Source organism: Mesoplodon mirus (genome assembly GCF_964341445.2).
Source record: "Mesoplodon mirus genome assembly, chromosome: 9".
Classification (NCBI taxonomy): domain Eukaryota; kingdom Metazoa; phylum Chordata; class Mammalia; order Artiodactyla; family Ziphiidae; genus Mesoplodon; species Mesoplodon mirus.
In genome coordinates this window covers 69,640,179-69,701,126 of record NC_138985.1, presented here as the reverse complement: position 1 = coordinate 69,701,126, position 60,948 = coordinate 69,640,179, and the positions used below count along the sequence as shown (strand labels likewise).

The 60,948-nt window shown below is 54.0% G+C and overlaps 1 protein-coding gene across 5 annotated transcripts; it reads left to right on the top strand.

Annotated features, from left to right (window-relative positions):
- Nucleotides 1-6,064: 6,064 nt before the first annotated feature.
- CRHR2 (corticotropin releasing hormone receptor 2) lies at nucleotides 6,065-50,743 on the top strand (the record flags this gene model as incomplete). Of its 5 annotated transcripts, none has more annotated exons than XM_082633159.1 (13): nucleotides 6,065-6,151; nucleotides 15,570-15,660; nucleotides 23,227-23,352; nucleotides 37,430-37,515; nucleotides 38,943-39,052; nucleotides 39,451-39,568; nucleotides 41,396-41,549; nucleotides 42,081-42,141; nucleotides 43,600-43,672; nucleotides 48,523-48,608; nucleotides 48,805-48,940; nucleotides 49,369-49,410; nucleotides 50,603-50,743. In XM_082633159.1, 13 exons carry the CDS (start codon nucleotides 6,065-6,067, stop codon nucleotides 50,741-50,743), a joined length of 1,311 nt encoding a protein of 436 aa, XP_082489285.1. The 5 variants fall into 5 exon arrangements, with proteins under 5 accessions (XP_082489285.1, XP_082489284.1, XP_082489288.1 ...); XM_082633158.1 differs by having other exon boundaries at nucleotides 15,567-15,660; XM_082633162.1 differs by lacking the exons at nucleotides 6,065-6,151; nucleotides 15,570-15,660 and adding an exon at nucleotides 22,963-23,065 and having other exon boundaries at nucleotides 38,949-39,052.
- Nucleotides 50,744-60,948: the final 10,205 nt, after the last annotated feature.

Sequence of the window (60,948 nt, the reverse complement as noted above, 5' to 3'; positions counted from 1 at the left end):
TTGACTTTGAATGGGAAGAAACAGAGTGACAATGATTAATATTCCCTCGCATTTCCAGGAAGTGTTGTTCTCCTCCAGTCCTCACAAAGACCCTCCATGGTAGGTGTTATTATTTCACTTGACAGGTACAGCAACTGAGGAGAAAAGGTAGAGAGAGATGTGTCATCCAGGAGGCACTGGAGCAGGACGGACACCATAGACCAGACCCTTTCCCAGGGGACAGCGGCGGCCCGGCCGGCCCCACCCTCGGGATCCTCTCCGTGGGTTTCTGCCCAGCTCAGCCCGTGGCACCTGCCCCTGGGAGGAGCCTACACAGGAGACAGGGGGCAGCTGTGAAACCACAGACACGACATCCAGGAGTCAGGCCCCAAGTGCCACTCAGCACTGGAGCCCGAGCTGTTCGGGAAAACACAAGCCCCACAGCTGTTCTCCAGGCACAAAGTTCAGGGCTCCTTGACGAGCAGGTAAAAACTGTGCCAGAGCTGACTTAATCCCTATTAATCAAACATGCTGACTTGTTTTTCTTTGGAGCCAAGTGACAACAGAGCTGATCATAACTCATACTTGGATCTGACCACCCTGAACCAGAATTTGGGAGGAAAAAAAAGAGAGAGAGAGAGAAAGAGAGATCAGAGTAATATCCCACAGAACCAACAGAAAAAAAAAATTAAAAATGAGCGAAATCTGGGCTTCCCTGGTGGCGCAGTGGTTGAGAGTCCACCTGCTGATGCAGGGGGACGTGGGTTCGTGCCCCGGTCCGGGAAGATCCCACATGCTGCAGAGCAGCTGGGCCCGTGAGCCATGGCCACTGAGCCTGAGCATCCGGAGCCTGTGCTCCGCAGCAGGAGAGTCGACAACGGTGAGAGGCCCGTGTACCGCCAAAAAAAAAAAAAAGAGCAAAATCAATGCCTACTCTTTCAGCAATGTTATAAAATTGTGTTCTGAAATTGCATCGCAAAAGCATACTTTGCAGTCTGGGGCTAAATGAGTGTGACCACAGCTAAAATAATATAGCATGATAGTATCATAAACCTGGGGGACAAGATGTCATCTGGCCATAAAGGGGGCATTCCCCCTCATCTGCTGTGGCAATGGGTCTGAGCAGTCTCAGTCCCAAATGAGAGATGGGGTCTATGTGATGGCCCTGCCAGGCGGGACAGGGAGTATGGCCAATGCGCCCTGTGTGGTGCAGCCCCTGCCTTTCCCTCAGACTCTGGACTGAGACGCCATCTTATCTCTTGCCCGGGCTGCTGCACCAGCCACTCTGCCTTCTCCTTAACTTCAGACTTGTGGCTCTAACGCAAGAACACCCTGCCGCCCAAGCAAGCATTCTAGATTGCAGATCCAACCCTGTCCCCCTTCCACTCAGAGACACATGCAACCTGTGTCCCTAAGAACCCCAGTCCTCCAAAGTCACCCTTTCCTTTCATAACCACACACAATGACCTGATTGTTCCAGCCCATTAGACTTACAGAAAGTCGGGCTCTCCCCAACAGTTTCGGTTCCCAGACATGGGGTGTCTTCCACTTTCCTGGTCACCTTTTACTCTAAATTCTACTCCTGTTCAATTCTTGATCCTTCTGTGTTGATCAGAATTCCTTGGGTGGTAAGCAACAGAAATACACTTCAAACTAGCTCAGGCATCAATGAAGATTTATTGAGAGTCCCTTTCTGGGGGCAGAGGCAAAGTGGGTTTCTGGCTGGACTGGAATCAGAGCCTCAAAGGCTACCAGGACCCTCTCCCCTCCTCTTTTCTCTGCTCCCCTTTCCTTCAGCTTGGCTTTCCCCAGACAACAGTCAACAGCCAAGTCAACGGCTGTGCTTTGCATCTGTCAGTTTCTCCAAAAGAGGAATAGTCTTTCTCTTTGATGCAAAGTTTAAAAATCCTAGGGAAGGACTCTGATTGAGTCAGTTCAGATCAGCCATCCACTCCTGTACCAACCAACTGTGCTCAGTAGGGTGAGGTCCTCTCCTTTGTCCAGCCTGGTTGATTGCATAGGCCAATCCAATCAGGTGGCTGAATTAGAACGTGCACTGGGGAGGGTGGGGGCAGGAAGGGAGGAGAATCTTGCCCCCAAGGAGGCAAAAAGTGGTACTTGGAAGGCAAAACAATCTTAGATATTATAAGGGTTTATGGCCCTCCAAAGAACCACAGTACATAAATAGATATACAATACGTCTGTGGTATTAAAATTTCATAGCGGGGAGGGCAATTAGGAAAACATATAAAAAGGGCTCCTTTTGGGTGGAGGGATGATAACGTAAAAAGAAAAAATGGGGGGCTTCCCTGGTGGCGCAGTGGTTGAGAGTCCGCCTGCCAATGCAGGGGACACGGGTTTGTGCCCCGGTCCGGGAGGATCCCACATGCCGCGGAGCACCTGGGCCCGTGAGCCACAGCCGCTGAGCCTGCGCGTCCGGAGCCTGTGTTCCGCAACGGGAGAGGCCACAACAGTGAGAGGCCCGCGTACCGCCAAAAAAAAAAAAACCAGAAAGAAAAATTGTTGAGAAACACTGGAGCAGAGGACGGAGCATTGCTCAGAGGGACAGGACCATTCTGGACAAAACAATGTGGAGCACCCTTCCCTGCTGCAGCTGCTGACCCCTCTCCAGCTCTATCCACGCACAGGCACCCGTCCTCATTCCTCAAGTGCCACTGACACAGGCTGCCATGTAGGATGGACTATTTCTGAAGATGGGGGTAGCAGAGAATAATTCCAGCCCCATCGCTCATGTTCACTGACTATTCACACCTCTGGGAAGCCCCTCCAGCCCACCCCTCCTCAGACCCAGCAGTCTTTGTCCCCCCCCTTTCTCTCCAAGTCCCGGGGACAACCCTCGGCCCAGATCCCAGCCCTTCTACACCGTCACTGACTTAGATGCCAAACTAGGCTAAATGCAGAATTTCCACTGCTTTATTTTACAAAGCAAGCCACCCACCTCCCTTCTAGACCATCCTCAGTTTGCCTTTCATAACCAAAAAGGGCCATAAAGGCATTTTCATAAATAAAAAGGCCCCTCTGCGCCAGTCTGCCCTTAGGAAGAGAAAGCTTATGAATGACAATTTGTATTAGCCTCGTCCAGATCATAGCTGCTGGCAGGGTTTCTTCTGCCACCAGCAGTCTCTGAAAGCAGAGAAAAGTTGTCCAGAGGACAGTTTAGGGGCTCAAAAGTTTTTGTATGTGTCTTATTGTTGTTGCTGTTTGTTTTTAACCCATGACATTTAGGAGGGCCAAGTCCAGACTCTCCTAACCTTCTAGGCTCCCTTAGATTCCCAGAGGTGAGATGAGAATTCCCACACGGCACTCATAAGGGAGGTGCTCCCAGGAGAGACTGGTAAGAGAGGGGGCAATGCAAGACAGAAAAGGGAAAGAAGACCCCCAGAAGTGAGATGCCTGGGAGCCCCAAGTTAATCACATTTGGAGTTGGTTCACCTCCAGGAAAAGGAGCACTAGCCAGTCAATGGCAAAGCATAACTTTGGGGGTTGGGAGATGTAAACCCCTGGGTTCCTGGGGATCAATCCCTACCTTGGTGCAAAATGCAGCTCTAGTTGTCCAAGGGATGCCCTCCTATGAACTTTCCAGGTTGGAGGAGGGCACCATTTGGAAACACAAGGAAGGCCAGGGAAGCGCACACAGAATGTCCTACCAGGGAGGAATCAGGACTGAGCACCCATGTGCCTTCTCTGTAGACCCTCCTAGAACTAGAGCAGATCTAGCTTCCTTACAGCCTGTCCTTCACTGCCTGACCCTACACTGTCCTCACCCCAGCTAGACACCCAGCCCAGCCAGCTGTGCTTGCCCAGCTCCTTGCTCCTGTTCTCCCCAACTCCTCCATCTGGAGGAAAGACCTCTCCCTTCTCCATCTGTTTAAATCATTCAAGGAGCTCCTGTAGTGCCTTTCCCCCAGAGTCCCCACCCCACCCCACTCCCTGAGCTGTCCCACACCTCGTATCACAGTTATTCAGGCCCAGATCTCACAGGGTCCACACCCCTTCCCTCTGCTGGCACTCTCTTCACAGGCAATGAGGCTGGCCTCAAGGTCAGAGCCTCCTACAGCACCCATTGTGATGGAGATGTTCCAGTAACACGTGCTGAAAACAACTGTTGAACCTCCTGATGACTCATCAGCTCTGAGGCTACCCACCCTTCAATCAAAGTCCGACTGAGTGGTTATCTCCTACTAGGAGCCCTCTCTGATCGAGCCCATCTGACTGGGTCCAGTAAAGCCATATCCTGTCTCAGGGGTTTCTACCCTGTCACCTTCAGATGAATGGGGAGATCTGGTCAACTCTTCCTTTGATCTCCCCATAAAAATGCCCCTGCACCATTGGAGCTAGGCTCTGTGCAACAGAGGAGAAAAGGAGGAACAAATAAAAAGAAGTGCCTCCCCTGCCTCCCAACCAAGCTGCGTGGAGGCCAGCCTCATCCAAGGGGCCATAAGAGAACAGTCCACATAGAGGAGAATCCAGGGGCTCAGATTTAGGCCCTGAGATTTCAGGGCAGGCCAATGTGGGAGCTGGTACAGTCAGGAAGGGCTGCCTGGAGGAAGCAGGTGGAGGAGAAGAACTGAGGGACAGAAAAGTATCCCAAGCAGAGACCAGAGTAAACAGAGTGTCTAAGGCTCTTGAACTTGGGCTGTACCCACCTCGTCTGCACCCTCCAGGAAAAGCTCAGTGCCTCACTAATCACATTCCTCAAATGCTTTCCCCTCAGATCCTAATAACATTGGAATTGCTGCTTAAGCTTTTAAACGCTGTGCACCAGGCCCACCTGTTAGAAGAGTTCCACAGCCTTCTTCAGTGGTTCCCAGAATCCTCACCTCCTGAGCCCTGACCCAGCCCTAGGCTGGACCTGTCCCCATCTGAGACCAGCACTGCGCAGCCCTGCCCGATAGCAGGATCCCTGTGAAATTTACTAAAACATATCAATGCCTGGGCCCTGCCCCAGCCTGGACCTGTCCCCATCTGAGACCAGCACTGCGCAGCCCTGCCCGATAGCAGGATCCCTGTGAAGTTTACTAAAACATATCAATGCCTGGGCCCTGCCCCAGCCTGGACCTGTCCCCATCTGAGACCAGCACTGCGCAGCCCTGCCCGATAGCAGGATCCCTGTGAAATTTACTAAAACATATCAATGCCTGGGCCCTGCCCCAGCCTGTATCATCAGAAGCTCTGGGTGGGGTCTGGCATTGCTGCATTGGTGGTTGTTGTTCCTTTGTTGTTGTTGGATATATGTTTTTAGCATTTTATTTCAAATTCACAGAAAAGTTGGAAGAATGATCCAAAGTATACCCACATACTCTTTGCCCACATTTACCAATTATTTACATTTTACCTCACTTGTTTTATTGTTCTCTTTCTCTCTATATGTGTATTTGTATGTGTATGTGTGTGGGTATTTCTGAACCCTTTGAAAATAAGTTAGAGATATGGTATCCCTTTAGCCCTAAATATTACTCCCTAAGACCAAGGATTTTCTCTTACCTATGGATAGGGCAGTTATCAAAATCGAGAAGTTGAACACTGACACAGAATTATTATTTAATCTGGCCTCCACGTTCAAATTTCGATTGTCCCAGTGGGCAGTGGTGTGTGGTAAAAGCTCCCCAGACAATTAGAAGATGCCGGCAGGGCTGGGAAGCCTGGTGGGGATGAGAACCGCCCAGCTCACTCTGTGCTCTGGCCAAAACCACAAAGACCCCCGCCTCCCTTTCTCAATTCCTCTCTCCCCGGCGTGGGCAGCTACAGCCCTGGCAAAGGTGGCAGGCTGGTGAAAGGCATTAACCCCTTCCCTGCAGACTGGAAGCAGAGTCTGTTCTCTCCGGCTGCCTGGGCAGAAGCTGCCACCCAGCACCGCTATAAATAACCTGGAGGGGGCGGGCCGTGGGGCGGTGTCACTGAGGAGCGTGGAGCGGGGAGAATACCCCCCCTTCCCGTGCCCAGGGCCATACCTTGGCCGCCTGGCGCGTTGGGGAGGGAGGGGCCCGCACAGCTCTAGCCTGGGGCGGGGGAGGGCGGGACCGCTGTGCTCTGAGGTGTGATCGGGTCCGCAGCCGCTGAGGGCATGGGGGGTCCCGCGGGGCCCCCGCGCCTTCTCCACGCCCCGCACACGCTGCTCTGCCTGCTCTGCCTCCTGCCGCCTCTGCTCAGAGTAAGTGCGGGGAGTGGTGGCGGGCGGGGAGGCGTGGGACGGGGAGGCGCGGGGCGGGGGGATCCGTTCGCAGGGTCGGGGCGCCGGGAGCTGGAGCTACGTGCTCTCCTGACTGCGAGGCGGTAGGGGGTCTCACTGCTCAGTTACTGGGCTCGGTTTCACTTAGCCCTGTTAGGAGTTGGATGGAGGAGGTCTTAGGGCATGGTAGCCGGGATGGGGTTGGGGATCCCTGTGTCCGGTGATGGGATGGAGATGTCCTGCCTGGATGAGGGGGCAAGTGGAGGGGAGATGAAACTCTTCACACCAGCTAGGATGGGACCTGGAAGCCTTTGTGGAGGAGCAGAACATTCTGGGGGACGCCCTAGTGTCTAGGACATGCCCTTCCTCGGGTCCAGAAATTTCCTGTCCCCTGTCCACTCTGTCACCTCCCCCATAGATCCCGCTGCGTCTCCCCTGCAGGAGCCTCAAGTCCCTTCCTCACCCCATCCCAGTTCTGGCCCTTCCCCACAAGGGACCCCCAGAAAGCTGTCCCCCGTCTCCTACAGCCCGGTCCCCACACTTGTCTCAGTGCCTGAAACCAGGCAGCCCTCAGTATCAAATGAGCAATGGGGCAGAGGGGGCACTTGGGGGAACCAGCCTTGCCAGGGGTTTCTCAAAGCTGTGGGTGTGCCCACTGGCCAGAGTCAGGGTCTGCAAGTAGGAGCCGAGGGTGATGGGATGGAGAGGAGCTGTACAGGAAGAGCTGAAGAAGTGGGGGTGAGGCTAGGAGGGGGTGATTTCCAGAAACAGATGTCAGAGGAATCTACCTCTTACCCTCTCCCCATTTTACAGGTGGGGAAACTGAGGCTCGGAGAGGAAGGGTGACCTGTCCTAGGCCACACTTTTCATGAAGAGCCATGACACTAAAAGGTTTCAGAGGCCATGCAGTGCAAGGGACAGAGCCAGGCTGGAGGTCAGGAGGCCTGGCCCCATCCCCGTATGTATACAGAGGACTCCTTCATTCAACACTCATTCAACAGATGGGTAGTGAGCATCCACTGTCTGTGGCAAAGTGGCTTTGCAGACAGACCTGATCAAATCCCTGCTTTGCTGCTTAGTGTGTGACCTTGGACAGGCTACTCAAATTTCCCCAGCCTCAGTTTCCTCCTGGGTAAAATGAGGATGATTTTGGTGCTTACTGAATAGGGTTGTCATGAGGAATAGTTGAGATAGTACGGGTAAAGCTCTGAGCACCATGCCTGGCACAGAGTAAGCAGAGATGAAGGCACTAGGGGTCCTGCCCTCCCAGGGGATCTGGTCAGGTGGACGAGAGGGCACCATGCTGAGGTGTGGTCAGTGCCCCGATGGGCAGATGGCCCCTAGACCTGCCAGGTCCTTTTAACGACATTGCAGGGATGGGTGGAGGCTGTGGAGTGGGTTCACTACCACCCGCTCCTGCCCACCTCCTACTCCCGATGTCCTGGGCTCTGAGCTCTTTCTGCCCCCTGGCACTTGTTCCGGGGATAGTTGCCTTCAAGACAGTTGGTGTTAGGGCCAGGGTGGCCCCTCAGCCGTCCCCCTCTGGGGGCCATGATGCCAACCGCCCAAGCTGGTGGGATGGAGAGGGTTTCTGGTTGCTGCCCCAGAGCCCGGCCAGGTTGAGGGGTCTTTGGGAGGGTACCCTGGGTTCCGGGGACATCAGAACTGGCGACCTCAGAGGCAACAGTCTGCTCTCCCCTTAGAGTCAGCCCAGGCCCTGCCCCTAGCTCCCCATATGGCCCAAGACTAGAGGCTCACCCAAAGTTACTCAGCACGTAACCAGCTAGAGAGGACCGTGGTCTCTCTAGCCCCAAAGCGCAGGCTCCCTTGCTTTGGGTCTTCGTGGTAATGGGTAATGGGATTTATTTCTGGGTCCTCGTCCAACTATTCTGAGATTTCTGCTCTCTATGAAAAGAGAGTAAGTGACGTGGAGCGGGTGGTGGGGAAGGAAGGTGATCCAGGAGGGTCTGGCCTCCCGCCCTCTCATTTATTCAATAATACTTGATTCAGCCAGTATTTAAGGAAGATCATGCATGGTAAAGACATAAGGGTGAAAACACCAGCCCGTGGCCCCTGCCCTATGAAGTTGATAGCCTAAAGAAGCCGCTGGCCGAAGAAAACAACGGCTAAGAATTAAGTGTGTATTTACAAACTCTGGTCATGGGAACTGAGAACAAGTGTGTGCAGGTATAAGAGCCTCTGCCAGGATTGGGAGGAAGTCTGGCGGGAGGTGGGCAGGATGGCAGGGACGGAGATGGGCTGGTCCTAGAGGGAGGCTGAGGGAAGAGCAAGCTGGGAGGAAGGCTCTAGAGTCCTAACCCTGAGAAGAGATGGTGTGAGGCTCCAGGGGGCATGGTGGGTCCTGGTGGGATCTGATTTCTATCCCAAGGGCACAGGGAGTTCAGGGCTAGCTAAGCTGGGGAGGGGCCTGATCTAAAATGCAGTTGTGAAAATTCCAGCTGGTGGCTGAGTCGGGAGGACACACTGGGTCAGCCCGCACTGCAAGAGCCTGCAGGAGCCAAGCCTTGACCCTGGTGCTACCAGTTGCCCTCCGAGGCCTTTGAGAAGCTACGTTGGGAAGCAGTGCTGAAATCATGCAGGCTTCTTGGGCACCGGGTGCCATGCTAAGCCCTTTACTAAAACACTGGGAAGGTTGGGATAGTTATTTACAGACGGAAATGCAGGTTGAGTAAGGCTAAGAAATATGGCTGCTGGATTCCAAACCCCTTGATTCTAACCTTGCCTCCCCCTCTGTGAAGACCCCAAGAAGTCTTGTCTGGGTCCAACCCCTCGGACCTTTGAGCAACAAGATGCTCCCCCCAGGGCCTTAGAACAGCACTTCTGTGGTCTCTTGCCCCAGGTTCTTGCTTCTGGTGGGGCTGTCTGTCCTGAGAAGGCTCAACAAAGACGGAAGGCCCAAATTCCAGAAGCCTGGACACCCCCCTAACCTACACAGCTCTCCCCAAAACCAAGGCCAGGGCCCTGCACACACACCCGGGGTCTGTAGAGGGTTGAGGGCAGGGGACTCAAGGGCCATTTACCAGAAGCTAATTCATCTAATAACTCTTCCCCCAAATTCAACTACTCTCTGAGAGTTTTCTAACCTAATCAGCTAATTTAGTCTCTCTGTTTTTGCCATTTTGTTGCTGTTTTAGTATTTTTTTAAAAAAACAGTTTGTCTGTCTGCCTATTTAATTTCGTATTCCTAGTAAGTCTCAGATTTGCAGCACTTTATGAATTATGGGACTATTCTGTATTCCTTTAGCTATCATTTTCTACTTTATCTAATTTTAATCATTTTTAGGATTCCTCAGTCAGTCATAAGTCACTTTACTCAAAATTCTAATTTTTTTTTTTTCTTTGCGGTACGCGGGCCTCTCACTGATGTGGCCTCTACCATTGTAGAGCACAGGCTCCGGACGCACAGGCCCCGTGGCCATGGCTCACGGGCCCAGCCGCTCCGTGGCATGTGGGATCTTCCCAGACCGGGGCACGAACCCATGTCCCCTGCATCGGCAGGCGGACTCTCAACCACTGCGCCACCAGGGAAGCCCCAAAATTCTAATTTTTTAAGATATCATTTCAAATCTGCCAGAGGGAGGGATATATTATCCAATAAGCTTTTTTTTTTTAAATTCTGTTTAGTATCTACACAGGACTTACCACATGCTTGGTACTGTTCTGAGCTCTGACACACATTACCTGTTTTCAGCTTCACAACCACCCTAAGGCATAAGACCATCAATATCCCCATTTGACAGATGAAGAAGCTAAGGCAAGGTCATGTGCCCAAGGTCACTCATCTGGTAGTAGCAGGGCCAGGATTCAAACCAGGCAGCCTGACTCCATATTCCCTTCCCTTCACGAAAGTGTAAGACACTCAGATGCCAAAACAAATCAGAAAGAGGTGACTTTTAGGCAAACTGGATATTAGATGAGTTGATCATTAAGGAGATTTTAGGCCTAGTGACCTGTTGTAGGACCTCTCGCAGGCCAGCTCCTGCCTTCCCTCCCGCCTTGCTCCCTCAGACATCTGTATGCAGGACCCAGGGCTTGGCCGAGGTCAGAGAAGAGGGACAGAGGCTAGAGGGAGCCACCGGCTTTCCGAGATGAGAGAGAACGCATGCCGAGGAAAGACCTGGAAGTTTCTCCAGGCAAGTTGGTGGCTGGATTCAGACTAGATGGGATAGTGGGACATCTTAGAAAGAGGGAACTGCTGGAACAGTCAGGATAGGGAGAGCCCTATGGAAAGCTGCTGCGGGCTCTTGGGGCCCTCACTCAAGGTCCCGGCAGCTAATAAGTTAGAACTGAGCAGCTAAAAGATCTCCCCTTCCAGGAAGCCTGCTCGGATACTCCAGAAAACAATTACCTACTTCCTTCATCTGACTGCCAGTCCCTCACCCTCTGCCTCAGCCCACCGCAGCTCCAGTACTGTCTGGGCTGTGTCTGCTCAGGGCGCAGACTCTGCCTCCTCACGCCCCATCCTTCCCCCTTTCCTCCCTCTCTTCTGCCCCTCCTTCCCTCCTCCCCATACCCCGTCTTCAGTGTCCCCATCTCTTCCTCCTTCCCCCGGGTAGGGCCTGAGTTTCTCCTTCCTCTGTTCCTCGCTCAGGCTCAGTGAGACCAGTGAATGAAAGAAAACACTGGGGAGGAACCCACACACACACACACACTCCAGAGGAGTCCTCTCTGACCTTGGGCAGAGAGGGAGAAGGCAGGGAGGGAGCTCACCCCGTTCCTGTCCAGTACTGGCAGCCTGGCTGCAGGACCTGTGGTCCCAACTCTCCCAGGCTTAGACCAGCAGCTAAATTTAGAGGAAGCTTTGTCGCCAAGCCAGGAGGGAGCACAAGGCTGGGCCAGACCCCCGGCTCCAGGGAGGTGGCACCTTTGAGGCCCGCCTGGTGCCTGGGCCCCAGGTTCTGCCTGGACAGGGCCCAAGGTGGAGGAAGAACAGCTGGCTCTCTTGTCTTGGCTCCCCCTGCCAGGGCCTCTCCCTTGCCCTGTATAAGGGAGGGCTTCCAACTCCAGGCACACAGAGGCTGGACCCGGGGTGTCCTCAAAGGGAGAATTCAGAAAGAAGGCTACCTGACAAGCAGGAAAAGCCCAGAACTGAGTTCCCAGAATTGGGGGTAGGGGTGCAGCTCTCCCTGGCCGAGGGGGCCATGGTCTCATCCAAACAAACATTTATTGAGAACCTGCTACATGCCAGGCTCTGGACTGGGAACTGGGGACCCAGATGTGAAGCAGACAGATATGGGCCCTGAGCTCCAGCAGCCTGTAGCCTCAAGGGGCGGGGCTGAGGCGGGGTTGGGGGGGCAGCTCTCTGCCCCTGTGACAGCCAAGAGCTGATCAGTACAGAAGTCCAAGGTGTCCCCCACAAAAGAGAGACAATGGGGTCTTCAGGTGGCTCAGAGTCAGTTCTAGAAGCCAGACTTCTTGTCTCCCTTGAGCAAGGCCCTGCCAGACTGGCTGGGTCTCCCTCCCCTCCTCCCATGACCTAGCTCTCTGCCCCCAGGCCCCCACTCCACTGGTGAGATCTGCTTCTGACTCACCCTTTTTTGGAGCTGGGGTCCTCCCAGCATCTGCGGACCACAGACTTTCACCCCCTCACACGGGACCAGCTCTTCAGTGTGTATCTGACCAACTTGGGACCTACCAGACTGTCTGAACAGTCCTGCCTTAGCCCCTTCCCGCTATGTGGCCTTGGGAGGTGACTTCGCTTCTCTGGGCCTCAGTTTCCTGACCTGTAAAATGGGGTCATTCACAGCCACCTCAGAGGCTGTTGTGAGGATTAAATGGGCTGCCCTGAAGCATTTAGAGCCGTGTCTAGCACATAGTAAATGCTGACTTCACATCCAAGAAGCCTCTTTCCCACCCTCTGTCCTCTTAATAGCATCCCCAAACCAGAGGCTTGCTGCTTCCTGAGCAGGCCCTGTGCTTCCCTGCCTCTGAGCCTTTGCTCGCTCAGCTCCTGCCCCGGAATTTCTTTCTGCTCTTCTTACCCTTCATCCTACCTTGGACCAAGTCCTTCCATCCTCCTGGACTCAGCTTCCATGCGCAGTTTTCTCACCCAGCATCCACTGAGCACTGCTGAGCAGTGAGCCCGGTGAGGGAGGTGCAGGTGTGTCTTCAGGGGCCACTGTACACGGGAGGGCTGGTGAGGGCTGAGAGGGGGAGCCATGCTGGCTGCATGGGGTTTCTAAGAGGCTTTTCTAGAGGAGAAGGGCTTGAACTGGGCTGTGGGACTCCCCCAAATGAGGTCTGAACCCCCCATTACTGAGCTCCCTAACTGTACTCCTCCTAAAGTCCTTGACAAGAGCCACCATGTAACACGTGTCTTCTATGTAGCAGCTCTTGACAGTCAGTAATTTGTTTAATGCACACCAGAGCCCCATGGGGTTTGTATTATCCCCATTTTAAAGGAGGAGGCCAAGGCTCAAAAAAGTTAAGTAACTTGGCCAAGGCCACAGAGCTGAGAAGCAACATCCCCAGAGCCCTGAACACGGGCATGTCTGCAGTCTGCTGCCTCTGAGAGCTCATCACCCGGGCCTGTGTCTCTGCTTTCCCTGGCCCACTGTGGGCTTTCTGAGGGCACCGGTCTCTCCTTCCTCCTCCCTGCCCGCCCCTCCCCCACCCACCCACCACCGTTAGCAGCAGCGGCTCTGTCCAAAATGGGCACCTCCAGGGTATGTTGCAGGTTTGAACTGAGTCAAATCCACCCAACCAGCCCCCTTGAAGAGAATGAACATCTTTGGCTTTGCCAGCTTATTCAACCAGTGGAGAAGGAGTTGGAGATGGAGCCCAGACTTGGGAATTATTTCACAACCACTTCTGATGGGCTCGCCCATTTTGCCCAGGCTTGAACAGCACACATCAATACTGAGCACGGCAGCCAGTGCCCCCTGCTTTGCTCAGCAAGAAGACTCAGCCACAGCCTCAGATGACAGCGACTGATACAAGGACAGCCCCACTCAGTGCCTGAGTCCTGGCACAGGATGCCTGGCCGCCCCTGTCCATGAGCTCAGAGCCAAGTGTTCAGACCCTCCCAAAGTTGAACATGAGATGCCTGAGTGATGGGGCCACAGTGTGGCCACTGGGGGCTTTGAGAAAAGGAGCTTGCATCTAAGATGCAGAATCTGGTTGGTCAGAGTCCACCATCAACACCACATGCCTCTGCATTGAGCATTGCCTCTACCGTGACTTCCAGAGGCTGGTGGTTCACTAGGAACTCAGCCCTCCCCCTGCCCCCAGAGAGAGCATACTAGCTGCTTCTCAAACGAAGAGAAGGGGGATGGGAACGGGGGATGGGTTGGGCTTAGGGCCCACACTCTCCCCTGACCCAGCTGAGGGTGGGGCATCAGAACACTCCCAGGACCCAGAGTGTCCCCTCCCCAGCCCACCTCACCCGTGGCAGGTGGCTCTCTGCCAAGGGTGAGGTGGGCAGGTAGCAGCCCTGGGATATGTGAAGAGCAAGGCCATGGCCCCCAGTGTCTGTCCTGCAGCCCAAGCGGCCAGAGCTCCCGGCTGATGGCTCAGGAAGCCCCTCACAGCAGCCAGACGCGCACACACTACACGCACTGTACACATACTACTCTCACACACAACCACACACCCCACACAGACATATACACACCCCGCACACATATGCCTTGCACACACACAGCTCTGCTTCCCAGCGCTTCCTCCTGCCTCCAGCCCTGTGGAGACAGTTGGCAGAACCCAGGTGCAGTGAGTGCCTGTAAGTGGTGGCTGTGCCGTCCTCGGCTCTCCCACCTGACCGAACGGGGTCATTAATTAGGAGCTCCAGGCTGGCGTGGTGAGGCTGAGCGTGCAGCCTCCAGCCCCAGCACAGGAAATGGACTGAGCCCGACGTGGGGAACGTGATGTTTGAGGGCTGTTGGGCTCTGGTCCTGGGGACATCCTGGGGCAAACATTGACCCAGCTGCCAGGGTGGAAATATCTGACAGGCAGGAGAAAGGGGAGGGGCTGCCCACTAGTGGGGCAGTGCCTTCCAGAATCCCAGGATCAGGAATATCGGTGTTGGGGGGACGTGCAAAAGTCGTCTTGCGGGACTTCCCTGTTGGCGCAGTGGTTAAGACTCTGTGCTCCCAATGCAGGAGGCGGGGGTTCGATCCCTGGTCAGGGAACTAGATCCCACATGCGTGCTGCCACTAAATAAGCCTGCCTGTCGCAACTAAGATCTGGTGCAACCAAATAAATTAAAAAAGAAAAAAAAGTCATCTTGCATACACATGTGCAAGTGCACGTGTGCGCACGCACTGGCCACAAGGTAAGAGAAGTGGTGGTCTTGGAAAGAGTGGGAGACAAGGGTTAGAATTTTAGAGGGCATTGCTTTTGTTCAGTTTCGCACCATGCACTTCCCAGCCTCTCTGCCTTTGAACGTGTTTTGCTTTCTATCTAGGATGCCTTTCCTGGCCCCACCCTTGTCAGCTGGGCAAACTCCTACTCAACCTTCAAAGCCCACATCAGCATGACCCCCTCTGTGATGCTACCTTATTCCTTCTCAGCAAATTGTAGACACTGTAACAAGTTGATTACCCATCCATCTTTCCCTCCAGAAGATGGTCCCCTGAAGGGCAGAGATAACCACATCTACTTTGTCCCTCTACATCCAGCACTCCCTCATGATTTTTTCAGGAGATGGGATCCTAGATGGTTTCTGTCTTTTGGATGGAATTGCCGTTGTTGCAACAATCACATTGTTTTCCTGGCAAGTGCTCACATTGGCACAGTGGTTCCTTCCTTTTCCCCTACTCACCCATCTGGTTGCCTCCAAAGTGCCACCTCTTCCAGGAAGCCTCCCCTGTCTTCCCAAGTCCAAGTTAGGAGTCCCATGTGTTAACATTTGTAACTGCCTGTTTACCTGTATGACAGGGAAACAAAGTCAAATCATCTACTGTTCTCCCCTCTTTTCTGCACCTTCCAAGTCTAGGGGATCCCTACCTGGCCTGGGACTACCCTGAGGACACCGTGTCCCCCAGCCAGGGCCTGACACACAGTAGACACAGTACAAATGTTTGCTGGGGAAACGAAGGGCTGGCGGACACCCCCACCCCAGCTTTGCTGACAGAAGGACACAGGGCACATCCCATCTGGAAGAAGAGACCTTTGGGGGCCAAGGGATGGAGAGAGCATTAGTCTTCCCTTGGGAGCCAAGATGCACTAGACCACTTCTAAGGCCTTTTCAGGGTTCCAGGTCTGGCCAGGCTGCTGTTCTGCTGTGTGGCCTTGGGCATTTCCCTCCTCTGTTTTCTCCTCTGTACAGTAGAGGGGTAAGGGATGAGTGACAGGACGAGGCGGGGTGGGGTGGGGGACAGGCAGACATGTGCTGTCACTGTCTAGCCAGGGCCTGACCCTCATTTCTCCTGTCCTCTAGGCGGCCGGGCCCAGCCAGGCACCCAGAGACCAGCCCGTGTGGATGCTACTGGAACAGTACTGCCACGCAATCATGACCCTCACCAACTTCTCAGGTATGCCAGCCCCCTGCCACCACCGGCGGCAGACCCCGGAAGCTGGGGGTGGGCCCAGGGCCTGCGGGAGAAGTGGGCTCTCCCGGGCCAGCCCCAGCTCAGCAGGTGGTGAAAGGTGACTGGCTTCCAGGCCCGGGCCGTGTGTCTGTCCTTGGGCAGCCCCTTCCCCACTGGGGCTCAGGTCCTTCACCGATGATGAAGAACTTGGTTCTTTTAACGTGTCATTCTCCAGCTCCCGGCTCCCTGCGTCTACACCCAAGGAAGCTGGCTGGCCTGGCATTCAGGTGCCCGAGGAGGGGGCACCTCGCTGCTCTCAAACTCCGGCAAGACCGGCAGAAAGTGTAAAACACGTTCTCCCGTTGCCGTGGCTACAGGTGTTACCTCCTGGTAAGAACCTGTGAAGTAGCAGCTGGGACCCTGAGTTCTGACCCCTTAGAGTTTACTGGCGGCTGATTCAGAGTCAGGATTAGCCACTGCAGAGCTAACTCAGAAGAGCCCCGGGCCTCAACGGGCTCTGGAAAGATGTCCCCAAGGCCCCGCCCAGTGTCCTGGCCTTCTCAGGGCTGCATCCACACAAGCAGCAAGGAAGGAGGAGGGCTGTGGGTGCCCTTGGGATCTGGAGCTACTGCCGGAACACAAGGAGACAAGGGTGCTGGTCAGAACTGGGACCCAGCATCAAACGCAGCCGGAGTCACGCATAAAGAGGAAAACCTTGTTGTCTGCCCTCCTTAACAGTGGAGTGGCCGAGAGCTCAGGCGTTAGGGTTAGACAGACCCAAGTCTGGATCCTAGCTCTTCCACCTAACAACTTTGTGACCCTGGATGAGTCAGCCAACCCATCTGTATTAATTTGCTTGAGCTGCTGTAAAATACCACAGACTGGGTAGCTTAAACAACAGAAATTTATTTTCTCATGATTCTGGACCTTAGAAGTCCCAGACCAAGGTGTCAACAGAGTTGGTTCCTTCTGAGGCTTCTCTCCTTGGCTGGTAGATGGCCGTCTTCTCCCTGTGTCTTCACATGGGCTTCCCTCTGCATGCGTCTGTGTCCTATTCTCCTTTTTTTACAAGGACCCTCGTCACATTGGATTAGGGCCCACCCTAATGACCTCATTTTAAAGCAATGACCTCTTTAAAGAACCTATCTCCAAATACAGTCAAATTCTGATGTATTAAGGATTGGGGCTTCAACATATGGATTTGGGGGACACTATTCAGCCTGTAACATCTGAGCCTCAGTTTCCTCATCTGTTAAAAATTGGTCAAAGTAGACCTCAGAGGCTTACTGTGAAGGTTGAAAGAGAGACCATGGCTACACCAGCGTGTCAAGCAGCCATCGGGCAAAAAATGGAGGCCCCCCATTTCAGGAGAGCTCCCACCCTCCCCTCGCCAGAGCTCTTTGCTCTCAGAGGCAACACCTGTTTATAGCAAATCCACCACCTTCTCCCTGCCCTCCCTCTTTGCTCAGTGTGTGGCATGGACCCTCGCCTTCCCCGTGACTCCTGGCAGGTGATACGCATCCTCCCCACCTCTGAGCCTAGTGGAGAGAGTCCCAGCCTCTCCAAACACGAGCTCTGCCCTGCTTGACTTGTAATATCATCCATCTGTTTATAAGTGGAATACATATTACATATATTTAATTTGGAAAAAAAAATATATATATATATATTTTTTTGCGGTACGCGGGCCTCTCACTGTTGTGGCCTCTCCCGTTGCGGAGCACAGGCTCCGGACGCGCAGGCTCAGCGGCCATGGCTCACGGGCCCAGCCGCTCCGCGGCATGTGGGATCCTCCCGGACTGGGGCACGAACCCGTGTCCCCTGCATTGGCAGGTGGACTCTCAACCACTGTGCCACCAGGGGAGCCCTTCTTTGGATTTTAAAAATATTTTTTCCAGGGCTTTCCTGGTGGCACAGTGGTTGAGCGTCCACCTGCCAATGCAGGGGACACGGGTTCGTGCCCCAGTCCGGGAGGATCCCACATGCCGCGGAGCGGCTGGGCCCGTGAGCCATGGCCGCTGAGCCTGCGCGTCCGGAGCCTGTGCTCCGCAACGGGAGAGGCCACAACAGTGAGAGGCCCGCGTACCGCAAAAAAAAAAACAAAAAACAAAGAAGACAATAAGTACTCATTATCCCACAACCCAGGAATTTTTTATAATGTTTACATCCACCAGAAGTTTATCAAACCATAGAGCCTCATGTTTTTTCTTTTTTCCACAAAACTGGAATGATCCTGTGTCTACAGTTTTGTAACCTGCTTATTCCTGTTGTAATTCAGAGTGAACATTTCCCTGTGTCATTAATTATTCATCCACCACGTTGCTGTGGTGCTGCCTAGCAGCCACCGTGGGGATGCATCATCCTTCATTAACCATGCCCCTGCGGTGGGACATGCAGGCTGTTAGGATGCCCTCGGACTTCAGGAATAGTTTCTCAGGTCCCCACGTGGTAGGGATCTCCTTTTAGGTGTCCACTGATTGAGAAAATGCATATTGACTAACAAAGTTCAGAAACAAGTAGAAGCAAACAACCTATTGTTTAGACATATATTCATTCGATAAAACTGAAAAAACTAAGAGCAAAGGAATGATAAACACAACATTCAAAAGAATGTTCCCTCTGAGGGAGGGGTATATAGATAAATTTGTAAGTGATTGGTAATGATCTAGTTTTGGATTGGGCAATAGATTCCTTATATGTGCTACTACGTACAAACTTCCAAAAAAGAAAAGACTAAAATAGAATAAAGTTGGGCCATATATGGGCTAATGATGACAAGAGGTCATGATTCAAAGACTCTGATCAATTAAAATGCATGCCCCTGAGGTCCAAATAAAGGAAAAACGCATAATCACAAGAGACTTGAGGCAGGCTTTAAGTGGATTATTTCTGTTTTGTTCATCGCAGAGGAATCTAATAGAGCATATACTGTAAGTTGTAAGGCATATTATTTTTTCAGTCCACAGGCAATATAAGGATCCAGATGGAATCAAGGATTCCTTGAAATAACTCCCTAATCCAATACACACACACACACACACACACCAGGGCTGGTCAAATGGGAAGAGAACCTTGGTCTGGGAGACGGGGCTGCTGCCAGGGCATTTGTTCTTTCAGTGGTGACTCACTGAGCACAGGCCTGGAGCATTCTGATGGGTGCTGGGGACTGCTTAGTGAACATGACCAGCCCTGCCCTCTGGGAGTCACAGTAGAAAAACCAACAACCTTGCTGTGACATCGACCAGCACCCAGCAGACGGAGGCACGGAGAAGGGCCACCCACCCAGACAAGACAAAGGAGGTGAGGGCTAAGCTGAACATTAGAAGGGTGAATGGGAGTCGGCTAGGCTAACTGGAGCACAGCGGTAAGGGCATTCCTGGCAGAGGGAACGGCACACGCGAAGGTACAGAGGTAGGGAAGGTCCCCAGGGAATGGCGAGTTGTTCCAAAGTGCGTCTCAAGTTGAGAAGGGCAAGAGGATGGGGAATAGATAATCATGAAGAATATTATTTGCAGCTAAAGAGCTGGGCTCTGTCCCGAGGGCAATGGGGAGCCGCTCTTGTGAGAAGTCACACGATCTTAGAGAAATCACTTCCTCCCCCAGTGAGGGAGACAAGGAGCCCAATCTGCTGTGGAGATGAGGATGGCCTGGGAGCCGGTGGAGAGGAAGTTCCTTTTCCTCCTCTGGGCCTCCCTTTGGCCATCTGTAAACGACAGTGTAGGGTTGGACGGTTGCCAGGGGCCTGAAGCCTGATCCCAAGGCTCAACCTGAAGACACCAGGCCATCTCCCCTGTGCCAACGTGGAGTGGGGTAGGAGGGGGAAGGAGTATCTGGCCTGGCCGGGGGCACTGTCCCCAGTGCTGCAGGGCAAGAGAGGGGCACCTTCTGGCCTCTCCCAAGCCTCCGTGTCCTCAGCAGTCCCACTGTAACTGCAGTGAACCCCACAACCCGTCCCAGCCCTGCATACTCCCTGTCTCTTCAGCCTGACACAGCACAGCCCCATCAGACATGCAAAGGCAGACTCTGTCCCGTCAAATCCTCTTTTCCAGCTGATGTTTGATGGGTGGTGGGATGAGTGAGAGAACGTGTGTGTGCTGTGCAGACACGCGACTGTGCGAGACAACGTGTGTTTTTCCATTGTGCTGTGCACGCCTATCCGGTGTTAGGCTGTGCACTGGAGGACCATCCACTGCCATTGCAGCTGACACCAGAGGTGCGCCAGAGGCACCTGACCCACCCCCACTCTGCTCATGACACCCAGGTATCTTCCCCAGCACCTGTCACACTTCCCTGAACTTATGTGCAACCTGTCCCACCAGACTGGGGGCACACAGACTGTCCCAAATACAGCTGCCCCAATGCCTGGCCTGGGAGCTCACCTCCATCCCAGGGGCCTCCCACCCACCTCTGCTTCCTTGGCTAGCAAAACGTGCCAGACTTTATTAATTGTAGTTGACTTTAATGTAAGTGAGGAAAGTTTTCGCTCTTTACAATATCTTCCTCGTTTACCTATATGCAGACACTAAACTGAGCTGTAAAATCAATTTGTTCCAGAGCCGCTCCTTTTTTCATTTTCCTCTCTCACATCTAGAATAACAGACAGTCATACCTATGATAATAAACTCCATGACGAAATGGCCCTGCATCCTGGAAACCAGGGGACCTCAGGTCTGTGGACCTGTGCTCAGGCCTTGACTGTCCCGTCAAGATGCAGAATGAACTTTGCCTCTGCCCCTGAAATGGTCACTTCCCAGAGGAACCTATATCACATGTGCTGTCCCAGTTAAGAGCAGTCCAGGTCACCCAGGCCAACCTTCCATTCTTTTTTTTTTTTTTTTTTGCGGTACGCAGGCCTCTCACTGTTGTGGCCTCTCCCGTTGCGGAGCACAGTCTCCAGACGCACAGGCTCAGCGGAGTGGCCATGGCTCACGGGCCCAGCCACTCCGCGGCATGTGGGGTCCTCCCGGACCGGGGCACGAACCCGTGTCCCCTGCATCGGCAGGCGGACTCTCAACCACTGCGCCACCAGGGAAGCCCCAACCTTCCATTCTTCGTGTGAGACGATTAAATCCTTGGCTTATGGTCACGGGGCACTCACCACCCCATGAGATAGCTGCTTTTCCTGTGCTGTGGCTCTGGTGATGAACAGGCTAATAACTTAGCTTGATCTCTCCTTTTCCCCCTGGGCTGGGATCAGTGTGTGGAGAGCCCTCCTTTGTGCATGAATGAGACTAATTCCCAATGAAGAAATGGGCTGATCCTGCCAGCCACACTGTAGCCTATGTGTGACCCTGTGGGGCAGGGCTCAGTCTGGGACCAGGGCCGAATCTCAGCCTGGGACTGGCAACAGGACTCTGCCTAGGGTTGAAGTTGGGACTCAACTGATCCTCACCTGCTCCTGGCACTGGTTATTAGGGACACTAAGGGACCTCTGCCTCTGCAGCTGCCCGAGCTGAGCCAAGAGCTCTGTCCATTCAAAAGGCAGAAGACAGACCCGGCTGGCTGGTCTGCACCTTGTGCCTGCCAATCAGCTGGCCCTGGAGAGATTACTGTGCTCAGCCCTGGTCTCAGTGCTCCCTGACCCTGCCTGGGCAGTGACAGCTGCATTCATATGGAGGCTGGTGAGGTTGGAGCCCACAAAGGCAGCCCAGCCTGCCTCTTCTCCTCTCCCTGCTCAGGGCATAATGCTGCCTCAGGGTGCTCTCAGCCTTCTCTGGCAGCTTTGTTCCCAGTGGAGGATGGCAAGAAGGGATAGGTCTAGCTCCCCTGGGGCTTCCAGCCCAGCTGGGACTGGGTCCCAGCTCTCCCTGCCCTCTGAAGATAGAAACACATACACTCACACACACGTTCACACACATGTACATCTTCCTTTGTACATCTGCCTTTGCATCTCATAACTCAGAACCAGACATTGTCAGGGCTGGGAGGGGCCTCTAAGAACATTTCACTGATGGAGAAACTGCCCCAGAAGAGAGGGTGAGAATTGGGGTAAAATGCGTAGAGAATAGAGACAGAGGCAGAGAGAGTAGAGACTGAGTTGGGGTGAACAACACCCCAGGCCCTGTCTCTTGAGCCCAGATCCCCCCACGCAGCAGGCATGAGCAGTGGGCCTGGCCTAGGCACTCAGAGTGGAACCACAGGGAATTATGGAGCAGGCAGTCCTGAGGGGCCTAGGCAAATTCCAAATAAAGGTTTTTAGCTCCTCCACACTTGCTATGGGGTCTGATCTCTCTCTCTCTCTCTCTCTCTCTCTCTCTCACACACACACACACACACACACACACACATATTGGTGTGGAACCAGTTTCAGGCAGCCCTGCCCAAACCAAGAGGAAGAGAGGGTCTCACTTCTCACTTTATTCCCTCTGAAACCCAGGGCAGTAAGACCCGGGTGTTTGAAATCCTCCAGATAATTTCAGCCAGATTCTCCCCTGGACTTTTCCATGTCATTAAATGACAACACCAACCCCGCCCCCAGTCACCCAAGCGGGAGCCCTGGCATTACCCCTGCCTCCTGGCTCCTGTTGGAAGCCACCCACCTACTCCTCTCTCCAGTTCCTCCTCACCAGGGCTGGCACTCCCCGAAGTCCCTCTCTATCCCGGCCCCCACAGCTTGGTCCGGGTCTGCACCCATTCAGGCCATTTGATCTCACTAGACTCTTCAGTGGCTCCCTTGCTTCCCTCGAAGCCCCTCCAATCCACTTCCTTCCCAGAGGCTAAGGGGACTTTTCTAGAGCGCACACATCTGCACGTGGACTCGCCACTCCCCCTGTCGCCCCCTCCAGTGTCCTCGCTCAAGGAGGAGAAAGTCAGGCGGCGAGCCACCCGATTCTGGCTCCTCGGGCGGGCGGGCGGCCGCGCTTTGCTGCGCCATGCAACCCCTGGGCCTCGATCCTCGGACGGGTCATTCTGCCCACCAGGCCCACACTCTCCATTCCCGCCACCCTCCCCCGGACCTTGCCGGGGCCTGAGAAGGCGGACCCAGGGCAGGGCTGGTGGGCCGGGGGCGGGAGCCTGGGCCAGGGCGAGAGGAGCCGCCTGGCCCCGCCCCCTGGTGCCGCCATTGGCCGCGACCTAGCGGGTGCACCGGCAGCTCCGTGCGCTTTGCAGCTCCTCTCCGCCAAGGTCCCGACTTGGCAGCTCCGGGCGATCCGGCGCAGCGTCCGGAGGCTGTCCGGAAGGTCGGGCTGGACGAGCAGGGCTAGGACCCTGCGCTCTCTCGGCCGCTCACTCTCTAACCCAGCCCCTGGCAGCCACGCCGGACGCGCCCTCACACTCCCTCTCGGCGCGCGGCTCCGGGGCGCGATGGACGCGGCACTGCTCCACAGCCTGCTGGAGGCCAACTGCAGCCTGGAGCTGGCAGAAGAGCTGCTCTTGGACGGCTGGGGGCTGCCCCTGGACCCCGAGGGTAGGCGGGAGGCGAGCGGACCGGGTCGGCGCGGACTCCTTCCCTGGGTCTCTGGGTGCGCCCAGGGCCCCGCGCTCCGAGCGCCTCGCGCCCTACGTCCTGCGGCGCCCCGCGCCCCCAGCAACCCCTCTGAGCTCCGCTCTGCTCTCTCCCGTCGCCAGGTCCCTACTCCTACTGCAACACGACCTTGGACCAGATAGGGACGTGCTGGCCCCGGAGCGCGGCCGGAGCTCTGGTGGAGAGGCAGTGCCCCGAGTACTTCAACGGCGTCAAGTACAACACCACCCGTGAGTGTCCCCCGGACCCTCCGCCGCGGGTTCAGCACCCGCCTCCCAGGAGGGCGGTTTAGGGGGGGTAGCGAGGGCTCCGGACCTAGCGTAGAAGACCTGAGGGTGGTGGCACCGTCCTACGACCGGCGTTAAAGACATAATGCTGTGGGCGCTCCCTCTGCCCCTACCTCACCGTTAGCTTTAGACCTCAGTAAGGCAGTGATTTGCCCACGATTCCCGTGCTCCAGTGCGCTGAGAGCCCAGAAAGGGGAGAAGGAAACACTTCCTTCCTTTTGAGGACAGACCTCTCCCCCACATTATATACTCTTGGTGCCTGAAGTTTCTCCATTAGGGCGTCTCTTTGTTTAGCCATTGTCCGCCCCCCATCTCCCCGGGGAGGTGGGAAGGGGTGGGGCGCATAGGCTAAGTTCCCAACCCCCAGGGTGAGTGCCACGATCAGACTCTACTGTGGGAGAGGAGGAGAGCAGGAGGCAGGAAAAATGGGGTGAGGCTTGTGTTGGGGGGCATGCAAAGCGTAGCCGTTTCTGCGCCAGAGTGTGGGGTGTAGCCTCTTCCCTACCCAAATGTCCCCGGACTGGCCCTCTGGGCTGTGAGTCCGGGGCGGTGGTCAGCATTACTCCTGCTACCCAGGTAACACATGGTGTCTGAATCAGGACCGCCCACCCCCACTCCCTGGGAGAACAGCCTGTGCTCTCCTTCCTCCTGGCCAATCACCGGCTGGCTTGACACTCTGGGGAGGATGGCAGCAGAGGCTACAGGAGTCACACAGCATCCAGGTGGGGTTGTTCCGGATGGGCTCTGGGAGGGGAGGGGGTGCCTGAGTCTGTGCCCTGTGGAAGGTCTGATGGGAGCCAAGTGGGAGTGTTTTGTGAGGCTGTGGAATGCAGCATCACTAGCCCACCCTGAACAGCCACTCACATTTCCAGCCCCGCCCCACCAGCAAAGAGCCTTCTGAGACGCTGGGCAAGAGCGGAGGGCATCTGTTTGTCGGAAGCCCCTCATCCTGGAAACATCATAGCAACCTGTCTCTGAATGTGTGTCTGAATAGTGGGACAGCTCCCCTGTCACCTCACTCGCACGCGCGCACACACACATGCCTGTCCAAACTCAGGCCTTCACCCCAAGAGATGGTTAGAGGGCTAGACCGTAGCATCTGCATCTGAGGCTGAGTGGCATTCCCGTCTGCACCAGCGGAGGGCTCTCGTGTCCCAGAGAACAGCTGTGCTTGGAGGAGTCCAATGGCAGTGGTGCTTCTAATGGAAGGGAGTGAGAGAGGTAGTGAGGCTGCTGAGGAAGATTTCTGCGTCATCTGACCACACTCCCTATCCATGATTAAAACAAACCTCCCTGGGAGGAGGTGATGTCCCTGACCCAGGAGATGTGCAAGCAGAAGGAGTGGCTTCCATGCTCCTTCCCAGTCCTGAGATGATAAAACTGTATTTTTAGGATCTTGTGAGCCGTGTGGGGTGGGGCAGTGGAGATCCGGGGCCCTGACTTAGTCTGAGCCCAGAGACCAAGCGCTAAGTGAGATGATGCGGCCCCTCCACCCCAAGGCCTGTGGACCTGAGGCAGCTCTGCTCTGGTTCCTACAGCCTGAGCTGTCCCCTCTCTCCCCAACCAGCCTTGGGCCCCTGAGGACAGGGCCTGGATCTCTTCTCCATTGCCAAGCTGAGCACAGTTTATTAAACAGCTCCTATGTGCCAGCCACTGCACTGGCATTGAGGCCCCCACTCACAACTGCAATAGACTAAAGGGATACAGAGTGATAAATGCCCTGATTGGGGAGTGCAAGGGGGCTATGGGATGAGGAGGAAGAGGGGAGGGGAGGCGAGAAGACTTCCCAAAGGAGGTGCCACAGCACGTACAAGACCACTCACATCACGTCAAATGAGAAGCTGAAAAAAAAGGTCAGGTTGCCACGGAGGTTGGCAAACGTAGTGCCAGTTAGCCCCTGGTGCTAATGAACAATTTTCTTCATTTGCACCAAAGTGCTGCCTGCACTCTGACTGCTGGCGAATGGGAGAAGCATGTGGGCAGAAGCAGCATTGCCATTAACCAGCGTGGCGGCTGAAGTGGGAAGAGCCAAGGTAGCTAATGGCAATGGCAATGGGGTGACTGATTTCTCTCCTCCCCTGCCTCCTAGCCACCGCTTCCTCCTGCTCTGTTTGCCTTTTCAGTGGGATCTTTCCTGGAGAAAGAAGGACACGGGGAGGGGAAAAGCTCCTATGAGAAGCCTGGGGGAAGAGGAGGAAGAGTCCCGGCTCCTCTTCCTGCCCAATTTTGTTTTACTACAGCCAGACCCCTGCTGAAGCCTCATGTTTTAGAGGGCGGGCATTGCCTGCATGGGACAGAAGCGTAGGCAACAGTCCTCGTGTACTTTCGTCCACTCAGCTGAGCACAGAGAATCGGCCACAAAGCTACCAAGTGTGGATCATGGTCCAGGTGCCAGCTACCACTGAGAGAGCTTTGCATACATAATCCCATCATCCCCACCTCCCTAAGGCCCCCTGAGATATGTACTGCTCTTATGCCCATATTGCAGATGAGAAAACTGAGGCTCAGAGACATGAAGTCACGTTTTTCAAGGTTATAATCAGCTCCCTCAGCCGTCACTCTTTTTTTTTTGGTACGCAGGCCTCTCACTGTTGTGGCCTCTCCCGTTGCGGAGCACAGGCTCCGGACGCGCAGGCTCAGCGGCCATGGCCCACGGGCCTAGCTGCTCCGCGGCATGTGGGACCCTCCCAGACCAGGGCACGAACCCGTGTCCCCTGCATCGGCAGGTGGACTCTCAACCACTGCGCCACCAGGGAAGCCCTCAGCCGTCACTCTTAACCACCGGGCAGCACTGCATGCATGAGAGACAGTTTGCGAGAAGAGCTTAGAGGGACAGGAAAAGACTCATGCCTTCACCCTGGAGGATCAGGGAGGGTTTAGCCTCTGAGCTGGACTTCTGAGGACAGGTGGGATTTTAGTAGGTGAAAGTATAGTAAGTCTAGGGGAAGAGATGGGGACCGTGCTTTGTGCCTCGGGACTGGCCAGTGTTCTATGGAGCACAGGTAGTAGGAGAAAGCAGATGAGACCAGATGGATGGATGCTGGTCAGATGACGCACGGTACTGCAGAGGGCTTCACCTTTGGTGCAGGAGGGAGCCTAGGGGAGCTTGTGAGCAGGGGAGCTCGGCTTTGGGGCACAGAGTCTCTGGTGGCAAAAGGAGGGGTTAGGAGGCTACTGTAACTGACCCAGGTCAAGTGGAGGCTGCGAGAGCAGAAGAGGGCATGGATGCATTTGTAACTGACAAGACTGGCATGAGACAGGGAAGAGGAAGGATTCAGGGACCACACTAGGAAAATGCTGAGCACAGTAGAGGATTTGTGGTCTGAGGAGCTGGAGGGACATCTGAGTGAAGATACGGAGAACGCAATTGGCCGGATGAGGAAGCCCAGGCTAGTGCTTTGGTCTGGAGACAAGGTATTCAGGAGTTCTTGAGTGGTTAGCTAACAGCTACAGGTAGCAAGTGTGGGAGACTTGGTCAGAGCCTTGTTATTCTTACCCAGAGACTGTTTCCAGCTTCAGCAATGGCCAAGGGAAGGGAAAGGACTTGTTCAAGGCCACACGTGCTCGTCCATGGCAGAACCCAGTTAAGTGTCCACGTGTCCGAGTCCCCTCCAGTGTTTTCCCCCACCTGGTGCAGGTTCTGTGTGTCTGTACTGTCATTTGACCTGTGTTAACTCATTAATCTTTACACACACCCAATAACAGAGACATAGTATTATCCTCATATTACACATGGGGAAACTGAGGCACAGAGAAGTTAAGTGACTTTCCCAAAGTCACACAGCTTAGAACAAGGATTCTAACTAAGGCTCTGCTGCCTCTGAGAAAGCAAATCTCATGGGTTAAACAGAGAAGGAATTTGTTGAAAGGCTATCGGGGAGCTTACAGAATTACTGGATGGAACGGAGAACCAGAACCAGAAATGGGGTCCCCAGCCAAGAACTCAGGGCAGAGCTGGCCCAGTGAGGGAACCCCTACTCTCCCTGGGTGGGCCCTGACAACGCCACGAGCCCTGGCCACCAGATGGGCCATGGCTCTGCTGTCATCACTGCCTTGGGTTCTTAAGCTTCCTGCAGTGGTCCCCAGGAAACTCTGCCCATCTCCATTTTGTGGGCTCCCAGCTCACTGATTTCCTCGGGGCCAGTGCATCTGTTGAGGTGGGGTGAGTGTGGCGCTTTGGGTCCCACACTGCAGCTCTGGCTACAAGGGAGCCTAGAAGGTGAGGGCCTGGCATTTCAGCCCTATGACAGGAGGTGTTCTCTGCCTCTCCCAGGTTTCCCCGAAGCCCATATGGGAATCAGGTTCAAATTCTGGGCCACCCAAACCTATCATAATGTCCAAACACAGTAGAACCTGGGGCAAGTCCCACTCCCTTCCTGGGCCTCAGTCTCCCTGTCGGTAGGGAGAAGGGAAGTGGATTAACCCAGCAGTGGTCTGGCCGGAGGTGGGCACTGCATTCCATTTTCCTCCCACCTCTCACCTGTGTTCCACTCCTGTGCCCATCTCTGTGTGCGTGTCTTGCTCTGTGTTGCTCTCTTTGTCTCCATGGCTCTATCTCTATTTCTATGTGTGGTTCTATCTCTGTCTCTGGGTGTATTTTCTCTCTGTCTCTTTGTGTGTGTATGTCTCTGTGTATTTCTCAGTCGCTATCTTGTTTTCTATCTATGTGATTCTCTTTTCCTCTCTCCCTCCCTCCCTCCCTTCAACTTCCCTCTCCAGCTCCCTTCCTCCCTCTCTCTCTCCCCCTCCCCCTCCCCCTCTCTCCATCCCCCCTCCCTCCCTCCCTCCTCCCCCAATCCTCTATCTCTCCCTCCTCCCATCCCTCATTCTATCTGCCCTACTCAGGCACCTTCCCTTGCCTGTCCCTGTGGTCCTCGTGGCTGCAAAGGAGGGTCCCGCAGCCTCGTGGACAGGGTCGTTTTCCTCCTGCGGAATCACTAAGCCCAGCCCGGCTCAGCCTCGGCTCCTTGACCTCAGGCTTGCACCATGTCCTGCTGAGAATGGCAGGCCCATCAATACTGAGACATCTGCCAGGACAGGGGAAGAGATGCCTCACCTAACCCAACCCTATGGGGAGGACTGGGGGGTCTCCACTTCCCAGAACCCCAGTCTAGAGACATTCTGAAGCCCTAGTTGTGTTAAAATGGAAACACATAAACTAGGTGGTCTCCAGCCACAGGGGTCTTCCCACTGGGTCTACCTGCTTGTGCTCAGGAGCCAGGGGTGACGAGAAAGGCTGAGCCCTGTCCTCACAGAGCCCCAGGCTGCTTAAAGACCAAGCTCACACAAATCAACCATCAGGGATTGGAAAGAGGGGTTTGGTGGGCACTAGAGCATTCCTGGAAGGCTTCCTGGAGGGGGTAGGAATGGTTCTTGAAGGTCTTGAAGCAGTGGGGACATTACATTTGTTGAGGACAGGCCTGGTCCTGGGGTGGAGCCTCAGGGAGGGTCCCAGGTAGATGGGCTCCTGGGTTGAGGAATTAGAAGCTGTGACTCCAGGAACTCAGGTGTGCATTCCCAGTCCCCAGTGAGACCCAACCACACCCTGACCCCTGAAGCCCAAGGGTCAGCAGTTACCCTGTGTGTGAGAACTGTCCCCTGCTGGGAGGGAGGGAAAGTGGGACAGGCATGACCATCACTGAGGGTCTGGCTGAGGGAAGGAGGAGGAAAGAGAGAGCAGAAACGATGCCCCTCTGGCCATCCAGACACCTGAGAACTTCCCAGCTGTGAGGCCTTCTGTGCTGAGTTCAGCCCTCCCCGCCCCTGCTGCTTAAGGCTGGGATATGACTGGACCAGAGAGGGAAAGACACTTGCCCAGGGTCCCACAGAAAGCCAGCACCCTGAATGGCCTCAGCAGGCTTGGGGAGCTCTCAGCCCACGCTCTAGCATTTTTCCACCTCTGCATGCATGGGGCGCAGACAGCTGAGAAGTGTAACAGTGGAGTCTCAGCTGTCCCTCTCCTTAAGGACCCTTCATCTTAGGGAAGACCAAAGATGCAGCCACCCGCTACTTTCCCTCGCCCCTTCCCCAGGAATCCTCCACTTAATTATCCCATTCCCTGTCCAGGTTCACCTTTTATTGGCTTTGTGGGTATGTTGCCTTTTCTCCACTAGAAACAAGCTCTTCAAAGAGGCATAAGACCTGACCCAGCCTTCCAGGGGCTCCTGTGTTAGAGAGAGATTCTTAAAGAGAACTTTTTGCTATTTGTTCTTAAGTGAAATAGCACAGCCAAGGCTATAGGAGTACATGGGAGGAGGTTGATTCCAAAAAAAAGAGGGAGAAGCAAGTTGGGAAGACTTCATGGAGGAAGTGCTGGGGAGCAGGGCCTTGAAAAATTGGGCCAGTGATGTGTCAGGTGGAAGGGAGGGTGGGAACAGAGGTGGAGAGGGAATAGGGCCGGATCATGGAGGCCTTGAATGCCAGGCCATGGGCCTCAGTTCCGCTAGCATTAGAGCCCGAGCTGCTTGTCCACAGCGTCATGATGCAGCACTGGAGTACTCTGGAAGGATGCTGCTTGATGTTCAGGATGTACCATCTAAATCTGAATCCAGATTGGCTGGGAACTTTGACTGTGTCCTTCCCCTCCCCTCCCTCCTGCTATTGAGTCAGAGGCTGCAGCATCCTTCCCTGCCCACTCCCCCCACAGCCTGGCAACCCCAGCAGGGTCTGGAACCCCCAGGGCAAATCGCCACCCCCAGGGGCTCTCAGGACCCACCCCAAAGGACCCCAAATGCAGTTCACCCACCTCAAACCAGGTGCTCCAGAGTCTGGCCAGAATTTCCTTTCACAGCTCCTGCAGGGATGGGGCTGGAGGCAAGGAATAGCAGGAAGAACCCAGACCCAGCTTCAGGAGAGCTCACCGAAGTCCTGGCTGTGCCGCGATTCACTGAGTGCCGGGCAGCTCCACCCCATCTAAGTCTCAATTTCCTTATCTGTGTGAAGGACACAGAAAACATACTAACCTCATGGGGCCCCGTCACGACTAGGAGACGATGCTGCCTGGGGCTCCCCGTGCCCTGCTAGGCTCTTGGCAGCAAGGGGAGGAGAGCGAGGCCTAGGGTCTGGAAGGAGAAGTCGTGTCTCCGGGATCAGGTCCTTGAGGGCCCCACTCCCACCGAGGATGGCTGTCCTTCTGAGGTGGTGTGGCCTTCTGTTGTCCCTGAGAGGCACCAAACTGAGTGGTCTCTGGATGGTGTCTTGGGAGGGGGCGGTCTGTCTACACTAAGAGGGTCTGATCCCCAAAGGCCTCTGGAGGGAAGCAGCCCCTTGGCCCCCTAAGTCCCCAGACTTAAGACTCTGCCAGCCAGAGATGTCTTCACCGCCCGCCCCACTCGCCCACCCCCATCACTTCACAGAAACGATGGTTGGGAGCCAGTTCTAATCCTGCTTGTCTCACCTTTGGGCAGGCTTTTCTCCTCTTTGGGCCTCCGTTTCTCTGTACAGGGTGGGCGGTGTGCTGGGTGAGTTGTCGTGGCCCCTTCCCCTGACATCCTCCACTCCGTGGCTGCCGCGGGCTTCCTTCTCTCCGCCTCCCTCTGCTGGCGGGCGTCATGGTGACGAGCTGCTAGGGATGCCTGGAAGGAGGGAGCCCTGCACAATAGGGGCTGGAGCAGGGGTAGGCACCTCCTCCCACTTGCCCCTTCCCTGGGGAGGCCAGTGATCTCACACAGTGAGCTGGATTCCACTCACACCTCTTCCCTTTTTCAAGGGCCCACTGAGGTCTCCATGAATCTGCTCTGTGCCTCCCTGACTCAGTTTCCCCACTGTCTGCTGTAAGTGTGGACATTTACCCCTGCCATACCTACTCAAGGATGGAGGGGCATCATGGGTGAAAAGCCCTTCAGAAATAGAGAGCTGAGCGTTTGGGGAGGTCCAGAATGGACAAGGGGGTCTGGAGAGCAGTGTCCACACAATACTGAAGAGAGGGGAAAGAAGTTCCCTTCTCTCATCCCAGATGTCACGAGCAGATGGCCCCGAGGAGGCCCTTCCCAACCTGAAGACTGGGCTGGTGATAGCAGATTCTCGATCTCTCAACCCAGCAGCTTGGTCCTGAGCTTGGGTGAGCATCACCAGCTGCCCCCACCTCTGCCCCACCAACGTGCGGTGATTAAATCAAGATGGGGAATGTTCAGACTTAACTCAGGGAGACACACATTGTTTGGGAAGCTCAGGGAGACTTCTACTGGCACCATGACTGTACCGTGTTTCCCCAAATGGTCTCTTAACTGGAGGTGAAAAGCAATTAGTCATGCCCACAGTATCACTGCCTAGTCCAGGCAGTAGAGATTTTTCCTGCAAAAGAAAAGTGACCTAAGGTGTAGGTCCCAAGCCAGACAGGAAGGAGATAGCTAAGTCTGCAGTAGTCCAACTGCAGGGAAAAGCAGTAAGGGGACTGCGGGTGGCATATCTGGCCCTTTAGGCATTTTCTGCTCTGGGGGTCCAGACACTAAGTGGCTAGGACACTGCAGAGGTGGCACAACTGACTACATCTTCTGGAACACAGGGTAGCAGGGAGAGCCTCTCCCTTCCAGAAACACTGACTCCAGGATCTCCCATAAGAAAGTGTGTCCTGGGAGAGAGAGATCTATTTCTGCCTCTTCATTGCTGGTGACCATGGACATGTCTCCCTCTTCGGGCCTCTTTAGACCAAATGAAGGAGAAGTTTCCTCGCCCTCTTAAATTCCCAAGGAGATGCCTGCTGACTCAGTTCCCAATTTACTTTCTTGCCTGGAATCTGGAGGATGCTGACCACAGGTTTGCTATTTCAGATGGACACCCCTACCCAACAAGGGTTGGACTTACAGTGTCAACAGTTCTGGCAACGGGGCTCAACCTGCCCGTGGCATGAGTGTGAGACTCAAGATGCTCCTGCACGTGGGACAGTTTTGCATTTGCCATGCAGCTTGGCAGAGCCTGGGCATCCAAGGGGACAAACTATCCTCTTGGCCCACCCTGAGCCTCTCATTCTCATTTGGAGTCCCCCGGTAACCTAGACAACAGCACCACCTCGGTCCATCCTGAGCCCCTGTGTGTGCAGCTCTGTGTAGCCCTTAAGAAAGGGCCAGAGGTGACCTAGGCCTTGCCACCCCTACTCCTTAGCTAGCTGGGAAGGCATGACCCCTTTACAGAAGTCAATGAGAGAACAATACCGACCCAGCATGAGCTAAGAGAAGTGAGCAGCTGACCCTCCAGGGGCTGGAGCAGTCGTGGAAGCACCTGGAGGTACTAGGACTGAAGCTGGGCATTGAAGAGGGTCATGGATTATCTTGGCCTGGGCCCAGGGCTATGAGCTGAATGGGCAGAGCAGGGAGGGCTAAGTCTTAGGCGCTCTCCAAGGTTCCCCACCTGCGTTCACGGTGGGACGTGGGCAGTGGTAGCATTTTGCTGTCCGTGGTGCTGAAAATTTCAGTCCTGCACATGACCTCATCCCTTCGGTAAATATTGCTTCTGGCCCTTCCCATCACCCTGTCAGCACCCTCCCACCCTCACTTCTTGTCATCTTCTTTCCCGACAGCCAGTGACGACATTGCTTCTCCTCCACCACATTCCCACTCATCCCCATGCCCAGCCTGTCTCTGGCACTCTCTCCCTCGTAACCACCACCAAAAAATGGTCCCTCATGGTCCCCATCTCCCATATATTGCCAGTTCGACTATCAGAGATAGAAGTGCCAACCTCGGGAGCGCTTAAAAGTGATGTATGGTTGTCTGGGGTTGTCACAATGGCTTGAGGGTACTACTGGCAGTCAGCAGATTGAAAAGTCCCACACAACAAATACTTGACCCACCTGAGATGCCAATGGCATCACTGAGAAGCAGTTTACATTACTTTTTCTGAGTGGGGAAAAAGGCTGAGAGGGATGGGCCTTAGCCGAGGTCACTTAATCAGCCAGAGACAAAATTACAGCTAGGATTTAGGCTTCCATCTTCTCCCAGCCAGGCTCCTGGACCTCTCAGGTGACTGCCCAAATCAGAAGCTCTTGTCAAAGTGTCAGCATCTGAAAGGGACAGAGCACATTGTAATGAGGGCTTTCAACAGGCCAGGGCACGCTGCAGGGGATCGAGTCCAGGCTTCCCAGACCACAGAGCTCTGGAAGAGAAGACCTTGCCTGCGTCATCCAGACCCTAACGCCCCTGGCAGACTACACTGCACACCATTGGCGTCGATCTTCAGCAGAGGCACCTGCATTGCTGTGGTAACAGGCACCCACCTCACTACATCCATCCCCACAGCTCTGGCCTGACCATCTGCCCTCAGACTCTCCGTGCCCATCTTCCTGTGGTTCCCAGGGGAGACTCTTCCTGTCTTACTTTCTCCTGTCCAAGGCTGTGTCTGAGGCCTCAGTGTCCTCATTAGCCAGCTCCCCCGAAGTGCTGGGAGCATCTCTCTTCCAGTCCCCTGGTACCCAGTGTCTGTAGCCAGAGCCTCATCCCCAGGCATGGCTGGGCCCCCAGAGGGAAGCACCCTCCCACCACTACATCCCACATCTGAGACCCTGCTTTCCAAGGTTTCAACAGACCTGAGTCAATTTGATACAGCCCACGTATACTCAATGGCTCACTCCTGAGGAGGGAACTGTTGACTCCAATATGGGTTCTTCCTACTTGTCTGTCCCCAGGGAGCTCAAGTTCAGTAGCAAAGAAAAGAAGGATCAGTTCTAAAGAAATGAGACTCATAGTGAATTACGGCAAATGCTCTAAAAGAGATTTTTCTTTTCAAACTATGTTGTACAATAGTGGATTGTGAAGTAAATTTAGTGGGTTGTGACTAGTATTTGTATATAGAATAAATACAATTCATTAGAAAGTAATAGAAAAATATTATAGCTGTGGTCAAGATAAATTTCACTTTGTGAAACTGGATTCAGTCATGTGAGCGGTGTGTGTGTGTGTGTACTGGACTGTGACATGAAATGGATATGTGGCTGTAGTTCAAGGGCAATAGAGTGTGAAGACCTATGTTTCAAGAGATGGGAAGACATAGAGGAGGTGTTTAGAGGGAAAAAGAAGAGATTACGTAATACCTTGGGTGTTGGGGAAGCCTCCAGGAGGAGGTGGCATTAGAGCTGGGGGTTACAAGATAAGTAGGAGTTTGTAGGAATATGTGCATGCGTAAAGGGTGAGAGTGAGGAGGGTATCTCAGGGGGTGGCTCAGTATGGAGCTCGGTGTGTGCCAGGCCTGCTGGTGTAAATGTCAGCTGCCATGTGGAGTGGTAGAGATGGGTCAGGAAAGTTCGGCTAGGGCCCGGGTGTCAAGGGCCTTGAATAGCACACCAAGAAAGTTGGACTTTATTCCCAAGAGCAATAAAAAGCTGCTGATGACTTTTATTCAGAAATCAGCATGATCACTCTGGCAGTGGGGGTAAAGGATAGAGATTCGAGGGGGGCAAGAGATGAAGCCAGGAGGCAAGATAGGAGGGTGTTGTGCCAGTTCAAGGTGACTAGAGAGTGGGTGGAAGGGTGGGCAGGAGAGGGATGGACTCCGGAAAAAGAAAGAGGAGACAGAATCCACGGAGCTTGGTATCCCAGGGGCATTGATGTGAGGGACCAGAAAGGTCTCAGATCTGCAGCATCTCTATCCTGACCCCCTCCTTTCCACAAGCCCGCCCCATGGTCAGTACCACCACAAGATATCATACTTGGGAGATGAGTATTCTGAGGTCTTGTCCTCAGGGAGCCCCACACTGATCTGCGACACCAGACTCACCCACCTGAACAACTGAGGCCAGGTCATGAGCAAGGGCTGGAATGTGGGGCTCAGGCTGTCAGGACTGAGAGGGTTGGGGGCATTGGGAGGCTCAGGAGAAAGAGACTCGTGAGATGCAAGCAATCAAAGAGGCCTTCCTGGAGGAAGGAGCTTAGCACTGACTTAAGAAAAGCTAGATAACATCTAGGAACACATTCACAGAAGATAAATTTTTCTGCCCTTTGAACCATAGCCAGGATCAGGGTCTGTCTCACCTCACACAGGCCTGTTGAGAAGGACTCTAAATCCCCATCAGGGAGGGACTGTTCATTTTACAAAATCACCCACCCTCCCAAAATGCCTTTACATTGGTCCCGTTGGTTTCACCCCATACTCTGTCCTTTAGTTCAGTAACATCACTGACCCTATGCATCAAATTCTCTTAACATACAACCTTTCTTTCTCTTAACATACAACCTGTAGTAAAACAATCCTGTAGAGGGAGAAAACCCAAGTGGGGAATTGGGTGCCATGGTCAGGGGCTAGGAGCTAGTGTCCTCATATTGGGGTCAGAGTTGGTGTCAGACCAGCATTGGCCTGACTGACTCACACTTGGGCCAGGGACCTGCCAGAGGCAGGCCTCGCTGACAGGTGACAGGCCCAGGAGGCAGGAAAAGGCCAGTAAAAATCCCGAATTTGAAAAATGTATAAGCTCAGAGCACCAAATTAAAAAAACAATTAGGCTAATAGAATCTCCCCCATTGTTTCTCCTCTTCAGCAAGTGCTCCTTCATAAGTCCATTGCTTTTAACTCACTGTTAGCTCAGCGGAAGTGGATTTTTAAAGTAACTTAATTATTTCAGAACTCGTTGCTTCCAAAAACAATCTAAGGTTTCCCCTTCAGCTCTGTGACTCTGTGCTCTGTGAGCTATTTTTTAAAAATTAACTTTATATTGTGATTCTAACTTAAACCCAAAAGAAAAATCCACAAACAACTGCCCATTAGCCAGAGAGCAGAACGCTGGTACAAATTATCCCCAAACAATAGATCGTTTAGAATTTGTAAGTAAGCGGGGGAGGTAGGGTACATAAGACAGCGAAATGCAGAGCAGAGGCTAGCAGAGGGCTTTGGAGTTATCAGGTGTGAGGCATTCCTCTGGCTGGAAGTGACGGTGGGCTACCTGGAGAGCATGGCTTAGGAGCTAGATCTTGACAGTCAAACTAGGATTTAAAGAAAATATGCGCATTCCTTGAACTTCATACATCTCCCTTCAATAAAACCCTCACTTCAGTACATCAGACACTGATGCCCTGAAATGTCTTTTCCCACATCACATTCCAACTTTAACACAGAGCCAGGTTCTCAAACATTTAGAGATCACATGGTGGTCTCCCAGGCAGCCGTAGCTCAAGGTCAGCAACACAGTCCTGTTTCCCCATATTGCTGTCATTCCTGTACCGCTGCTACTCAGTAGCCTAGGGGTTAGGAACATAAACCCTGAAGCCAGACCTTCTGGGTTTGAATCTTCTCATCTTTGTACCCTTGGCAAGCTACTTGATCTCCCTGTGCCTCAGTTTTCTCATCTGTAAAATGGGTTAATCTCAGTACCTACTCCATGGGGTTGCCTGAAGATTGAATGGACGAGTGTAAACAAAGCAGTTAGAAGAGGACCTGGTACAGGGCAAACACCTGCTGTATAAATAGTGACTATGGTGAAAGTGGAAGTACTGATACTGGTGGGAAAAGTATGGATCTCGTGAGCATAAATTGATTGCGATTAGGATGGAAACTTTTCGGCATGCTGAAAGCAGTGAATCTTCAGCCACATCCCAGGGCTCACAGTGGGGTTCAGTTTCAAACAAAATTAAAGAGAGTGTACAAATGCTAGTCAAAAATTGTATCAAAAATGGGTTTTAGGGCCTCCCTGGTGGCGCAGTGGTTGAGAGTCCGCCTGCCGATGCAGGGGATACGGGTTCGTGCCCCGGTCTGGGAGGATCCCATATGCCGCGGAGCGGCTGGGCCCGTGAGCCATGGCCGCTGGGCCTGCGCGTCCGGAGCCTGTGCTCCGCAACGGGGGAGGCCACAACAGTGAGAGGCCCGCGTACAGCAAAAAAAAAAAAAAAAAAAAAAAAAAATGGGTTTTATCATGCCTTTTAGCTACCATGAGTGTAAGGCTTTTGTGCACTTTTCACATGAATGAGTTTCACGTGAACGTTCAGACGAGTTTCCCGGCCTAGAGAGGCTGAGACATAGGGACCTTATCCTGTGGGCATCAGGGAGCCAGGGAGTGTTCTTGAGGAGGGGAGTGACCTGCCTCTTGGTGCATCTTTTGTAGGGAATGCCTACCGAGAGTGCTTGGAGAATGGGACCTGGGCCTCACGGATCAACTACTCACAGTGTGAGCCCATTTTGGATGATAAGGTGAGTGGCTCCCACCTGCCTCACCCCTGGTCCTGTACAGGTAGTAGGACTCAGATTGAGCACAGAGGATGCCAAGGGTGGCAAAACCAGTCCTGTGTCACCCACCCACCCCCTTCTTGCACCTCTCGCCACCACCCTATGTCCTGCCCTGTGCTCAGTGACATTGTGGTGGGGTAGAGAAGGGGACGTGGAGGCTCACCTTCAGGCGAGCTCAGCTGGTGGAGGACACCAGCAAGGTGGCACATGGCACAAGAAGGGGATGACCCTGTAACCAGTGCCCCAACATCTAACAGGCAGTGTGACTTCCTTCCTCCTCTGGGCCTCAGTTTCCCCATCTGGCATTCTGATTCTATGATTCCACATGGAAACAAGTGCAGCCCCCAGAAGGGCAGTCCCCACGGGAAGCTGGGTCCCACTCCGACCTCACCAGCCCCCCTTGCTCTGGTGCTGGATTCTGTGTTATCTGCGGTGCCAGCCTCCTTCCTCTTGAAGCTTCTCCTCATTCCTGACCCCAAATGATATATCCCACCCCATCCCTCTCCTCTTTTGCCCATTACTGCCCCCAGTGGGGCTGAAACTTTTCCCCAAGAGAAGTCCAAGTTCAGAGGAAAAACATTTGTCTGCCCTGAGAAAGTGATTCTCCAAGATGCGAGCCAAAGGGGGTCTGCAATGAGGGCCACAAGAGTGACAAGTGGGATGGGCCATAAAGGAGAGAAAGAGGTCCCCTCCTGCCCTCTGCCCTCACCTCTTCATCTCACAGCCCCTCTGAGCAGTGGCAAACCAAAGTGGGTGTGGGGTGGCGGGATAGTCTGCCCTGGCAGGAAGGAGTATTTTATCATTGCCTCTGTTAAGAATTGCCAGCATGTGGTGATAATAAAAAGCAGACTGATTTTATTTGGTCTTAATATTGCTCTTAAAATCTCACAGATAAGGTACCCCCTCACTGCTGCACCCAGGGCAGACTGATCCCAAGGCACCCCCAGACCTGCCATAGGTCAATGCTTCTGAGACAGGAGGACAGGTTGGCTCCATTGTACAGATATCAAAACTGAGTCCCAGAGATATAAATCAATACTTGCTCAGCCCATTAGGGTGTGAGCTGAGATGAAACACAGATGTAGCAACTCCCATTCCAGAATTAAAAAGAAAATAGAATCTACATACCCATATCTCTGTCATAACTCAGAATACATTGTGCTCAAATCTGCCCTCCAATTGCACGGGGGACACCTGACCACAGCCATTTATACCAAGAGCCACACAGGGCCGACAGGAGAGAGCTCTGGGTGCCAGGTGTGGTGGTGACACTTGGAGCCTCTTCTGCCCCCAGGGTCAGGACACACAGGGTGGCCATTGCTAGAGTGCCTGGCCCCACCCTCCACATGCCCCAAGCCTCTGTCTGCCTGTGTGTCTGTCTGTCTGTCCAGCAGAGGAAGTATGACCTACACTACCGCATCGCGCTCATTATCAACTACCTGGGCCACTGCGTGTCTGTGGCAGCCCTCGTGGCTGCCTTCCTGCTTTTCCTGGCCCTGCGGTGAGTCCACCCCGCCCCTGCTTTTTCCCTGCCCTCCTCCTACGGCACCCCCTTCACCTCTCCCATTCTCAGCTCCTCTCCGGGGTCCCTGGAGCCAACGGACAAAAGGGGCTTGGGGAGGTGCCTGAGCACTGACCGCTGGCAGGCATGCAGGAGGCAAAAAGGGAGCCAGCTCTGGAAGACCCAACCGTGGTCACCACGAATGGGAATTTGGCCCCTGGTGCAGCCCTGCCTTTACCCCAGGCTGAGTCTCTCCCTTGCCTGAGGAGGGAGGGGGTGGCAGGGGGCGCAGGCCCAGCTGACCCATGATGCCAGCTGACCCCTGACCCCTGCCCCAACTGAGCTCTGAGCCCAGGTGCAGCCTGTCCCGGCTGACCCCTGACCTGGTCCTCCCACAGGAGCATCCGCTGTCTGCGGAACGTGATTCACTGGAACCTCATCACCACATTTATCCTGCGAAATGTCATGTGGTTCCTGCTGCAGCTCATCGACCATGAAGTGCATGAGAGCAATGAGGTCTCTGGGTAGAGGTTTGGGGCCGGACCTGGGGGGCTCTGGGCTCTGGGGCCCCCCATCTCTCTTGCCCAGTCCTCGCGTGCAGACCCGAACCTGAGCTCACCTGCACCCAATCATTGTCCCTCCAGAGCCAGGGGTGGGGGAATGGGGCTCCAGGCCGGGGTCTGGGGAGCAGCACAAACCTGACACCAGACTTTGGTTTATCCTGTTCCACTCCCCATCTTGTGACTTCAGCACCTCCCAAAGATTCCTTAGAGAAAAGGAGGCTGAAATTAACCTCTATTGAGCTTTAGATCAATTCATTCCAATGAGAGACCTGTAGGGATTTCGCCCCCATTATGCAGACATGGAAACTGAGGCTCAGGGGGGTTAGATGACACTGTAAGGATGCCTCTACATCTGGGCCACCAGGAACTTGAGCAGGCCAGCGCGTTAGCTGCCCACGGTGGATTTGTGTCAACCACTCTTGTACTGTGTCCAAGTCATAAAACCAGAGCCCAGAGTGGAGCCATGCACAGAGCTCTTTGGCCCACCATTAGAGACTGCTCAATACATCGTCTCTGGATGGCTAGACCTGAGCACACACCCAGGCTGGTTTGATGCTTCACTTGGCCCCATGTTGAGCCCTGCCTCAGCACCAACGGAATTCAGTCAGTTTGGGGTGCCCTGCAGCCCAATGTCGGCTTGTACTGACAAGGCATCGTTAACTTGGAGGAAAAACAAGATTGGGAGGAGGGGATCTTTCGCATTCCACCTTAGCAGGACTTTCTCAGAATAGAGGAGACAGATGGCCGCATGGGGCCCAAGATCAGGGCTGGGACCATGGAGGAAAGTCACGGAGGCTGTGATCAGCTCAGCTGATTGATTATCTGACAGCCCGGCTGTTAGAGCCAGACAGAGAGGCGCTGCGCTGTCCAAGGGGACAGTCAGCTCCCCATCACAGGGCTCCTCTAACCACCAATCCCCACATCCTCAGCTCTGAGGGTGCCCTGGTGACGAACCCCTGGGGAAGATGGCCAGGTAGGGTCAGCTGAGAAGAGCTCTGGCCTGAGGCCAGACCTGGCCGTGGCCCATGGTGGCTCTGGGCAGGCTTGTCTCCTGAGGGAGGGGTAGTAACCCTGCTTAGAGGGACAGGGACAAATTCCCCTCAGCCGAGAAGGCAAATGGCACCAACATTCATTTCTTGGCGCCTGCCTTTGCCACCTCCATCTTCTTGAACCAACCTGCAAGATGGTATTATTCTTTTCTCTGCAGCACGATGAGGTTCAAAGAGGTATGGCCAGTTGCCAGAGGTCCCGGTGTAAGGAAGTCTCCCTCCAGAGACGGCAGTGATCACACTAATACCATAATCTCCTAAACCCAGAGATTTGGGAGGATCACCTCCACCGCTGCAGCTCACCTTCATAGACCCTATACTTGACTCACTAATTTTTTTCTACATGAAATTTCATAGTCCGTTCGGAAATGGAAACCAGTCTGACTCGCTGGTAATTGAAGGTGACCCTCAAAAAACAGTGACGGTGAAACACGACAGTGCTGTTCAATTCTAGCCTCTCCCTGCAGAAAGCTCAGAGCCAGACTCCCTCTTTCTTTTATGAAAAACGAGATTAGAAAACACTGGGGAGAAGTCAGACCCCCGGTACCAGGGGAGCCCGGCACTTTCTGAAAAAGTGAGAGAGAAAGGATGAAGCTTCCCACAATGAGATTCGAGGGTGTTTAATGCCATGTCCATGACCCAACTCAAACGACCTCCCCTCCATCAGCGCCCGAGCTGTGCACTTGGGCTTTGGCCCCAGGCAGCCACTGACTGCTGCCTGCCCCGTGCAGGTCTGGTGCCGCTGCATCACCACCAGCTTCAACTACTTCGTGGTGACTAACTTCTCCTGGATGTTCGTGGAGGGCTGCTACCTGCACACAGCCGTCGTCATGACCTACTCCACCGATCGCCTGCGCAAGCGGCTCTTCCTCTTCATTGGATGGTGTGAGGGTCCTGGGGGGACCTGCAGGGTCTAGTGGGGAGAGGGTACAGCTGACAGGGTCACCTCCCTTCATCTCGGGTCCAAGGACGGGACCACATTCCTGTCTACCATCCCCAGGCCAGCCCGAGGATGCAGCCACCACTCCCTTCCGTGCTGGAGAGGAAGAAGCAAATAGTCCCTCTGAAAGGACAGTCCACAGATAGCCTTCCTCTTCTCGCCTGGAATGGCCAATCCAAAGACCTTTGTCTCTGGCTTCAAAAGAAAAGCTGGCCAGCTCCACTTCTCTATCAAAAAACCTCAGAAAATCACGCTTTCCCCTCATCTCTCTGACCTGCTTGGAGGGGATGGCTGAGAGTGAGGGAGGGATGGGGGCAGGGGTCTAGGGACAGGGCCCCTCAAGGTCATGGATGGCCTGCAGTTAGATGATTGCAAACAAGATCCTAGCCCTTTGTGGTCCCCCCCACACTGTGTTCTACAAGAGGGGCTCCTGACCATCTGTCTGTCCACTGCAGCTGTGTCTGTCCTTCTTTCAGGCATCCCCTGCCCCATCATCATCGCCTGGGCCATTGGCAAACTCTACTATGAGAATGAAAAGTAAGTAAGGACAGGCCAGCCATGGGGCTCAGAGGGATGTTAGGACAGGTCAGCCACGGGGCAAGAATTGCAGCCACGCCAGGACAGTTCACTTTTCCATTGTCCTTAAATTGAGAAAATGTCCTTGGCGCCCAGAGGTACTCATGCGATAGGTGTCAAGTCAACTTTGTTGAATTGAGTTAGGAATCGTTCCTTTAAGCACCCAATGCATGACCCCCTTAGCCTCTGGTAAGGCCTCCTCCTGCAGTTGGATGCGGCAAGTCTGGCTCCAGGCTTTCAGCTCAGAGCAGCTCCAACTGTGGCATTGAGCCTCTCACAGATGCCCGGGCCAAGCCAGTGGAAGCTTGTTTTATTCTGGCATCCCAGTCTCTTCCTGGGGTGCAGTGTTCCATGCTGGGACCCTCTCTGCACCAGAGACTTTGAAATACTCAGCCTCAGCCCAGATGATGGCAATTCTGGCTGCAGGTCAGCAGAGAACGGCGGGGAAGTTGGGTGCCACCAGCTGAGAAAAGAGGGGACAAAGGAACGTCAGTCTCTGTACAAATATTCAAGGGGTCTCTGAGGATGGAGGGAGCAGATGGGATTTGGGGGCAGGGGGCAGGAACGGCGTGGGTTCTAAGAGCTCAACATTAGGAAGAGCTCCTAATGATAAAAGCTGCCCAAGAGTGAGAGGGCTGCCTTTAGAGGTAGTGAGCTTCCCATCAAAGGGGGTGTTCAAGCAAAGGAAAAAGAAACAGTGCTGGGAGGCTGCAGGGGAGAATCCTACCTGAGGCAATGTGCACTGGATGACCTCTGAAGTTGCAGAAGACACAGAATTTCCTGAACTCTGTGGGGCCCTTTCTGAGGTCCAGTAGGAGTTGCTGGCAGAGCCAGACTGGGTCCTGGGCCAGCCCTTCCCCCAGACCCTGAAGCTTCTTCACCCCCAGCATCCCCAAAGAATAACCAAGCCTCTAATAGCAGCAAGCTTCCTTCCCTGGGTGAATGAGGCCAGGGATCGGGCTAGGAGAAGGCTCCCGCCTCCACATCTGCTGCTTTGTGTGTCTGAGTGCCTGGCACAAGGAGAGGTGGGTTCCAAGCAATGCGGGAACAGGTGGTACAGGCATTTGGGCCCTGGCCAGTGAGGGGGAGCCCAGCTCTCCATTCATGAGCCTCCTGCATGTCCAGCCCTGGGCCCAGCATCCTGGGATGGGGCGAGGGAGCAAGGAGAAGGGGGAGGAGACCTAGGGCTTGCCTCAGTCTGCCTGGGGAGACCAGACCCTCCATGTAGGGCAAAAGGCAGCCCAGGTATGAGCCAGGGTTGTCAGTGGGGCTGGGGCTGTCCACCCAGGCTTCGGGGGAAGGAACAGCCATGGAGATTGGATCTCAGAAAGAGTCAAGCAGAGGACCCTGGCCCCGAGGCTGCAGTGATCCCCAGGCTGTGGTTCAGCAGGCCACTTAACAGCCACTCCATCTTTGCAGGTGCTGGTTTGGCAAGGAGCCTGGCGACCTGGTGGACTACATCTACCAGGGCCCCATCATCCTCGTGCTCTTGGTAGGTCCTCAGTGGGAAGTGGGACAGGGCTGGGCACCAGGAGGACAGCAGAGGACCCACCCAGCAGAGATGCTGGGGAGGGACAGGGTCTGGATCGGCCCCCCCGCACACACTCTGTATGCACCACCCCGCTGCCTGGCATCCCGCTCCCAGCTCTCCCTTCCTCACGCTCCATGCCCTGATGCAGCCCTCTCCCCTCTCTGGCCCTCAGGTTTTGGGCAGAGAAAATCTGACTGGCAGATTTCTAGTGCCTCCGACATCTGACATCCCCTTGCCAGGTAAAAGCCAGGCAAGGGGGCAGCTGGTGGCAAGAGAAGGGTCCGCGGGATTATGTTCAGCCCAGACCTACATCTCCCTCTACCCGCAGCGACCCCCTCCAGGGCCCAGCCCGTCACCCCCAGCCTGGAGCAGTGGGACAATGGAAGCGTAATGAGCAATTATTCCTCCTCCAGCTCCCCGCCCTTTGCCAAATGTATTAACATCTAAGGTATAATTGCCGCCATGTCTCTAAACCACAACGAGCTTTAATTAAGGTAGAGTTTAAGTAGAGGCTGCATTCTGCAAAAAAAATCGAACCCATTATATATCATACGCTAAAAAAAAAGACATACAAAAAAGCCCCATAAGAAACTGGCATTTACGTAAGACTTATTTCAGGCTTGTTTATTTCAGGCTCCTTAAAGGGCCACCTGCTCCCTGTGCGAAGCTTGAGAGGGAGCACCACCCCGCTCTTGCACACAGCAGGTGCCTAATGGGGGTTTCTTTGTTCTACCCTGGAGACAATGACTGTTTATCTCTTTTTACTTCCTTACTCCCCTCCCTTTTGTAACTTCCTCAGGGATTCATTTGACCCCCCATCTTTGGAGTGTCCTTGATGTATACAAACCGGAGATGACTAGGAAGGTTTTTTACCAACTGCCTGAAATTCCACCATCAGGGCTCCATTCATTTCAGAGACAGAAGCCAGTCCTTGTCAGCAGTCAGAGGGGGGAGTCATTGTCCTTGGAGTCCTAGCTGCAATGAGTCACTGATTCCCCCCTCTGCCAGTGTGAACAGAAACCCCATGAGACCCATCCCCCCCTGCCACCTGCTGAGAGCCCATCCTGGAGGGAGAGGGCTTCTGATGAGCCTGGGACTCAGCCAAGGAAGGCTGGCTTGGGTGGGAAGCGAGCCCCCTCTGCAAAGATGTTGGACAGCAGTGAGGAAATGAACAGAGAAGGGGGACAGGCTTGGAAGGCCCAGTGGCAATACCCAACTCCCGCCTCCTCTCCATGCCCCCTTCTCCGGTTCCATCCTCACCAAGAGCCCCATGCTTGTCTTTCCCTTTGGACCTGGCCCACACCCAGCTGGGCTTCCAGGTTCCAAGCTCAGCCCTTCCAGAAGCTCTACCTTCATTACTCCCAGTCCTCACATCCTCGATGCCCGGAAGTAGGGATGATGCTCCCCGTTTCACAGATGAAAAACCTGGGAGATGAAACAGCTGCCCAAGGTCATCACTAATAGCTAGCTGAGCTGAGACTGGAGGGCCGGTTACCCACCGCCTCCCGCCATCCTTTCCTTTGGATACCCTGCCACCCCTGGCCTCCCCCAGGGGTCCACAGCTGTCTGAGAGGCCCGTGCTCATTTCTGGGTTCTGGGAAGTGAGTTGGCTGGTTGGGTTTGCAGGAGGCTGTTGTCACTGTTGTTCGCATGGGAAAGGCATGAGCTCAGTGCTTTCCATGAGTATTTGAACCTGTGCCAACCTTCCCAGACGGGCTCCATGGCTTTCCCCACTGGATGGACGAGGAAGCAGAAGCTCAGAAACGTTAATTAAGTAATTTGCCCAAGGCCACGCAGATGCCAATTGGAATAGCTGGAATTAGAGCCATGCGACAAGGACTTGGCGCCAGGTGTTCATGTGGGAGCTGGTCCCAGGAAACACAACGAGGGGTGGGAGTAGAAGACAAGGAAGGGAGGAAACCGATAAAGGTTAAGTGATGAGCAGGCTTCCATGGGGCAACACATAGAAGAGTCTCAGAATTGACCGCTGGTCGGGAAGCAGGGTTACTTACCCATATGCTTCATGCCCCATCAGTGGAGGTTGCCCTGGGGACCTTGAATGCCCACATTTCCAGCTCCCCTCTCCCTGTTTTCAGGCTGAGCTAGCTCCCCTGGCACCAGAGAAAGCCCCAAGCTGAGAACTGTCCCCTGCAGCTACAGGTGAATGGTGTGTGGCACGTGAGGTCTGTCCGGTGAAAGCCTTGACTCTCTGTTCCATGGGTGGTGTCTTCCCCAGCAATATCCCGGCTGCCCCTATTCCAAATGTAGATCCTAGGGCCTCCACCTGCCACTGGGAATCTCTGGGGTGTGTCCAAGAGCTGCATTTGGAACAAGCGCCTTTGATGTGCATACTCTAGTGGGAGAATCCTGGTGTCCAGGGGCCTTGTGAGCAGGGATGTGAGTTGTCTGGGCTTTCTCTGTGGCCCAGCCAGGGCCCTGAACGCAGTAGGACTCAGGACTTGGGCCTTTGAGACTCACCAGGCTTCACAGGTCCAGGTAGACAAGCAGGCTAGCTATGTTGCTGGACGTGGTGAATGTGCGCTGCAAGGAGCTGAGATGTGATGGCAGCACCCCAAGACCCAGAGCTGGAGGGGAGCAGAGGACACCCCCAAGGGCTGGGACTGCCTCTCCCAGCCTGGGTTTAAAGGACAGGAGGAACCGTGTCTGAAGCCAAGGAGGAAGGGATGTCAGTCCTCCTTCCTCCCTCCCCGCCCGCCTCTGCACATGCGCAGATGGGGAGGGTTTGGAAACCAGGTGGGAGGGCGGTGTCAGCGGCTCCCTGGGGAAGGGGGGAAGGTGCCTGCAGTGAAGTGAGGTGGAGAAGATGTTGTAAAGGGGGAGGCTGGGAACCAAGCCCAAAAGGAAAGAGTGACTTTGGGGCTGCACAGACCAGCCTGAGGTGGGGTGTGGGCAACATCACCAGCTCCTGCCTAGGGTGAGCAGAGGGGATAAGGCCTTGTCTCTCAGACCCTCCACACCAGCTCCTGTCCCTGCTCTTGCCTCAGCACATGGAACAGCGCCCTGTAGCCCAGAGGTGCTCAGCAATTGCTTATTGACTAGATGGGTGGATGTATGTACGTTACCTGTTGAATAAGTGGGTGAGTGGGTGGGTGGGTAGATAAACTGATGAATGTTGAGTAGATATTTAGATGGATGGATGGATGGATGTTACACGTTAAATAAGTGGGTGGGTGGGCGGGTAGATAAAATAATGGATGGTTGAGTAATATTTGGATGGATTAATGGATGGATGGATAGATGGATAAGTGGGTGGATAACTGAGTGAATTAGTTAGTGGGTTTATGGACGATTGATTAGTGAATAAGAATTAATGCAGGGAAATGTGGAAGAAATGAGAATATATTTTGACTCCAACCACCTCTATTCTCACAGAAGTCATGAAGAATCGGAAAAGGTCAAGTATGTTGTATCACTTGTATGAGGAAATTAGGATCGGCCTATGTGTTAAAGTGACCTCATGATCCAAGGGAATAGACCAGAAACCCAGGAGCTGGAAATTATTAGGTCTTAAGAGGAAGCAAGGCGCAGCAGGCCGTGGGCAGCCCTGGCTGAATGCTTCCACCGCCCCTCACCCTGGATTCACCAGGCTGTGCCAGTTTGGTCACTGGAGCAGCAGGCCGTGGCTGAGGAGGGAGCCCCCCAGGGCCCCAGAGCATCCTCAAGCTTAGGGGTGACCCAGAGGCCACAGGGATGTGCGTCCCATGGTGTCTGCCTGTGTCCCCAAGCCTCAGAACTTAGGAGGCTCCAGAAATGACGGAGTCTCAGGACCGGGACTTGGGAGGGGTGTGTGTGTGTGTGCATAAACACACGCACATACTCAGACATGTGCACACACGTGAGCCAGCAGACACCCCTGGGCTAATATGTATCTCCTTCTGACCCATGGGTACTTTCCTGTGAGAGATCCCCAGGGTGTCAGGCATACAACACTCACTCTCCTGTCTACTCGCACTTGGAGGTGGATGAAGAGAGACACAGCTGTGTCCCTGTCCCCAGGTCCACACTCACACAGGAACACACCAAGGCACACACACAAGCACAGAGCACAGACCCACGGGGAGCACTGAGAAGGCAGCACACAGGCACACAGACAAGCCGACACGGGTTAACAGGACACTAGCGCACTCACAGAGACCACATGCAGCACAGGGCTGCCCCGGGAGGCCACACGGGCAGGTCCCGGGGAGAGGCTGGGAGCGGCAGGCTCCGATGCTGAGAGAAGGCTCAGAATGAAGATAAATGAGGCCTTTCCAGGAGCCAACTGCTGGAGTCAGCCCAGCAGCCTGTTCATCTCCATTGCCGCAGGCGTGTCTGCGAAGAATCTAGAGTTTTCCTGGGTGCAGGGGACGAGTGGTGAGAGATTAATCACTCCATCTGGCCGGGTCTGCTCCACCAGGGCAGGGCTGTCCTCTGTCCAAAGGGCCTCAGGGAGACCCTCAGTTGACAAGTGGGGGCCCTGCAGCAGCGGGGGCGGGCCGGGCAGAGCTCTGGGCGCCTCAGGAAGGAGTGACCTTTGCGCCCTTGTGCACGGCCTCCAAGGCTGCTTTTCCTCCCTCGGGTCAGGGTGTGGAGAAGCAGGCTCTGGAGCCCTCCGGTGACAGGGGACCCGGCAAGTGGGGTACCTGCCTGCCCCGGTGAGGGAGGACCAGAGGCCTTGGGACCCCAGGCAGGTGCTGGGTGAGTGAAGTGGGACGTGGATTCTCAGTGGGTTACAGGGGAGGTGGTTGCCTCTCCTCTCATCCCCACCTCGTGATCCTTCCTTTTTCCCTCTCTGCCCCCTGTCCCTCCAGATCAATTTTGTATTTCTGTTCAACATCGTCCGGATCCTAATGACAAAGTTACGAGCATCCACCACATCGGAGACGATCCAGTACAGGTGAGTGAGGGGTGCCTTGACCCTCAGCAGGGGAGGAATGAGGAGGCCATCTGGGCCATTCCCCTGCCTCTGGGCAGGGTCCTCTGAGTCCTCACCCAGGGCCCTCGCTCAGGCTCCCAGAAGAAATGCCAGCGAGTGAGGCCCTACCTGCCTCAGGGGCTCAGATGGGTCTTGTCACCCCTCCCCCCCTCCCCAGGAAGGCGGTGAAGGCCACCCTGGTTCTCTTGCCCCTTCTGGGCGTCACCTACATGCTCTTCTTCATCAACCCTGGGGAGGACGAGCTGTCACAGATCGTGTTCATCTATTTCAACTCCTTCCTGCAGTCGTTCCAGGTGGGGCACATAGTGGGATTCGGCCACAGTGAGCGCCCCTGACCTGGCGTGCTCAGGCACCCGTGCCCTTGCTGGCTTGGTTTAGTTCGTATGCGCTGAAATACAAGTGCGTGCACACCCTGAACCCAGGCCCTGGCCCCGTCACTCCCACCCCAGGGCCCAGGTGGGCCCACCCCCGACCGGGTCAGGGTCACCCTAGCCTGCACCTCCTGCCGGCCCAGCCCCTGCTCTGAGGACTCATGGCAGCCTGTCACTCGTGGTGGACCCCGGCACACCTGCTCCACGATGGGGGTGCCTACCCATCTCTGAGCCTCCGGGGTCCTGAGTCAGAGCGTTCCCCCAGTCATCCTGTCCCCACTCCACCCTCCGACCCCCCAGGCAGAGTGGCTCCCTGAGCAGGTCACTGACCTCTCCCTCTTCCTTCCCAGGGTTTCTTTGTGTCTGTCTTCTACTGCTTCTTCAATGGAGAGGTATGACCCCAGACCCGGGAGGCCTGTCCTCAGACCCCACTCCAGGGAAGTTCGAGGGGAGCCCCCCAGCCTTTTGGGCGTCCCTGGCTCTGCTCAGCTCTGCTCTGGAGAAGGGAGGGGAAGTCTGGAGAAACCACCCAGCTCTGGGGAGACAGGAATCCTGCCTGAGGGACTCCAACCAGTTTAGAAGGTTGACTCTGCAGGTCAGAAATGATATACTGACTCTCCCATTGCACTCGGAGAGCTGGGTGGGCAGGAGCCCAGGCCACAGGGGCTCACAGAAGAAGGAAGCCAGAACACAGGTGATGACAGGAGAGCGCTTGCCAGGAGCAAGTCGGGTATGAGCCGTGCATCCAGGCCTTTATGGACCCAGGGAGCAGAAAGACACCAGCACGTCCTCTCCTGTCCCCTACCGCCGCAGAGAAGGCCACATGCATTTGGGTGGGCTCCAGGGAGCCAGGCTCTGGTGAAGCTTGGTTAGCTTACAAGGCCCAGAATCCCAGCGCGGCGGACTTGGGCGAGATGTTTACTCAGGCCTGTGGTGGGTGAGGACACACAGTGGGTGCTGGGGCAAAGAGCAGACACCCTCTCAGGGCCCGAGACCTTCCAGACACCCCAGAGGAATGCCAGTGCCATCCTGAGGCCTCTTCACCTGCCCGTGCACAGGGCAGTGGTGGGGTCTGCATGCCTGGGTCTGTCAATTAAAGCAGACCCCAGATAGGAAAGTCCAACAGTGGAGACCGGCATGTGCTGGAGGGCAGGGAGAGAAGGAGCCACTAAAGCAAGCAAGCAATGAGTGCTTACGGAACAGTTATTCTGTTCAACCATGTGCCAGGCTGGCATGTGGGGGACATGATCCAGTTTGCAGAAAAACTTCTTCCATTGCAATACAAATGAGAATAGAACAGCACCAGTGACGGTCAGGTCTTGAAATGACTAGCTCTCCATCTCAGCTGCGTGCTGTGGTAAGCAATGCAGGTCTTTCAGGAGGTAGAGGAGGTCAGGGCTGCAGAGGAGGTGAGAAGGACCCTGCTTTTGGAAACAGCCGGTCTCTGGATGTGAGGGTGGCAGTCAGGGGGGCCGCCCCAGCCTCCCTTGGTGGCCCTGCAAGGGGCAGGAAGCAGGGGAGAGGACTGGTGGGGACCCAGGATTGGCTTCCACAGGCCCAGTTGAGCCTCCTCCTCCCCTGCAGGTGCGCTCGGCTGTGAGGAAGAAGTGGCACCGCTGGCAGGACCATCACTCCCTCCGAGTCCCCAGGGCCCGGGCCGTGTCCATCCCCACGTCACCCACGCGGATCAGCTTCCACAGCATCAAGCAGACGGCCGCTGTATGACCCCTCAGTACCCTCACCTCGCCCATCAATCCACCATCGGGACAGCCTCCCCATCCTCCTCCAGCACCTTTCTCTGGGTTCTCCTGGCTGCGCAGGCTCTGATGGGGGCAGAGGGAGTGGGGAGACCAGCTCTCCAGGCCGGCAGGAGGGAGGCTATGCAGCAGCACGAGGGGCTCTCGGGAACCAGGGCCGGCTGGACCCTAAGTCTCAGTGCGAGAAGGAGCTGAGCCGGGAAGTCACGGGAACCCCCGGAGGAGAGCGGGTCACAGGTCTTCAGGCATTGCCCACGCCAGCCTCTCTGGCTAGATCCTCACTGTCGCCCTGTTCACAGATGAGGAATCTGAGGCCCAGAGCCAGGGAGGGCCTGCCCAAGTCACACAGCTAGTTCATGACAGACCTGGGGCTCCTTTGTCCCACTCATGGCAAGGGTCTTCCCACCAGCGGCGGGGTGATGGTTGGTCCCACCCCCTGCCTTCTGCCTCTAAGTTTTGTGGCGCCCTCTGCAGTTGGAGGGAGGCACAGCAACTGGAGTAAGAGATTCATTCCACTGGCTTCGTCCCTGGGACTCTCACTTAGAGAAGCCTCACCTGCACCCCATCCTCCTGCCCCTCGCGAGGACCCTTGGAAGGATGCTGCCTGCTTTCCTGAGAGCCCTCTTCTCAGCCTGGTCCACCGATTCAGGGCCTTGGGGAGGGGCAGGTGGGGAGGAAGACGTTGCCAGGGCAGCCGTACATGCTTAGGCCAACCAGATACACGGTGTAGGAGGAAACGGGGAGGAGACGCGTGGGGGACAACAGGCTGGGAGGACGAGTTGGGTAGAAATAGCAGAAACCAAAGTACGTCTTTGGTGACTGGAACGAATCCCTCAGCCCACACCTGAGACTGGGCTTCGGCCTCCCCTTCAGAAACAACATCTCCACTTGTCTGTGAAATAAACTGTGCCTCTGTGGAAACGCGGCCTCCCCTCAGGTTTGAAGGCGTGCTGTGGGCCAAGGGCAGTGGTGGGCTGGGTCCATCATCATTTGCAGAGACTCTCGCCCTGGCCTGGGGCCGGTTCTCCCTCTCCACCTGTGCCTGCGGGTCTGTCCCTTATCCTTTGCCCAGGCCAATATCTGCCCCTCCTCCCCAGCTGAAGGCAGTTTAATTCACCGTGAAGGAGAGGCCCAGCTCCCCAAGCAGGCCATGGCCTGTTCTGGAATCTGGAGGGAAGTGTAGAGCAGCCCCCCTCCCCCCCACTGCAGTCTCCGTGAGCCACAGCCAGGGCCATCTCCATCCTGGCCTCCATCCGCCCTTCCCTCCAGGAGAAGGTGGGAGTCAAGGGGCCAGAGGAGCCATCAGGCTGGGGTTCAAAAGGGCTTTCGCTCTAGGTATGCCCCCTCCCCCATTTTTTAAAAATTATGTGTCCCATCTTGCACATTTGTTGACATCTAATATTTTTCACATACTTTTTTTTTTTTTTTTGCAGTACGCTGGCCTCTCACTGCTGTGGCCTCTCCCATTGCGGAGCACAGGCTCCAGATGCGCAGGCTCAGTGACCATGGCTCACGGGCCTAGCCGCTCTGTGGCATGTGGGATTCTCCTAGACTGGGGCATGAACCCGTGTCCCCTGCATCGTCAGGCGGACTCTCAACCACTGCACCACCAGGGAAGCCCTCACATACGTTTTAAAACTTGTGAGGGGATGTGATTTCTAGCATTTGGTAAATATTTACATTTTAAAATAAAACTGCCCCAACCCTTTAAAGTCCATCTTATGAAATCCAAACACAGCAGTGATTTAATACTCTCATCTATTTAAAAACAAAAAAACAAAACCCACAACCTGCTCTTCTTTAACAGTTGGAAATTTTAGGTGGTTCCTTTTCTCTTTGAACCTGTATTTTCACTCCGTTCCCCCTACAGAATTGTTTTTGCTAATGCAGCATTTTTTACCGTTGCAAGTTTTTTATTGCTCACCTTATCATACTTCTCTGCCACAAATATATATTTAGAAATCGGAATTGAAATAATTTCCTGTGACCAAAGATTCTAAGAGTTTTTTAGAAAGTCTTCTGGTTTGAGTTATTACAACTAATTTTTGATGTAAAATATAATGTACAGTTGATTAAAACAACATAGATACTAAAAATTTTTATAAGTAATCGTTAAACCTAAAAAGGAAAATACTGAAAACACATCTTAGTGAAACAGATAAGAAATTAATTATTTGTGTATCTATGGATGAATCAGGATTCAGCATCATTTTCTTTTTCCATTTTTATAGCTCTACATGCTGAGAAGCCTTACACAAATAAGGAGATGTCACCCAGTTCTCTGAATTCCCTCCGAGATGCGTGCCCAAAATTGCATAGTGATTTATCATCAAAAATGATCTGTCAACTGGCCACTTGATTAAGTCCTCTTTAAATTTGGCTGGGAAAAATGAAATGAAAAATCTCAGACTTGCGAAGGGCTTTGTTGTCTGGAGAACAAGCTCCTTTGGTGGTTCACCCGGGGCACCTGGGTGCCCTCTGGCGCTTGGGCCGGGCGGTGCACGTGTGAGATACGCGGCGCCGTTTCACACCTGTGCGTCTGAGAGGGGTGGGTCGCCCTGACTTCGTGCGTCCCCCGGATACAGAACCTTTGCGGGTCTTGGAAAGTCTTCCTGCACCCTCAGAGGCAACACGATGGCCGCTTCCATTCGGGGGCTCTTGCAAATGGCTCGGCCCCAGTAGGCCACTTGGAGAGCCCTGCTGCCGGAGGAGCTGAGTGCTAATTGGAGCAGCGCAGAGAACTCAGGCCTCCGCACAGCCTCAGAGCCAAGTCCTGGCCACTCATTACCGCACGGGCCTGCTCCCTGGAGGGCCTGCCCTGGAGCGCCCCGAAGTCGCTAACCCTCGTGCAGCAGGGCTAGCAAGAGGGAGCAGTTTGACCGGCTCCCTCTGCAGTTGGGAGAGGCCCCTTCTCGGCCCTGTGCTGACCATGCATCCCCTCATCACCGGGGCCCCTGGTCACGGCCCCGCTGAGCTCTGGCTTTGAAATGCCACCAGAGCCATTAGGCCCTCTCTCTGGGTCCTACACTCATTAACGTCGTTCCGCCCCGTTCCTCGCAGCCAAGCCTGCTCGTTAGCGTCTGCTTCCCTGTAGACAGCCCCTGGCCTGCTGGCCTTCCTGGAAAGTGGCCTCATTAACAGACTCTCCTCTTTAGCAGGCAAGTTCCCAGACCCCTGTGCCCTTAGGGTCTCCTGTTTAACCCTTTCAGCCCCCTGATTTATAAAGCTGGGGGAGACTTGAGACCACAAGGGTAGTCCTCACACCAGCCTTCTGGCCCCACTGACAGTGAGAGACCACAGAAAGAGCCCTGTCCCCAGCACGGCTGCCACCCCCAGCTCATCAACAGAGTCGGGCCACAAGGTGCCTGCTGGGGTATGAGCCCGTAAACAACACATACGTCAGCAAGCGTGGCAGGTGATGCTGGGAAGTGAAACACAAGTCTGACATTTCCCTGCTGGGAGGGTCCATGTAAGGTGCTACCCAGCGAGGCTGAAGCCTCTAGACCTGGTTTCCTGTGGAGGAGACTAACTAGCAGAAGAACAGAAAAGGGACTTAAGGTGGAGCTAAGATGCAGAAAGTGACCACCAGCACGTGGACTTACATAGAGAAGGAGGCACACACACAGGCTCACAGGCGTGGAGGCAGACATGGCACAGAGGGGGGCCCTGGGGCCACAGAGGGGGGCCCAGATGGACACAGAGAGACTCCTAGGGACACACAGAGGTAGACCCAGACATGAGACACACACATGTCCAACAGCCAGTCATTCCCCATTTACTGAGCACCACTGTGTGCCCAGTATGGAAATAACACTCTAAGTAAGACAAGCCTCCCATTTCAAGAAACTCAAGATCTAGTTGAGAAGAAACAGCTCCCAAACAGTACAAGGTCAAAACAGGAAAAAGGATCGGTGCTCGGCATCTCTCCCTGGGTGGATTTCTCAGTGTCCGTTTCTGTCTGTCCTCGTGGGGAACAGGGGTCAGTCAGCCTCTGCAGTCGCCACCTTCTTCAGCCCCCTGCTTTTTCCACATCTCTGAGCCTGTGCCCATGGTGGCCTCAAGCCAGACAAGGTTTACGGGACACAAAACCTCAGCCACCCTCCCCTGTTTCTTTCCCACTTCCCTCCATCCAGGCCCGGGAGCTCCCTGGACTGACAGACACAGACCCAGTTCGCTGCTCTTCCTTCCTGAGTGTCTCCAGAGCCCCGTGGGCAGATGGGGCGCAGGGGCAGTGAGGCAGCTGGATGAGAAGGGAGCTGTTACAGGAGAGACAGGTGAAGGGCACCCTCAGAACAAGTCGTCCCCTTTACATGCCTGGCGCCATCGTGAGGCAGTTCTGGGGGTCTGCGAGGCCCTGGGGGAGTCATTTCCTAGAGTGACATTTTCATCCAGGGTCAGGGAGAGTTTGGTGGACAAGAGCTGTCCCTCCAGCCCGGGAGCCTGGTTAGGGACCCACTGCTCCGAGGACACCCAGAACCAATGGAGAGCAGACTTGGGGAAACTTTATTTCCAGACTGGGTGGGATCTAGGAATCAGCGCTTTCAACAATGTTTCGGTTGCTGTCTGGTGTGGGAGTCACTGAACAAGGGAACATCTCTTGTCTCTTCTTTACAACACACACACGCACACACACACACGTTTGTGTACTATAGAAAGGGAAAGTGAGTGACCTGCTTTTCTGGAAACCTCGAAGGAGGGGCAGCTGCAGCAGGAGGGAAAGAGGCAGGTTTAAAACATGTAAATTTGGGGGCTTCCCTGGTGGCACAGTGGTTGAGAGTCTGCCTGCCGATGCAGGGGACACGGGTTCGTGCCCCGGTCCGAGAAGATCCCACATGCCGCAGAGTGACTAGACCCGTGAGCCATGGCCGCTGAGCCTGCGCGTCCGGATCCTGTGCTCCGCAACGGGAGAGGCCACAACAGTGAGAGGCCCGCGTACCACAAAAAAAAAAAAAAAAAAAAAAAAAAAAAAGAAAACATGTAAATTTGTACATCAGTATGCTCAGTATGGTTTCCAGGCTCTGCCCCTAAGGTGCCACTAATTCTCCGGAGGGGGCGCCTGCTTACAGATGGTAATTAGCAGGAGGAATGAGAGGAGTGTGAGCTGAGATCAATGCCGTGTGTGGATTGAGTTTCGTCCAGATTTCTTGTTAGGGAGTTCTTCCCAGAGCTTACGGCCATCCCACAGAGCTGTAACGTGCCTTCCCCACCACAGAACTATCACAGTGGCTTGCATCTGGCAAATCCTGTCCTACAGGACCAGAGTCAAAGAGCCTCTCTTCCAGGAAGCCTTCCTGATAGCATCAGTAGGACATGTCCCCACTGGGAGCTAACAAAATCCCCTCCAGGCTCCACCACTGGGCTGGAATTGCTGGAGTCATGTGCTGTTACTTATGCCCATAGCTAGAACTCTGCGCCCGGTAGGCACTCTAGAAACATGCAATCAATAAACTGGCCTTTTCTATTTGTTCCTCCCAGAGCTGGTTAACTCACAGGCTAGAGTTCAGTGCTAGTAAGACAGACCAGAGGCACAAAGATTCCCAGAGGTCTATTAGCTTTGCACGAGGCAAAAATCCGTTCTCTGGCTCCATACCTCACCACCAACAGACCCCAGAGGCCAGGCCCTGACTGAGGGCATCCTCTCTTCACTTCACATGTAGACAGAAAACTGGAGGAGCTAAGCCTCCACATCCTTCCAAGACTCTCCTGCGGGTGTCCACAGATTCATCCCACCCGAGGGGCCCCACGCCTGCGTGGGTCCTGACATCCTGCTGGGTGGACGGTGAGCCTGTCCTTCACCAGGTAGGGTGACCAGACCGGCCCTGCCCCAGCTCACCTAGATTTACGCTTATTGTCCTGGTGTCATTAAAGGCATCCCTCTTACTCTCACAAGTGTCCTGATTTGGACAATAAACTACAGTTGACCCTTGAACGATGCTGGGGAGTGGGGTGCCAACCCCGGGCAGTCAAAAATCCACTTATAGGGACCTCCCTGGTGGTCCAGTGGTTAAGACCTCGCCTTCCAATGCAGGGGGTGCGGGTTCGATCCCTGGTCGGGGAGCTAAGTTCCCACATGCCTCGTGGCCAAAAAAGCAAAACGTAAAACAGAAGCAATATTGTAACAAATTCAATAAAGACTTTAAAAATGGTCCACATCAAAAAAAAAAATCCACTTAGAACTTATGGTTGGCTCTCCATAGTTGCTGTTTCACATCCAGGGATTCATCTAACCTCGTACTGTATAGTTCTGGAGCTCACATTTAGTGGGAAAAAATCTGCCCATGTGGACCCATGCAGTTCAAACCTGTTTTGTTCAATAGTCAACTCTGTATGATCACCCTACTTAAACCCCACATTTGTCTGAGTTCATAGTAGGGGCCACAAATCCTGCTTGAATAAATGAATGAGAGCCAGATCCCCAGAAACTTCCAAATGTTAGCTACTACGCTTTGGAAGGAGAGCCTGTGTAGAAGGGACCCTCTGAGGTAGAGTCCCATGTCCACTCTGGGTATCTGCTTGTTGGACAAATGCCTGAGCACGGAGGGGCAGAGAGGAGCTGATTCTAGATCTGGAAGAACGAAATTCATCCCTCAGCCTCTGTTGTGAATACAACAAAGTAATTAATTGTGATTCTTAATTAGCTCTTCAGGGCAATGAGTAAGGCTCCCTCTGGTTCCCTGAGGCCCAGCTGGCGATAAACAATCCGGCATCATGGATCCCCATGGAGGCCCCTCTGCCCAAGAAGGTGGAGAAATTCAAAGACCTGCCATTTCTTCCTCCCTCCTCCAGTTCTGGCCTCCAGTTCTCTGGGGAAGGCTGGTGGTCGACCTGCGAGCGACCCTGCAGCTGCCTCCTTTCCTTCTTATTCTTCCAGCTCAGCCCCAAATACATCGTCCTTTCAGGGCTTTCCAAAGGGTGCACTACGGGGTCTGTGTCGCTAGTGCCTAAGCAAATGAACTCCCCCAGCCCTGTGTCTCTAAATCCATCTCATTCCTCTGCCTGACACAGAGTCTGGGCTCTCCCCAGCACCATCAACAGGCACACTTGAATGGTAAAGTCTGCATCTGAAGGAATGAGAAGAAAGAAGTCCTTCCTTGGAAATGTGATGGATTCTCTTCGCTAGAAAAGTATAGATGTATAATGTGCAAAAATACAGTGTATTCAATAGCACACGAAATGTCTACAGAAACCGTCAAAGGAACCACAGATCCAAGTTTAAAAGCCCCTGACCTCTGGATAAAATTTAAATGCTCTGATTTAGCTAATAAGAATTCCCTGTGTTGGTGGTGCGTGTTAGAAGCACCAGGGCATTTAAAGCCGCACAAGTTTCTGAGCCCACTCCAGACCTCCCGAAACACGATCCTGGGAGGTGGAAACTCGCACTTTTTTTTTTTTTTTTTTTTTTTTTTTTGCAGTACGCAGGCCTCTCGCTGTTGTGGCCTCTCCCGTTGCGGAGCACAGGCTCCGGACGCGCAGGCCCAGCGGCCATGGCTCACGGGCCCAGCCGCTCCGCAGCACGTGGGATCCCCCCAGACCGGGGCACGAACCCGCGTCCCCTGCATCCGCAGGCGGACTCTCAACCACTGCGCCACCAGGGAAGCCCGAAACTCGCACTTTTAACAAGCATCCTGACACAGGAGGGCCCTGGGAGTCACCAGTACACGAGGTGTGTCCTGTGCTGTGTCGCCCACTGTGCCCACCTGCCCTGGCAGTGGGCAACTCTTTCCCGGATCCTCCTCAGTGGCCACACTCACCTACAGTACATATGTAAGGTTGGATCTCCTCCAGAAGGTCATGAAGGGCACGAGGGCAGGGGCTTGTCTGCCCCAGCCCTGAACTGCCAGTACCCAGGAAATGTCAGGGTTTCAGGAGAGATTTCATTTGAACTAAGGGTTCCAAAAGCATGAATCTGAAAACCATTGAATTTGCACAATTTTAGTGCCTTTGTTACCGACCTGGGTCCTTGGATTCTTTAATCAGTAGAAATTGATAGGAGGTCCGACCAGAAATTCAGGCAAGGCTTTACTGGGATTCATGCTGCAGCACGTGGGAGTGAAACCAAGTAACAGGTGCCCTCGATTGCTCCCCAAGCGGGGGAGGGTGACAAGCTGGTCCCTTAAATGCATAGGGGTGAATTGGTGGGCTGGGAAGCTGGGGTGGCTTAGGTGGTCTGCCCCCCTGCTTGGTGGCGCTGTGTGCAGGGGGCACGCCCAGTACCCTGCTTTTGCTCCCAGCACCTCAGAAATGACGGTTTGTGGCGTTTTTGTATCTTATTGTTCATAATTGCCCCAAGTCCCCCAGCCTATCTCACCTTGGCCTCTTTCCTTCTGGTGCCCTGCGGGGTAGGAAGTAGTTTTCTAAGTGAGATTGCTGGAGGGACCTTCTACTGAGGCACAATGGAATGAAAAAAGACAGTACAGAAATTTGTAGAAATTGTAGGTCCAGATGGATTGAACTGAATGTGCAGAAAGGAAGGAAGACGTGAACATTGCATGGCTCTGCATGGCAGATTGGACGAAAAGTTTTTCCATGTACTTTCTCATTTAATCCTCTTAAAAATCCTGCAATACAGGAACTTCTCTGGCAGTCCAGTGGTTAGGACTCCACACTTCCAATGCAGGGGGCGCAGGTTCAATCCCTGGTCGGGGAACTAAGATCCCATATGCCACACAGTGTGGCCAAAAAATAAAAAAAATTTTTTTTTAAATCCTGCAATATAGAAAACTCAGTTTAAAAAGAAAAAAAAAGGTAGCTACCATGAGTTACCAGTTCCTTTTAGGGGTCCTCATCCAGATCCAGGAACTCTTGTCTCTAAAAGGCCTTGGAATCTTAAGAGTTTCTCTGTCTGGAATCTCTTCTTAGGTCTACAAATTTTATAAAAATTTTTAAATTTACTACTTTCATTTTGGTTATAATCTAAAAAATTTAGTAAAACATATTTTACCTTAAAACACCTTTTTCATAGGATCAATTGAAAGACAGTTTAACAGTACCAAACTTTAGCTCGTTTCTCAGACTGAGGATTCCCTGATGTATTTCAGGGGGTTTAGAGATCTGTTTCTTCTACAAAGTCCACTACAATACCAAGTTTGAGAACCTGCCTTGGTCAGAACGACTCAGAGGCTGTGGGGTTTTTTCCAAGTGGGGCAGGTGTTTTGAGCCAAGTCTTGATCTCTGTATGTATGTCCAGGGAAGTCACCTTGAAGTAAGCCAGTTTTTACACCAAAACACTGAACGTGGCAGCTGCCCTGGAGAAGATGCTTTCAGAAGTCATTCAAGTATTGATATTTCTTGAGCACCTACTGAGTGCCAGTTACTCCGCCGGGCATAACGGAGGATATAGCTTTGAATGAAGTGACCCAAATCCTTGTCCTCATGGAACTTACATTCTGATGGGGAGACTGAAAATTAAACAAGACAGACAAGCACAATATGTTATGAAGTGTTAAGCTCTAAAGAGGAAAATAGGACAAGGAATGGGAGTACGAAGGGTGTATGGATCTTAACGTGCCTGATGGGGAGAGGGTGTGGCTCGATGTTGAAACTGTAGATGGAATGGCTGGGGGAGTGTTCACTGGGATGATGGCTGAACAAAGTCCTGGAGGAAGTGAGGGAGAAGGATTGGGATGGAAAGCATTGCAGGCAGATGAACAGAGAGGGCCAAGGGCCTGCTTCTGTGTGTGCTGGGCAAACAGGACAGAAATCAGCATGTGTGTGTGTGTGTGTGTGGTGGGGAGGGGAAGGGGGCCACGCAGGTGTTACTCTTGAGTGACAAGGAAAGCCACTGAGTTTTTAGGTTGAATGGGATCACTTTGGCTGCTGGGTGTGACATAGATTGTGAAGGGGTGCAGGTACAGCAGAGTTCGGGTAAGAGTCTTTGGCTATAGACCAGGTGGGAGATGGCAGTGCCTTGGACCAGGGTGGTGGCCCAATTCTGAATAGCTAGTGAAGATGGATCTGATGGCCTGGATGTGGCACATAAGAGAGAAAAGTCAAGACTGGCATCTGTTGTCACTAACCCAGAGGACAGGTTAATGGAGTGGACCAGTTTGCAAGCTTGCTTCAGAATTCTTCTTAGAAAGATGGGAGCTCTGGTCTCAATTTAAAAAAGAATGTTCATAAAGATTTTTTAAAGCTTGTCAGTGCTTTTTTTTCTTTCCCATAATCTCAGCCTGC